We start from the raw sequence: 72089 nt of genomic DNA, 5'->3' as shown, positions 1-72089 counted from the left end.
ACTACTAGGCCGTGGCGGACAGTTGACCGTTTGCTCCACCTCAGAGAGAACACACACAACAGCACCATGCACTGCTCTTTGCTGTCCTTTGGGCAATGCAACTATTTTTGCAAAGGGAACGATTCTGGCAATGAGCTGTCGCTCAAACACGTTCAGTTCGAGTAGTTCTGCAGGGATGGGAGGGAATTCAAATTCGATTTGTTTCTGCAATATAGGGCATAGATCTTCTCTTCAGATGAGTGTCACAAGTGTGGCAGATCCATTCCTGTCTTCTCTCTTCTGGAACTGCGAAAGGAACAGTGCAGGCACTGTCATAAGCATGAACGTATTTTCTGGTTAAGTAAGAGGCTGCAACAAGAACCTTCTTGACGTATCGTGTTCTTGTACACACCTTGACTTGGTTCGGAAAAAGAGTCCTGTGACACACTTTGCAGACGTAAGTTGGACCATGAGCAACTTGACACCGAAATGCAGATATGGCCTTTTGCACCAAGCTGTTGGACACAGGCTGGTTTGTTGAGTCAGAATTGGCTGTATCCTGACTGGGACGAATGTATTGCTTGTATTTTCTTTTGATCTTTAATGCACATTTCAGCTTGTGAAGAATGTGGAATCCAGCATCAGCGAGACACCTCTGTTTCTTCTGGAGAGTACAAAGTAGAATGTGATGTGACCTAAAGTCTGCATCACTTGTGTATCTTCTGGCCATGCAGTCCTTTATTTTCTTCCGGAAAGGAGCATCAGATCGACATCCGACTTCTGAGGCAAAACTCTTAATACTTAACTCTTAAGTATTAAGAGTTAAAGTATTAAAGCTAACAGTCTGTTAGCTTTAATACTTTAACTCTTAATACTTTAGGTTTAATTAATTACTCACCTTCTTTCATTTTGCGGAACACAATTTAGGATATTTTGGATGTAATCCGAGAGGTCCTCGACTCCCATAGACAGCAAAGTTCCTACCACATTTAAGGCCCAAGATGATTGACAAAGTTAGTTTGTTTAGTGGTTCAACTATAATTTTACGAAGCTACGAGAATAGGCATCAGGTATACGGCGTAGGCCTGTACCCACTTCTTTATCAGTCAGCTTTGTCTATAGCCACTTCTAAATCCCCTCTGATGCGCATCATTCAGTAGTGCTCTGCATTAGCCAAAATCATGAGAGTCCACCACATCCAGTCATATGTGAATAAATAAAACCCATTAAAGACAGCGATGATGTGGTCGGGACCGTTGCGCCGGCTTCCTTTGAAATATGTTTGCCTGATGTGCCGCAGTCCAGATATTAATAAAATAATTATTATTATTGATTAGCCTACTGATTTGAATCAGTACAATAACGAAAACAATACCTTACAAATACAAAGACGCTGTTTTTACGATCCGATATTTCCTAAACCAGTGAACCCCTGTAAACGTTTCAGTCCAAGGATCCAGTAAACGAATATGTTCAAATAGTAAGTTCAAAACAATAGATTCAAATGAAGAGAAGCTATTTTTACGATCTGAAATTTCTTAAAAGCGGGGGAACCCCGTAAACGTTTCATTCTGAGCAGCCAATGCGTTCAAACGGCTGTAATAAAGAGAAAAAGTCACGTCCAGATGTCAGTTTTATAGCACATCTCTAAACATCCTGTTGTTGTCAATTAGTGTAGCCTATACATATCACTATTTTCACTGTAAATAGCATCTGTGGTGGGTGCAAATCTGGACGTGAACCAAATAGGCTACGGCTCGTTGCTGAATTTCAAACGGACCGCATCTTGTCTTGGAATGTAGGCAATTATACGTGGCCCACAGTCATAATAATATACAAATCATGAAGTTTCACGATGTCAACACAAGGAGACAGCCAGTAAAACCTGAGTGACAACAATTTACTAACTCACGAGCTACTGTCAGGACTTAAGCTCACAGCAGAAAAGCGCTACTTGTGTGAAGCCGCTGCACGGACCGTTATATTCTTAGCTCTGCCTAAAGACTCGATCAGACGAACACTAAACAGCACTGTGAGAAGCAGAGCTCTGTGATACAAACCACAGATTCTGCGGTGACTTCAACTAGTTTTAAGGGCTGCCATTCTCAACAACACTGACGCGGAAAACAGCAGAAACACTGCGACAGCAAGAATCCTTTTAAACGCACAAATTGAAAGCTATTTACAATGGATTTGCTTAAACCTACCCCTTATTAATACATTATTATTAAACGCTGGTTAAACTTAAGCAGTTGATTCCCACTTTTCTGGTGTGATGTGATGAGAAAAGGAAGAGAAGCGGGTTCTGCTAAAGTCAGGTTTGAACCTCAGTTGATCGCATCATGTGCTACATCTGTGTGCATTTCTCTACAAACTATGCCACTGCAGACACTGCTTGACTCTGTCCGACCAGATGAAATGAACATGACACAAGTGTGTTCATTCTCGCAATTTAGCGACTTTTTTTTCTCGCAAATTAACGACTTTTTTCTCGCAATTTAACGATTTTTTTTTCCGCAAATTAACGACTTTTTTCTCGCAAATTAACGACTTTTTTTCTCGCAAATTAATGACTTTAATCTCATATTATAATTACTTTAATCTGGCAATTTAAGGACTTTTTTTCTGGCAAATTAACAATTTATTTTTCTCGCAAATTAACGACTTTTTTCGCGCAATTTAATGACTTTTTTCTCGAAATTTAACGACTTTAATCTCAACATTTAATCTCGACTTTTTTTCTCGAAATTTAACGACTTTAATCTCGAGATGGTTTTAATTTTTTTTATTGCGTGGCCCTAATCCTCTTCCGTAGGTTATGGTTATATTGGTAACAATGTAATCTTAGGCCTCTAGTATTTTTACCAGCTATTTAATTTAAAGTCAATTATTATTTCTAACTTTTGCTGTAGTGTGTCAGTAGGAAATGTCAGTTTACATTTCTAAATCTGTCTGGAATGACATGACGAAACAGAACAAACTGAGACAGACAAAATCCAGAAAAAATTTGGCCATGTCTCCAAGATGCTTCAAGAAACCTACCTGCAAAACTACAGTACTGTTAAAAATTTTAGGCACTTGTGTGACGATGCTGTAAAATGAGGATATTATCAAAAATAAATGTCATAAATAGTTTTTGGTAACACTTTACAATAAGGTTCATTAGTAAACGTTAGTTAATGTATTAGTTAACATGAACTAATAATGAACTGCATTTATGCAGCATTTATTAATCTTTGTTAATGTTAATTTGAACATTTACTAATACATTATTAAAAGGAGGGCCAGTGTCCTGGGGCCGGTTGCACCAGCTGTGTGTAAGTTACAACTTAGCCTAGTTGCGACGTAAATGGACACTAAGTTACAACCTACGCACTATTAAATATTTTTGCGTTGCACCATTAAACTTAGTTTCAACGTAACTTTACGTATAAACTAAATATTTACGGAAGCGTCTGGTCAGGAATAACGGTTGGAATAAAATAGCAGACTGAGTGAACTGCATCAGTATGCTCCTTTTTTAACTGACAACCTTCAATCATTTAGGCATATATGATGCTGCTGACATTTACACTCACATACATGTTAAGAGAGAGAACAATATGTGAATAAACCTACTTGTTTCTTTTTTAGCGTGTCTTTAACACCCCATCAGCGTGACTCTGTGCGCTTCGTGTTGCGCATGTCAGATGAAATGATAAATAAATGGCATTTCTTTTTTTCTTTTATTATTGATCCTTATTTATTTCAATTAGTCTCTGAATGTTATTTACAAATGTGTCTAATGTTATTTTTTTTTTGTTTTTAATGGAAACTTGTTTTTACCGTTAGTATATGTGAGGCAAAAGAAGTTAGAATGAAGGAGAAATTACAATTCATAGCATTTAAACAAGTTCCGCTCGCGTATTTTGAAGGTTGCTGTTGGATGATTTAGTGTAAGCGTCATATTATGCGACTACGCATTACTTTACAGAGAGCTTACGAACTACAAGCTAAGTCCTGCCTTACAAACAACTGGTGCAACCAAATAATGTATAGATTTAGTTACAAACTAGCTAGTAGTTACTAAGCCTCTAGTGTGGACTTTATGTTCCAATTTAAGTAAGAACTTACGAATGGCTGGTGCAACCCTACCCTGTAGAAGTTAGCTCCAACTTTAATTAGACACACCAGCTAGTCAAGCTCTTACTAGGCATACTAGAAACTTCCCAGCTGGTGTTGAGGCAAGTTTGGGCATCTCTGATCTGTATGGATGTGATGTGCAGCATAAATTGTGTACCTTGACAGTTGTGTAGTTAGATGAGACAATTTTTTTTTTGCCGTCTGGTGTTATGGTGGACTTAAGGTGGGTGAACTCCACCAAGTCCCCAATAGAGTTCACGTAAGGCCTCTTCTCTCCACAGTGCGATGTCAAACAGCATGGACCCGCATCTCATACGCAAGTCCAGGATGGGTACCTGCGCTCGGGTCATCCTGGCTGCTTCGACCTGAAAAATGACACACGGGTGAGGACAATGCAGGTAAGAAGTATTTTTGACCCTGCGTCCTAATGTTTATCCTCTCTGTCCTAAATAGTATGTAAAATTACAATGAGTGTGTCCCAAAGCATAGTATGATGAAAAGAGTATGCCAAAATCCCAGGATGGTCCACTATTTCAGGCCGATTTTTGGAAGTGTGGATGCGTGCACCCTCTAATGCAGGGATCATCAAATCTGGACCTCGAGATCCATTTTCCTGCAGAGTTTAGCTCTTACCCTAATCAAACACACCTGAGCATGCTAATCAAGGTCTTCAGGATCATTAGAGAATAACAGGTAGGTGAGTATGATCAGGGTTGGAGCTAAACTCTGCAGCGCATTGGACCTCCAGGGTAAGATTTGGGGAACCCTGCTCTAATGGCTAATATTGCCCACAATCCATTGCTCTTTGGCAAAGGATTTGGTCCAGAACTACAAACACAAATAAAACCCATTAAAAAAATTACAAGCATGGCGGTTGTGCGTGACCGGCAGTTAAGTAGAGATGTTTAGAAAAAGGGGTTTAAGTTGCTAATAATCAACATTTAACCTAGAAAAAAATATTTAATATTTTTCTCCAATATGTAGGATGATAAATTAAATTAAATATGGAGGATGTGAACTGTGTCAAGACAATTGATAGGCCAGTTTAAGACACAGTTGTGTGACATGATAGTATGTCCCAAAGCTTGCATGCTCCTCTACTACACACTCAAAAGTGTGTACTTTTTCTTCACCAAATGAGTACGTACTTAAAGGGTGTAGTGTAAGTAGGGACATTGGAACACAGCATCAATCCTGGTCTGGCAATCCCTTAACACTAAATATTTTGTGCATTACTTCTATTGTATTCCATTCAAGATTAATTCATTTAAATTGTGTATGTTAGATAAGGTTGTTAGTAGACTTCAATATCATGATTGAGAAACACAAGTACAATAGGGGCTTTTGCACAGGGTAGTTATATAAGAGCTCAGTTGTAGTATGTTATAAGTTTGTTTACATCTTTTAAAACTTTTTAAAATACTGTGTCGGTGTTTCTTATGGCATACAATAGGTTTTGACCTTGTTCTGACCCTAAAATCATCCTCTGTTCTTTCAGGGTGAACATGCTAAAAAGTAAGTATGCCCACCAATAGTTAAGGGAACTATGAACCTGTCTCTCCAGTGGAAAGCCCCTTATAGCTTACAGTTGCCTATAGTAAGTAAATCAGGATAACTGTGTTAGATATTCAGTTATGCTTTTAAAGTCACTCACTTTTTCTATCTGCCCCTGGAGACTTAGGTAGCTCCTGCTTGTGAAGATGTCCTCTTCTTCACCAGTCTTGCGTGGGGAAGGTGGATAGAGGGCCTCTTTAGCTGCTCTTCTGGCCTCGTCAGTAATGGGCAGTGGAGCTGTTTTGAATTTTATCGTTGCTCGATTGACGAACACGCATGGCCGCCCATATTTGTGCGAGAGGGTGAAGTTTTTTACAACGTAAGACTGCCCCTCTTCAAATTCAGGGTCGATGCCATTTCTAACAGAAAGGTATACTGTCTCCCCATCAGTAAGCGCACATGAAGTGGTGACATTATGTAGCTGCCGTCAGAGTTAACTCTCATATATTTCAGTTTATAATATGCACCTTACAATTAAAAAGTCAATAAATAGTTAAAATGTTCAGAGTAGGAGTCACGTGAGTACCCCAAGCGAGATGGCGGCTATCTAGACGAGCTCCTACCCACTCGCAATCCAATTACATAATTTATGATGAAGTAGTTGACATTTTGTTGGAAAAAATACATTGAACACGTTTATGATCCGGATGCTGAGAAATTAATTACGTTTTGACTGTATCACGATGACTACAACATCTAAATACTTCAAAGAGGCAAACCGCATGGCGACCAGGCAGACCCCACCTTTAACGGAGGCTAAGGCAGCTTCGAGTCCGCCCGAAAAGCAGACTGACGGTAAAGTGAGCCTGGAGAAAGTTTTTGCTGAAGTTACTAAAATGAGCAAGACCCTCCAGGTAGTGGCAGCGGACGCAATCGCCATTAAAGAGACAATAACGGAGCTAAAAGATTCTGTGAATGGGCTGCAAGTCAGAATGGAGGAGGCCGAGGGCCGTATCTCACAAATGGAGGATGTGACAGAGAGGCTGGCGACAGACAAAGATGCTAAAGAAAAGAAGATAAAAGTTTTGTGGGATCGGGTTCAAATGCTTGAAAACCATAGTAAGAGGAATAATGTAAGGCTCGTGGGGCTGAAAGAGAAGTATGGAACGAACGGCACTTTGGAGAGATGTGTGAAGGAAGTTTTGAGCGAAGGCCTGGGGATCGATATGGAGGGGGAATTCGAAATTGAGAGAGCCCATCGAATACTGGCTCCCATGCCGAGTGAGGATCAACCGCCGAGACCGGTGCTGATCAGGTTTTTGAGGCAGTCAGCAGTCAGCGCGGGAAAAAGTACTGCGAGCCGCGCGGGAGCACCGTGGAATCGAGTGGGAGGATGTTAAGCTATCCGTTTTTCCCGACATGACGAAGGAGCTGGCTGAAAAAAGAAAAACTTTTTTGCCTGCCAAGAAATCGCTTCAACAGCTAAACGTGAGATACACACTTGCTTTCCCCGCTACTCTGAGATTTACTTGGAAAGGTAGAAACCGTAGTTTCACCAGCACGGAGGAAGCGGAGCGTTTTATCAGCACTTTACGCAATGATGGGTCATAAACAGGTATGCCGTATTGCCCTTATAAGACAGTGATGCTTTCGGACGATGCGGATTATATAAAAAAGTCAACCATGGGTAAATTAAACACGAGTGGGTTTTGAGCTTTATGGTATGCTGCCCGAGCAGCGTGCAGCTGGACAGTGACATTATGAGCTGCATGGGGGGTGCCCCACGGACCAACAGGAGTTATTTTCTGTTGTTGCGTGTTATATTTGCAACACTTTTTTTGTTTTCAGGCTTTGGTTTAGAGACCAGGGACTGGTCAGAGCTCCCGGGTTCTGTTTTAAGGGAGCATTTTAAGTTACTTGATGGTGTTCGTTATGCTTTTTGCAAATTTTTCATGAAAAAAGGTTCGGTCATGACAAAGTTTACTACTAAAAACGTGTTATTGTATTTGCTAGGCAGGAAAGTCTGTATAGGTACAAACACACAACAGTGGGTTCCTTTGTTGTTGGAATTTATTTTATTTTATTTTATTTTTCCCTTTCTCCTGATGTCGATATTTCATGGTGCATTATGGTGGGGAATCATATAATATGCATGTCTTGGAACATAAAAGGCTGTGGGAGTCCTGTAAAAAGAGGCAAAGTTATGACTTATTTGAAACATAATAATGTGGATATCGCATTTATTCAGGAAACACACTTTAAAGGGGAAGAGGCTCTAAAATTGAAGTACGGGTGGGTTGGACACGTATTTCATAGCTCCTTTTCCAGTAAACGGAAGGGGTCGCTATACTAGTGAACAAGAACCTAAATTTTGTTCTGACTGGTGAGGTCAAAGATAGTGAGGGGAGAATGGTGTGCATACAGACCATGATAAATGGCACTGCAGTGGTGTTATGTAACATCTACGCTCCAAATATAGGGGATCCTAATTTTTTTTATGAATTAAATAAAGAATTAGGGGAAATGGATGGTCAAATAATACTAGCGGGAGATTTTAATCAAGTGTGGGATGCTTTTATGGATAAAAGTAAATTTAGTAACCAACCATATCCTAAAGACAGAGCAGCAATCCATATGATGAGTGAGGATAATGGATTAGTGGATATTTGGCGTCTTGTGAATCCACGCGAGAGGGAATACACTTTTTATTCACATTGTCATAAATCCCACTCCAGAATTGATATGTTTTTGATCTCAAATACCATGACAAAGCATGTAACACACTGTAAAATAAATGCTATTGCCCTATCAGATCATGCTGCCGTGAAGTTAGGCGTTGATATTAACTGTGACAAAGAGCGAAAAGGTAGATGGAGATTAAACACCTCACTGTTGTCCCACGAGGCATTTAGTTCATCGTTAAAAGATGATTTACAGTCTTTCTTCGAAATTAATACGGGCAGTACTGATAGAAGAGCAACTGAATGGGAAGCATCTAAGGCTTATGTCAGAGGGAAGATAATAGGTTATGCTTCTAAAAGGAAAAGGGAGGATCGGGACAGAATACAGAAATTAGACAACAAAATGAAGAATTATGAAAAACAATTAGCCCAGTGTTTCTCAAATCAGTTATATCAAGATATTTGTAAACTCAAATTTGAACTCCAGGAAATTTATAATAAAAAGGTGGAATATGCCTTATTCAGATTGGGAACGACTTTCTATGAGGAAGGGGAGAAAACTGGTAAATTGCTTGCTAGACAGCTGAAGCAAAAAAATACATGTAATTTGATATCAGCTATTAAGAAAGGAAACAGTGTAGTAACGTCAACTAAGGAGATAAATAATGTTTTACAGAAGTTTTACAAAGATTTATACACAGCTGATATTAGTCCTAAACAAGAAGAATTGAATAGTTTTTTCTCCAAACTCAAAATGCCTAAATTGTCCCCAGAGGAGATGAATATGTTAGAAGGCCCAATAACAGAACTTGAAGTCAGAAAAGCTATATCTATAATGAGGAATGGAAAGTCAGCAGGGTTAGATGGGCTCCCGGTTGAATATTATAAACAGTATATAGATTTACTTGCGCCCACCTTAACACAAGTATATAATGAGGCATATACTAGTGGATCTCTTCCCTCTTCTTTTAACGACGCTCTAATATCAGTAATCCCTAAGAAAGATAGGGATCCAACTGAACCCTCAAATTTTCGGCCAATAAGTTTGATTAATGTAGACTGCAAGATCCTTAGCAAAATTCTTGCGTTACGGTTAGAAAAGGTATTATCCAACATTATAAACCCTGATCAAGTTGGATTTATGATGAATAGGTCATCAACAGATAACATGAGAAGGTTACTCCATCTAATTTGGTTAAACAGAGAAAAAATTGACCCAGTAGTTGCCCTCTCACTCGACGCAGAGAAGGCATTCGATCGGGTTCACTGGGAATTCCTATTCACAACTTTGTCACATTTTGGATTTGGGCCTTGTTTCATAAAGTGGGTTCAAACATTATATAAGGCACCTAAGGCATGCGTGATTACCAATGGTAAAGTTTCTCCATCTTTTGACCTCACCAGGGGGACAAGACAGGGGTGTCCGCTATCGCCATTATTGTTTAATATCACACTGGAACCATTGGCCATTGCTGTTAGGGCTAATGCAAACATTTTAGGCGTACAGGGAGGCGACAAAGAGCACAAATTGTTTCTATATGCCGACGACATTCTGGCCATGGTAAAAGATCCAGATAAGTCCTTACCTCATTTAATGGAAACAGTTCAATCCTATTCCAAAGTGTCTGGATATAAAATTAACTGGACAAAGTCGGAAGCTACACCTATATCCGGAATATGCAATGCAAATATGGTAACTAAATTTGGTTTTAGATGGATCCCAAAAGGAATAAAATATTTGGGTATCAAGATAAGCAGGGAGTTAGAAGAAATTTCTATGCTAAATTTGGCACCACTTCTACAAAACATAAAAAATAACTTGGATAAATGGGGAAAAATTCTGCTAACTTTATGGGGGAAAGTAAATATAATTAAGATGGTGGTCTCGCCTCAAATTAACTATGTGCTGATGATGCTACCCCTTACAGTACCACAGTTGATCTTTAAACAATATGATATAATGCAGGGCTCTAGACTAACTTTTTGCACTGGTTGCACTGGTGCGCCTAACTTTTTTTCTTAGGTGCACCAGCACAAAAGTTAGGTGCACCCAAATTTTCAACCGCATCACATTTTTCACCGTAGTTTTACAAGTTCACTTTTTTTTTTTTACTTTTTTTTTATTTATTTTTTAATCCCTGTCCATATAGGCAATATTGACTTGTAAATGATTAACTAACAATCTGGTCAATATAAAGTTCTTTATTTGAAGCATATTTTTTCCCCCAGTACTTTACCCTACTTTGTGTAATAGCGAAAAAATTTCAGTGAAAAAATAAGTCCAAAACTCTCTATTTTAACATTTTGAACAATAGGGCTCTACAAAAATTTTTTTTTTTTTTTTTTAATTCTTGTTTTAATTTTTCTCATAATCAAATCAAAGCATAAACATTTATTTATTTTTAATCAAATGAAAAATAAACTTTTTTCATTTTTGGCAAACATATATATGATTTATAAATAGGAATATATAAACACCTACATTATACTGTACAAAAGTAATACATGACTAATATTGTTCTGTTTCATGTTAAACCGTACTTTTATTTTGACAAATTGCCGTGAAGTTTATGTGTGTACAGTATGATATGATGCTTTCTCAAATGAAACGGTAAAAGTGACACAGTAGGTTTGGAGATTGAGTTTATCTGTTCATGTGAGACGCAAATGCCAAAAATTTGCGGGAGCGTCACGCGTGCTTCAGTAGCCTATACACGTGTAGTTAAAAAAAAAAATACACGTCTCCACCATTAATACATATAGGCAAACGGAAACATGCAGGATTCATTTTAAACGGTCTTTTAGCCTTTCAGTTTTCATAGACACTAGTCCATATCGCGATTTGAATTAAGTGACAGACCAACTTTTGATTTATCCATCCAGAAATCAACGTATTACGTGGCATTCCGTGCCATAGTAAATTCGGTTTTTATGAATGGAGTTTGCGATCCAGTCCGTGTTTTTGCGGAGGAGGCATTGTAAACGCTTGACAATGTAGAGACATCCTGACTGCATCACATGCATTTTCAAACGTTCACACACGTACAGGAATATGTGGACCACGGCCAATCAGAGGGGGGGCGGGATCCGTCCTTCATCTCTGATTGCTTTAGACCACGATATGGGTCTAATGTGTGTCTGTTGTTGAGCAACAGGGAGAGTTTCGTTTTTTTCCCCCTCGAACGGCTGGTCGCACCGGTGCAACCTTTGATTTTTTTTAGCCAAATTGGTCGCACTCTAGAGCCCTGTAATGGTTAAACATTTCCTATGGAATGGGAAAAGGCCTAGGATAAAGTTTAACAAATTATGTGCATCTCGTGATAAGGGAGGGCTGGGATTACCAGATCCTCGGCTCTATCAGATATCTTTTGAAATGGCCAAATTGGCCAAGCATTGGAATAATAATACTCAATTAGATTGGGTTACTATTGAGAAAACCTTGTCACGGCCATACAGTCCTATCGAGCACTTGTCCCAGTGTTTAGACACAACCACAAATCCTATCATGAAGCACTCAAAAGAGGTTTGGGCGAAGATCCACAAGATGCATAAATTATCACAATGTAAACAACCATACTCTTCCATATGGTATAATTCTGCCATTTGTATTGGGAAATCACCCATATATTGGAAGAAATGGCATATGAATGGCTTGTGTACTGTGACAGACTTGTTTGAACAGGGTGTGTTCATGTCTTATAATAATCTTGTACAGAAGTATAATTTAAAGGGAAAAGATAACTTCTGGAAATATCTTCAAATTAGGAATTGTGTTTCCATAAAAATTCAGCACATGGACGGAAACCATGTCTTGGACTTCCTAACACTTCCTCATCCCCAACAAAAAGCCTCCGTATTTTACAGGACGACCAACCAGGTGCTCAGCAATGACTGCATTAATTTAAAGACGATATGGGAAAAGGACATTGGGATTGTAATTGGGGTCGAAGAGTGGAAAAAAATATTGTCAAATACAGGCAAATATGTAAGAGAAGCTAGAGGACAATTTACACAGTACAAAATCATACATAGGTTTTATTTGACACCTCTTAGACTCAATAGAATGGGTCTGACAAATAATGATGTTTGTTGGAAATGTCAAAAGGATAGAGGTACTTTTATTCATTGTATCTGGGATTGTCCAATTATTCAGCCTTTATGGCACCAAACTTTAAATATTTTAAGCAAATGGCTTGGAACAACAATACCGTTATTACCAAGGTTGTGTCTATTAGGAGACAGGGAGCAGATGCCAAATACTACAAAGGGAGAGTTCGCAGTGATTATGGTGGGGGTTTCTGTGACGGCTAGAGTCATTTTGAAACACTGGAAAACTCTCAGAACCCCAGAGTTAAAAGAATGGGTCAACATAATGACTAAGACAGCTTCGTACGAACGTTTGCTTTGCAAACTACATAATAAGAAAAAAGCAGGGGTCCCTGTGGACATTCCGGTTTGGGAAGATTTTTGGTCTTTTGTGACGCTGTCTTTTCATGTGACACAATAATTTTGGCTTATCATTACTATTATTACCATTGTAAGTTTTATTTGTCTGTTTATTTATTTTCTCTCTTTATTTATTAATACATCTATTTCTGTTAATTTCAGCCACTGTAATAATTTGGCCTTGCAAGCAGTACTGATACATTTTTGTTTTGTCATGTACCGAATGAAAACAATAAAAACTTGAATTACAAAAAAAAAAATGTTCAGAGTAGTCATTAGAATAAATAAGTAATATATATTTTTGTTAATACATGTTAATTAATTTCATATTATTCAACTAAAAACTATAAAAAGGCGCGGAACCTATTTCCCCTTTGTTTAGCTTGGGAATTATTTAATTGTTGCGGTCAAGATATTTTCCGATGCACTACAAGTAGTACAGCCACATGAGGTGCTGCACTAATAACACGTATATAAGAGTTACGCCTGTAAGAAGTGCTAAGAAGTTATATTGTTTTGTTAAAGAGAACACTGTAACCCTCCAAGTTTATTCCTCTTGAGTTAGAGAGGCCAATGAGGTATGTGTTTTATCGTGTTAACTGCTTTGCCGTATGTGAACATGAATGAGTATGTGACCATATGTTAATGTATAATTAGTCAATTAAGTGTATTTCTTTACGCATTGAATGTGCGCTTTATTTATTGATTATGTATTTTTCGTTCATTATGTGTAAACACCACCTTTAGAAGGTTAATGTAAGTTCTATGTATTTCTTTTCATAGTTCTGACGGCATTGTTGGGACATAAAGTGATGCAAGGCTAGAATGTACAAGACATACTACAGACTCGTGTCCGAATAAACGTCAGTAAAAAATTAAGAACGACTTGAGCCTTTGATTCAACTCGAGGGGAGTAACACATTAAATGTCCCGGCATGTATTTTATTCTGGTGTTTTGTAAAGGTCAAAGCCTTTTGGTTCTTGCAGGTTGCAACACACCTGACTCGAAGTGGTGCTGGACGACTGTATGGGGTTGCCATCCTAAGAACGAGGGAAAAAAAGAAAAAAGATATTGTTTATTTATATTTATATATATATATATATATATATATATATATATATATATATATATATATATATACCAGTCATAAGTGTCAACATTTTGACTTGTATATCATCTGAAAGCTAAATAAATAAGCTTTCCATTGATGTATGGTTTGTCAGAATGGGACCTTATTTGGCTGAGAGACAACTAATCCTGTCAGAATGTTTTATTATAATGTCATGTCTTCAAAATCTAATGATTTTTAAAAGGTTATGAAAACATAACATTATAATAAATCAATCTGACAGGATTTGGTCTAAGAAAAGGGTTTCTGACTGGGAAAAGTATTTTCTGAAGTGATTTTCAGTTTATCTGACTGGGAAAAGTATTTTCTGAAGTGATTTTCAGTGTTTCTGACTGAAAAAATACTTTCTAAAGTGGTGTTCAGTGTTTCTGACTGAAAGAAGTATTTTCTGTAGTGATTTTCAGTGTTTCTGACTGGAAAAATACTTTCTAAAGTGATGTTCGGTGTTTCTGACTGAAAAAAATTTCTGAAGTGATTTTTAGTTTATCTGATTGGGAAAAGTATTTTCTTTTTTTTTTTGCTCAAAGTCTTTTTATTAACATTTTACATAATATAACAATTTTACAAAAAAAAAAGGTGAAAAAAACAACAACAACAGAGCCACCCCCACCTCCCCCAACCCACCGCACCATTGTTATACATTACATTGTGCACACTTTTAATATGTTCTACACCATATTGTTATTTATATACATGTACACATAGATAGATATACACATTCATTAAACAAAAAGGGAGGGAAACGCAAATATCAAAATTAAACAGAAATTAAATTTGGATCCATACGTTCTATGTGTGTCAGCACTGGTTGCCAGATAGAGAAAAAAGTTTGATTGCAGCCTTTAATAGAGAACCGACTCTTCTCTAATGTAAGATGATACATAAGATCCCTGATCCAATGACTAAAAGTAGGGGGAGATTTGTCCTTCCACTTACGCAATATAAGACGTCTTGCTATTAAAGTCGGGAAAAGTATTTTCTGAAGTGATTGTTTTTTTCCACTTATACAAATTACTTTACAGTTTTTTTCAATCGCTAACAAGCGCTTACCCGTACTTAAGATACTTTTTCTAAACTCTTAACACAGACTCACACCTACAAAACACAATTGGCCAAATGGATAATTTTCTTCTCAAAAATACATTTTGTTAAATATATACTAACTCTTCATTTCAAAACAGAACACATCTTTCTCTGCACACACTAACTTTACCAAAACACTGGAAATCTGACTCAAAATGAAATTATTCTGTCAAAGAATAACACTTGTTTTCACTTCACAAGGTACATGCAGTCAATCAAAGTACACCAGGTTTCAAAATACTGGCTATTGTTGACATTACAAAAACTGCATAGACTTTTATGTTTCAGTTTTCCAGGTATTTGCATGCAAAACATGCAATCCACTAGCCTGGAAAAATCCAGACCCTAATCTATTACAGTTTTTTTCAATCGCTAACAAGCGCTTACCCATACTTCAGATACTTTTTCTAAACTCTTAACACAGACTCACACCCACAAAACACAATTGGCCAAATGGATAATTTTCTTCTCAAAAATTCATTTTGTTAAATATTTACTGTAAGGGGAATTTTACAGTAAAAACCCACAAGGACCAGATATGATGAACAAAAACCAGGAGTCAAAGATTCAATCAATCGAAGTCATGTTTACTGAAGAAAATAGTTTGCAGTTTCATCAGCAGAAGTCAGCTTCAACACTCTCGATGGAGTTCGTAGGCCGCTCTGAATACATGTTCAAAAACACCAGTAATTATACTCTAACAGAGGTTGTTAATTACGTCAATGCATAGGTTTAGGAAGATCCTGATTGGTCAAAAACTTAGATAACTGTAAAATTTTCCACATATGGTAGACAAATCAAAGCTATCAACAAGTGATTACACAGGTGACAAAGATCAGAGGTCAGACACGACAGGCTGTCTCCAGAAGCCCGTTTATGTCCCGCAACATCAACAAATGGCAAGAACCTCCTCAGGATGGTCTTTCCGCCGTCACGCCTGATATTAAAGACAGAGGCTGACACACACACAAATTCACACATAGAGACCTTATCTATCTTCAAGGTTGCCTAGCCAGGCAAGACTCTTTATCAATGTGGCTTGATACATGCACACCTAACAGTTAGCCTCTTGGAAAAATGGAATCAAATCAACAGGATCTACTAAAAATCTATAAAAATTAATAAGGATATTAATTTGTAAAAAGGCCATGATGTCTTCCAACTTCTACTCCTTCAATACTAACTCTTCATTTCAAAACAGAACACATCTTTCTCTGCACACACTAACTTTACCAAAACACTGGAAATCTGACTCAAAATGAAATTATTCTGTCAAAGAATAACACTTGTTTTCACTTCACAAGGTACATACAGTCAATCAAAGTACACCAGGTTTCAAAATACTGGCTATTGTTGACATTACAAAAACTGCATAGACTTTTTATGTTTTAGTTTACAGGTATTTGCATGCAAAACATGCAATCCACCATTTTGACACTAAATTTCTTGGTTGGGAACTGTCTGTCCACATGTACAGTAATGTTCACATTCAAAAGCATTTCCAGTAAAAAGCAAATAAGTTTCTTTTTCTGTTTATTACAGGAGCTACAGTAGAAACATGGTATGATAGAACAGAAAAAGTTTTACTGTATTGCTTACAGTGAACAAAATATCCATGAAACACACAAGAGCATTCTGAACAATAAATAAAAAAATAAAAATAACAACAGCAGAAAGCCCAGATAAAAAAAAAAAGGGGGGGGGGGTCCATAAAAAAAGCACAAAATTACTGTATCTAATCTCTGCAATCTTGCAATGAACTGAATTGAGAATGAATGGTAAATTCCAATTCACTTCCTGGAATGGAATTGGAATGTCAGGAAACAGAATTGAAATCAAATTCCAAAAAATTCCACTTGAGTTGCTAGTTTATAATACATTAAATATTGTAAATCACATAAACAACAAACATATAAAAGAAATACAAAGTACTGTATGTTTAGTTGATTAAGCATGATCATTTCACATGCCAAATTTCCGGAAATTATGATAATTCAATGCAATAAAAAGTGAATGAAATACATGAATGAACATGACTCATTTTTTGTGAGTTGAGACATATATTATGTGGTAATCATATATTGAATGTATAGTACATACAGAAACTTATCACCACTGTCATTCATTTTATTTACTTGCATTTGATCAACTCTATTTCATACATTACTTGGTATTTGTAAAGCATCATAAATAAAGTTAAAATGTATGTCTCTAAATGCAATCACAGATAGATGCTCAGAAACAGCAATAAATGGAATTTATTGGAATTTCTCTGAATTGAATTCCACTTCCTGTAATTCCAATTCAATTCCAACTATGTTTCCTGTAATTGTTGTTGAATTCCAATTCCAATTCCATTCCGATTCCATTTCCTTCTTTGAATTGGAATTGTTGAGTTCATTCCTGAATTGACCCCAACCCTGTTTCCAAAACATCACTCCTCAAAGTCCTCATTTTACTGTATAAGTGTAAATGTAATAGAAAAAAATAACCACTGCCTCTGAGTCTAAGCCAGACTGGAATCTCCTGTGGTTGGCCCAATTTACCCAACATAAATCAGCTGTGTGTCAATTATTCAATTGTTTGTTTATTATCAGCTGAGATATATTTTTGATATTGATATTGGTTTTGAACTGATATCCTTGCAGATGCAGAGGTTTTTATACTGTATCTACACTGTAAACGATTTTTGTAATTTGAACAGTATTTTACTGTAATATCTACAGTAAGATACTGTAAAATGTATATACAGTATTTTACTGTAAACTGCAAAGGATTATGGGAAAATATATGATCACTACTGTAATTATCCACTACTGTAAATCCGTTTACAGTAAACTACTGTAAATTTACAGTAGTGAACTTGCCCGCGAAAAATTGACCAATGGCAAGGGCAATTTTTTTTCTCTCCTGCTGAGAGGAAGTGGCGGTAAAAAGGACAAAAGGAGAAATGTTGCACCAATAACTTGACAAAAAGGTTAGTATATTATTTCTGTTTTATGAAAAACTGAATAATTTTAAGATGTTTTCACTTGTTAACAGCAAACTAACAATATTCATCGTGTTTTGCATGTCGGTAGCCTTTTTTTCTGACTGATGGCCGGGGCGCGGCCATAACGGTGAAAACATGGACTGGTGAGTAACTTAAGGTGACATATATTAGTCGAAATAAACTTTAGTGAAACCGAGAAACGCGTTTGTATATTGTGCTGCCCTTTAATGCAAGTTAGCTCGTCTGACGAGCCCTTAACGTTACTCAAGCTTAATGGCGAACTGAGGTGAAATACTGAGGTAACGTAAAGTGCGTTAAGCAGCACCGCTTTTTCTGTGGAGATTTTAAATAGTATTTTCAAGCCCTTCTTTTGCTTGTTATTTTCAAGTTTCTGGTCTGGATGTCGTCTGTAACGTCGGAGGTGTATTTTGGATCTTCTTCTTGTGAATGACACTTGGGTAAAGTTGGTTTTATATCCGGACATTCGGACTTTCGCGTTCAATAACTCTGTTAATCTGCATCAAAAAAGGCTATTTTTGGTCAAACATCATTACCCACTATTATGAGCACAAACTACAACGCATTTTTCTGCAGAAGTCGGCGTTTTAAAGAAGCTGATAAACACGCTTACCTCTATGGAGTGTCGTGACGTCATCGGTCGTCTGAGGGACCGTCTTCAAATTACGTTTCCATTACGGCAGCCTGCTAACAATTCACTGTCCATGGTACTAAAGTCATCAGAGAACATGACATCAAAGATTTTAAATAGTTACATTTTAAATAGCTGAAACAAATCCATTAACAACATTTTAAACAATAATAAATGTAAATGTATTTTGTAATTTTCTCTTTATATTTTTTTTAATTGTTCTAACTGTATAGTGTCAGGAGTGTTCATGATCTTGATCTTGTCTGTTACAATGAGTTATTTATTTATTTGCTTGGTCAGACATAACTGTTGTAACACGACAGTGTACTCAAGTAAAAGCACCCCAAGGTGGCAGGTGTTGTCCAGCAAATGCGATATTCATATTTTGTTCTCTATTGATTATACAACCTATTCAGCTGTGGATGCAATAATACAATACAGAAGATACATTTATGCTTTATATATATTATATTAGTCATGGAATCCCCGACTGCCCTCTGCAACTTGAGCGGTTAGCCAAGCTCAGGTCTGGGTGTACAAGGGTACCAGACAGAGCTAAATTCCCTCAAACGAAAGCAAAAGCAAATGAAGACATGGCAAACTATCCACATGTGTTTTGCAGCGTTCAGCAATGTAGCTAATCACAGACACAGAGATCTCTATGAACTAAGATTAGTGACCTTTTCCAGAATCAGATTTCTCGACCGTGAGCCCATCTTTTTCCCCCTTTTCCCAAAACAACTTAATACTAATAATAGTTTCAGCTATTAAAACAGTTCAGTTTTTTATGCAATGGCAAAGTGATTATAGTGTTGTTTTTTATTAAGTAAATTTAGAAAAACGTTTGGAGCATTTTTGTTTGTTTAATTTTGTATAATAAATTTAAAAATAATATTATAGGGGAGAGCGGGGCACAATAACTTTTTGGATTTCGCGGTTTATGTAAATCCACTTGGGGTTCAGAGTACAATTTTATCCACATTATTTTCACACTTGTCTAGTACAAATATATTGCTTTGTTTCATATTTACAGTGTATACGTTTTTCGTTATTTACCTCAAAAGAAAGGAAGTGAAATGTGACAACATGCCCCGTAGGTGGGGACCGTGGGGTACATTGTAACATCTGAGGGGCACGTTGTAACACGACCATATGATAGCTTAAAATGTTATCTGATCGAATGAAAAAAATATATGCATAACAAACTAAAATATTTTGTCAGTAAAATACATGTTAACTTTTTCAAATGAAGTAATGACGTTTAAAAAAAAAATCTAATTTTGGAGTTTGACAATGAACACATCGCAACAATGCTTTGAACGGCCCTGATCGCAACACACAGCTGTACAGTAGTTCAAAACAATGTGGACAAATAGATGAAACACATTTAGACATTCAGAAGAACACTCCACACACAGCTCTCATAGAACACGACACACACACTGTTAAAAATCGCTGTAAAAAAACGGCCAAATTTTGACAGTAACATGCTGTTTTCCATTAAAACAGTGCATTCTGGGTATTATTTGTCAATTTCGAAAAAGTAGCCTGCTGCTATGTATCGTGAATTAACAGCGTTCAAAATCGACACTCAGAGGCTGTGTTTAAAATCACACTCTACACCCTCATTCCCTATTCCCTACATGAGTTTACTAATATAGTCCACCTTACAGAGATAATGAAAACTAATGAGTGACTTCAGACACTGATGAACAGCAGCTGTTAATGAGCAGAATCACTGATTGACAGAGAAACAAGACAAACACAAGAACTATTACTGACTTCAGCCACAGCCTTAGATGAAATCAACTGAAAATTTAAACAACTCTACACACAGCTTTACCAACTTCACGCATTTCTAACCGGACAGATTTTATTTCTGTCAGATGTCTATAGAAGATCTTATTCAGAATGAACAGATGTTTAGATGATGATGTTTTGTTTTGTTTGACGATACCATTGTGGAGATCAGTGTTTTCTTTAATTTAATTGGGCTCCGGACTCTTGATATTTAAACATAGATATTTTTATTTTTATTTTTTTTTGCGCTGCACCTGGGTTTTTAATGATGCATTAGTTACAGTAATGCTGGTCAGTTGATGTTGGCTATTTTTAGTTGAGCATGAACATGATCTATAGTTGTTGTTATTTTTCCACCAAGTGTGTTACAGCACACAGCAAAATCCCCAGTGTTAATTTAACAGTGTGGACACATATAGACACTGAAGCAGTGTTGAAGTTAACGAGATAATTAGGTGATTAACAAAGTGATGATTGATCATTATTGAAGATACCTGATGTTAACAAGCAGAATCACCAAAGGAGAAAACCAAAAGTTTTAAGCAACCATTATAGTGGTCAGTGTTTGCATTAGTTGGGCTCTTGACCCTTAAATCTTCAATAGTAGGGCTTGTCTGGCTGCTGTATTTGAGTTAAAACAGCCAGACATAAGCTCATGTCATCAGGTGATGATTATGTTTTAACATATTCATTGTTTGACGTGAGTCACCTAGTGTCTAAGCTCTTAGTTTTTTTTTTTTTTTTTTTTTTATTGCAGTAGCCTTGACAATCCACAGATGATCCAGCATTTCCTATACTTTTTGGAAATATTTTTTAATTTTTTAATGTTTAAAAAAAAAAAAGTGTTTCTCATAGGCACACATAGACATCAAGAACCAGCCCATGAATCTCAACAATGGTGACAAACGGCATATTCAGATAAACAGATCAACTCTGAACTCTCATAATTTATTCATGCCGCAATGCATGATGGGAGTCATGGATGAGTTCTGATTGGTTACACCACGCTTTTTGATGGTCACCGTTGTTGTGATTCTCACGCTGATTCTTCATGTCTGTGTGTCTAAATTAAAATAAACTCTTTTTTTTCATCATCATCTGTCTGATTATGCCTAAACTGATTGCTCTTTTGTTCACAATTTCTTGTAGTCTGTAAGGAAATCCTATGTGAAATACTCAAGTCACCATATGATGATTATGTCAAGCACAGTCAATGCCACCTGATGACTTTTGCTCTTGGCTTGTCTGGCTGTTATAACTCAGTAATTGCAGTCAAACAAGACCTAATATTTAAGATTTAAGGGTCAAGAACCTAACTAATGCAAACACTGACCACTATAATGGTTGCTTAAAAATGTTGGTTTTCTCCTTTGGTGATTCTGCTTATTAGCATCAGGTGTCTTCAATAAAGATCAATCATCACTTTGTTAATCACCTAATTATCTTGTTAACTTCAACACCGCTTCAGTGTCTTTATGTGTCCACACTCAGAGTGTTAAATTAACACTGGGGATTTTGCTGTGCAGGAGATTTTTTGGCATCATGACAATCAGGCAAAAAAGAAATCAATAGATAATATTTATAACTACTGTAGCATTTATACTCAAATTGAGACGTGAAGAATCAGCACATGAATCTCAACAATGGTGACAAATCGAAAGATTCATGCTGCAATGCATGCTGGGTATCAGCACAAAACCTCACCATTGTTGAGATTCATAGGTGACTCTTGATGTGTGTATCTAAACTATACCAAAGTCTTTTTTTTTTTTTAAATGAGTGGTGTTTCCATGACAGGATTCTCAGTTTTTTTTTTTTTTTTTTTTTTTTTTTTATCTATCATCAATGGTCAATGAAATAAAAGACACTGGATAAACCTGTCATTACCAAACCATAAACAACTCTAGATTTTTTCTTGTCTTTTTTTTTTTTTTTTTTGCCATAACAAGCATGTTGCAAACACACATAATTACAACAACTAAAAAAAAATAGCTTTTAAAAGTCAAGGTTCAAGAGGCCAACTAAAGTAAACACTGATCTCCACCGTGGTAGTGAAAAAACAAACAAAAATCTAAACCTCTGCAACTCTCTTCTGTAGACGTCTGACAGAAATAAATTCAGTGTGGTAATAAGTGAAGCTGGTAATGCTGTTTTAGGAGTTTAATCAGATCTTGAGAGATTTAATGTCTTCTTTTATTTCAGTTGATTTCATCTAAGGCTGTGGCTGAAGTCAGTTGTTTTTGTGTTTTTCTTCAGCGATTTTGTTTGTTAACAGCTGGTGTTCATCACTAATGCTCAATCAGAACGTGATCAATCATATAATTATCTCATTAACTTCAGCACTAATTCAGTATTACTCAAACACTCTGTAGTGTTGACACATTATAAGTGTTCATTTAAAACTGAGGATTTTGCTGTGGGTTTTAAAGGGTTAAAGATGCACGATGAAAAAAAACCCAGCATGAAATGTAATTTAACAGTAATAAACTGTAATTAATTTACGGCAACACACTGTAGAAAAACAGTAACATGCTGGCAACCAGAGCTGCCAGTAGATTACTGTTAATTCAAGAAAAAACAGTAATATACTGTGAAACACAACAGTCAGATTTACTAAGCAAATCAAGTTATTTTCACTAAAATATTAGTGAATGTTCATAGAAAAACAATTATGCAAAGTCATTAACTGGTAAGGAGAGTAAATATTTAATAGTGCCTAACTGGTGTGTTTTTGTACAAGAGAGATCTGTTAGTTTAATTTAGTTTTGTGGGTGACCATTGTGCTGGAGAGTAGAGCTTGTGCTTCAGGCAATGATGAGCCGCAAGCACTGAGGTTTTGCTGCTTTATTTAAAGATAGTAATTGTGGAATTGCTGATATAGTGACAATCTCTTTATTAAGCACTTTATTACACAAATTTGTGATTTTGTTAGTTAATGACAATCTATAAAGATTTGAGTAAAAGTCGATTGCTTCTTTATTACACTTTAAGTGTTTGTGGGTTTATATTAAGAAATATTTCTTCTTAGTGGACTCAAATTAAATAAATTCACTATACTTACACCATATAAACAATATTTTTCTTTTTAACTCAAATGGTTTGAAGCAATTGGTTTCCAAAATAAAATGAGTTACCACACGGTATAATAACGGTAACATACTGTAAAACTGAAGAACTATAAATTAACGGTAGAGAGCTATAAAATAACAGTATAATGCTGGCAACCACAGCTGCCAGTAGATTACTGTTATTTTACAGTGCGATTTTTTAGAGTGCAGTTTGACCCAGCAGTGCGGGCCAACAACATGTTCTGTCTTGCCGCGTGAAGGCGGTTCAATGCTTTGGTCAGCGTATGGTTGAGATGTGATTTTCCACCAATTTGGGGCACCTTTCTTATGGAAATCAAGGATAAATCTATATAAGGATAAGGATAAATCTTCTATATTTCGGTGGTCTTTTGCAAACACTAGATTTATATGTCAATTCCAACATAACACCGACTGTTACGCAACAGTCCCGGGATCGTTAATAGTTACGCCTCCAACATTTGCATCGCCCAATCATCGGTAACGTCAGTACATCAGTAAAACAAGGCAAGCTACTGAAGGGACACGGTTAGCTTAATGCTAGCGCTAGCCTGTTACATTGCAGTACAAAAGATATCACTTTCCACATAAACAGAGAGATGACTGTGCTGATGATGGTGAATGATGGAGAAATAACTGCGCTGATGATGGCGAATGATTTACAGATCCAGAGTATCACCGAGAAGCAGCTGAACTTGTGTGGTAAGAAGCGCTCCCTCTGCATTATAACTTTACACAGAGCACATGGATCACAGTATTGAGACTAAAATGTCTGCGATACAAAACGGCAGATTCAACAAACCACATATTAAAAGCCGCTAGAGCTCCTAATTAAATATATATTTTTATCAATGTGCCAGCTATAGAGATGAGCAGCTCTGTGAAACAGCCAATCGGAGCAGAGCTCATTAATATTCATGAAGCTTTCAAAAAAGGCAATAACAGAGCATTTCATTCTAGGGACAAATCCTAGGGTTGTAAATGGTCCTGTAAAACCGTTTCTGGAGATTGTTTGCCCTTTCCTATGCCATATACCTTCTATGCAGATATCAAAGAACAAATTAAAATATTCTCTCAATGCATTTTATGGCAACTTTAAGTTGATAGAACCAGCTGACATCTTATCCTGACATTCTGATGTAAGAAAATGTAAAAAAAAAAAAAAAAAAAAATCTCAATCATAACGATTCATAAGATTTTTAATCTGATATTTACATTTTTCAGAGACCACTCTGACCATACTCTCTTCTTCTATACTGCTTAAATGCCACACAGAACGTTCATCAATGGTTTGGAGCATATGAAATAAACCATTACTCCACACCCGATTCACGTTCAGAAAAGAGTATCAAAGCTCATCATCGTAGTTTGGGAGACACTACACTTTTGAAACATATTTTCTAGTTAGAAACTATAGAAATGATCCCTGAAAGTATAGTATTGACCTCCATTTTGCAAAACCAGCTTAGGCGAGTTCTGACACTTTGAGTCTCAGAGATGGTTACAACCTAACAACACAGATGAGAAAAGTTACATTTGAAACATCAGTAGAGTCCTAAAATTTTGTTTGTAATTTTAGTTGGATGCAGTTTTCATTGACCCCAAATTACACAGGCGAAACTGAGGCTCTCGCGTTGTGCGAGACTGTCAACCCGTCCCGTGGGTAGGGCTTAAAGCAGGCTTAGAGATTTCTTCTGTCAGTTTTGACCCAATCTGTTTTTGGGAAGCGCAGTTTGACCCAGCAGTGCGGGCCAACAACATGTTCTGTTTTGCCGCGTGAAGGCGGTTTAATGCTTTGGACAGCGTATGGTTGAGATGTGATTTTCCACCAATTTGGGGCACCTTTCTTATGGAAATCAAGGATGATTTCATGGGAAATGGCAAACTGGTGTAGCATTTGGCTAATAAGCTAAAGCTACAAAGGATGTACCGGTGCCCCGTCGTCCGAGCAGAATCCACATTCGGCCGTAATCGGAGGTTACTACTAACGTTCGATTGTGTCTCATCGGGAGTTTGGCGCAGGGCCTCAGTGGAAAACAGGCCCTCGACGGCTGAAACAAAAGACGAAGAATGCATCCACATGCACATGAATCAGGAATGTTAAATAAAGAAACCCCGCCGGATGACGAGGTGGTCCAGTGGTTAGGCTAATACATTGTGCTCGACACGCATTCGAAGCTTTAGCGCCACTGAGAGGCCACCGAACCAGACAGGCCCAACATGTTTACGATGGGTAACGGTGAGCTTCAATTGCGCTGCAGTTTAACGATACTTGTCTTGAGAACATATTGACAAAACAAAAAAACCTTCTGGCGCACTATCATCAGCAGACCGTTTTTTTGGCGAGGAAAAAAAACCCTAAACGAAACAAGGCTATATTTCTCAACAAAACTCTAAGCCTCCAGAGAGACAAGTTTTCAACCAGCAATGATCGCGCCTCGGACAAACCTCATAGGCTACAATATTGCCTCTGTGAAAGGATGCCGGCGACGGTCGTGACCTTTTTCTGCACCTACGTGGATGTGAACCGACAAGGTGGTAGCAAGCTATAAACTGCCGCAAAAACAGTCTCCTGCCACGGGTTGCTGCACCGTGTTTCTACGGAACAGATTAGAGGTGTGTAAAAGACGGCTCATTCACTATTCTCTCTGTGCTCAAAACAGCCTGCTGAAAGCACGGCAGCAGCAGCTGAAAAGGTCCACAGCATGGCCTCTCTCAGTCAGCAAGGGGACGGGGTGGCCGAGTGGTTAAGGCGATGGACTGCTAATCCATTGTGCTATGTGCAATGGTTGGAATCCCATTCTTGTTGTTCGGTTCCTTTAGCACTGGACCTTAATCCGGGTCCTGGGGACCCCATGCTAAACTTTTTGTGTTTCCTCCTTATCTAACACACTCAGTTCAGTTCTTTGAGTTCTCTACTAATTAACTGATGATCTGAATCAGGAGTGCTAAATAAAAAATGTCATGTAAAATGACGAGGTGGCCGAGTGGTTAAGCTGATGAACTGCTAATCTATTGTGCTCTCCACGCGTGGGTTCGAATCCCATCCTTGTCGTTCGGCTCCTTTAGCAGTAATCCTCGGTCCTGGGGACCCCACTCTGCGCTTTTTGTGTCTTCCTTATCTGACACACTCAGTTCAGTTCACTGAGTGCTCTACTAATGAGCTGATGGTCTGAATCGGGAGTGTTAAATAAAAGGACCACGGAAAGTGACGAGGTGGTCGAGTGGTTAAGGCGATGCAAGGCTAATCCGTTGTGCTAGGCACACCTTGGTTTGTGTGGGTTTGAATCCCGTCCTCTTCATTTGATGATTTAGCACCACTGAGAGCCCACCAGAACAGACAGGCCCAACCTGTTTAAGATGGGTAGCGGTGAGCTGTGATTGTGCTGTAGTTTAATGATACCTGCAGCGAAGTCTTGAGAGCATATTGACAAAACAACAAATCTTCTGGCTCCGGCACGCTATGATCTGTAGACACCTCTTTGACGAGGACCAACAACCAGCCACTCCAACAAAACGAAGCAAAACTTTGTTTTTCAAGAAGCGTCCAGAGAGACCGGCAAAAACTGTCGAAGCTGACTGTATTTCAAATCATCCCGATGGGATATCGGGGAAAGTTTTCGACCAGCAATGATCACACCTCAGATAAACCACACATGCTACAACACTGCCTCTGCGATAGAATACCGGTGACGGTCGTGACCTTTTCCTGCACCTACGTGGATGTGAACCGACAAGGTGGTAGCAAGCTGGATGAGCCCCAGAGACAGATCATCAGTGAAGACCTCTTCACCTAGACGGCCATCGACGCAAGACTGTGAAAACCAGATCCTCTCCAATCTGACACTGTGGCAACATGGAACTTTTGCATCTACATTAATATTAGTCTGTTTCTTCTTATTCTGAGGTCACCGTAGCCGCCAGATCCATTCTGTATTCCGATCAGATGGTCACTGCAGTCCCCCGGATCCAGTCTGTACCAAGAGCAGATGGTGGATCAGCACCTTCAGCCGAATGTCAGCGGATACCATGTCAACTAGATGAGCCCTAGAGACAAATCATCAGTAAAGAATGAATCCACATGCCACAGCAAACTTGAGCTGGTGAAAATGTTCATCAAACACCCGCCGCTGACTTCTTTTAAAACAAGCCAGCTTATTGAAGGTGCACAGGATAAACGCCCTGAGAAAGCTGTGCCTCGCAACGCTAAGAACGGCATAGGCGTTAGTGGACACCTGACGCGCGTGCGTGCAAAACACCGGCATTTCACACGTCCCTGGGTGGGCTCGAACCACCAACCTTTCGGTTAACAGCCGAACGCGCTAACCGATTGCGTCAAAGCTGGGGAACAAGAGTCTGTTAAGGGGGGGGAAGAAAAGGAAGGAGGGGGAAGAAGGGGGGAAAAGAGAAAAAGAAAGAAAAGAGAGAGAGAAAAGGAAAAAATGAGGAGAAAAGAAGTGAAAGGGAATTTTATCTCTTTGTCCTTTAAAGCAATGTTTTTGGAGTTTATATTTACAATAAATTATCTGAAAAAAATGTTTTCTCTATTTTCCTGTACATTTATATGGGAGTAAGGATGATCACAAGCTTCCCAGTTCATATTACAGTGTTGCCATACATTGAAGTGTTTACTGAATGTTTTATTTATCAGTAATTATCACATAAATGATGTCCAAATGAATGAAATCATTTTTGAAATGACAAAGTAATATTTTATTAGATTTATATTACTGATTATTGATATTTTATTCAAAGTTTACTTTAAATATATTTCGGCTGTAGTTATGTTCTAAAACTTATAGTACAAAAAATTTTACATTTATTTATTAAATCATCCCAAATTGTATCAACATTTTTAAAAGGCGTATAACTGTTTAATGATACTGTAACAATGACAAACAAAAAGAGTTATTTGATCATGACCAAACTTTTATTTTTCAATCAGTCATAGCCAATTATTCATTATTCTTTTTTTTTTTACATTTTTATTCTTATAGTTATGTTGCATGTGCAGAAAACAGAATAATACCTCTTAACAATACTTTCTACAGAAAACAGAGCTATACATATAAACAAAACCGTCCAATGTCCATGGCTCTTGTGCATTAACTGCAAGTGAAAAGAACAGAAAGCACAAAACAATACAAATGAATAAAACTTTAAAATATGAATGACTCCTGTGCATGTTTTGCAAGTGCTAAAGAACAGAAAACAAAACTATACTATTAAATAAAACGGTAACACTTTACAATAACAGTACATGAATTAGCATGTACTAATACATGAATTAGTAATTTCTTGACTATGAACTAATGATAAGTTAAGACATGTATTAATCAAGAACTAATGAAAAACTAACATAACTACGACATGAGTCATATGAACTGTTGCATGAATAGCAGCACCTTAATTCATGTTAGTTCCTGGATGTTAGTTAATGTATTAATTAACATTTTGCGGTAAACTAAATCAAACATGTTCTATAAGAAAGATGGCACAATGAAAAATTGTTTAGAAATTTTTCACCTGCAGCTGTCGCAAACATCAGTGAATGATTTCACCTGACTCATCCAACATACAATGATGCACTCACAATTAAAAACAATTGTCTCATCCTGTTTTGAGTGATTCAACTGTTGCCGTGCTACAATAATGCATTTATTAAGCAGAAGCAATTTTCCAATTTAAAATCAGTTTAAGCATAGGGATGCTGGTTATCGCTTTGGTTATGTTATGGATCGGTTTACTGTCATTATATCATCATAATGCACTGAAGTCAGATGTTTGTCTTGTGTGCTTGCTCTTCTTTTGGGACACAATTGCCCCTTCCTCCTACCGTTCAATTCCTTCTCCATCCAAATGCAGCCACAGGACCTCTGATCTTCTACGTCTTTACAATCCACCAAAACTCTTATTTAGATGAGCTTATAAAACATGTGTAATTGATACTTGTTTAAAGATGTCAGGGTTAGATTAGGGTTACTCAAAGTCATGACATGATGATATATTAACTAGTCATGAATTCATGTTACTTTATAAGAAATTCATAATGAGTAAACAATGATGTGCCCCCCCAAGTAAAGTCATGACCTGATGATACATTAACTAGTCATGAATTCAGGTTACTTTATAAGAGATTAATAATGAGTAAACAATGATGTGCCCCCCCCAAGTAAAGTCATGACATGATGATATATTAACTAGTCATGAATTCATGTTACTTTATAATTTATTAATATTGAGTTAGCAATAATGTGCCTTATTTTGCACCAGTATATCCAAGATCATTTGTTTAAATTACATACTCATTAGCATGTAAAAAAAAAAAAACACAAAACAGAAATGAAATGGTAAAACACACCTTTTATTTTACAAAGGTTTAAACGTCAGCGCACCTTAAATCAACAGGCTAATTTAACTTGTACTTTACCTGTATTTTACTTATATCTTACACAATACAAATGTTCAGCATGCTGTCCTCTAAACAGGAAATTGATGGCAAATGTCTTTTATTATGCGCCCAAGTGGTCCCTGTTTATGTTTTCCCCCAAGCCAGTGAGTCCACTCTATGAGTGAGAGATGTTCTTTTAGCATCTTCTCTGTCCTATTCCCTCTTAGTCTCCATACACTCGTTTTGTACGTCAGCCAAGCTCTTTCAATGTGTTGTGAGTGAGCTCCACTGTGTGGGTCTACAAACCACTGGGAATGGTTTACTGTGAAATGTTTGTAGCCCATGCTGGCCAAAGCACCCCGGTAGGCTCTCCACTCATCTGAAATAATGGTAGTGCCTGGACGCACATGTTTCACAACTATGGGGATGAGGTGTGTTCTTGATCTTCTTTTCACAAGCCGCAAGATTGGGTGTCTGCATTTGTTCCTCACACCTAGAATGCCAAACACCCATTTCTTTCGCCTCCATGTTGTTGACGCTCTCCCTCGTCCATACTGTAAATGTTAAATATGTAATTAAAAAAAAAGAAATACTACATTATCATTATATTCCTTTAACATGTTTACACATACAGATGGGTAACAAATTAAAAGTAAAGTCTGGGGGAGCTTTAATGGCAGTAAGCCACCCAACTATGAAGCTTATTATTTGTATGTGCTTTAAAGCCTGCCAGTTAAACATTTCATTCACATGCTGTTCCGACCCCTTGATAATCACAAGTGTTACTGATTTTTATTTCATAACACACAAGGTTTACACATACACTCAGCTGGTAATTGCTAGAAAGAAAGAAAACAGATGCCTGTATATTAGATGCATGCAAGATCAGCGCTTAAGGGATAAATGCTCCTGAAAATTTAAGGTTTTACATTATTTATGTTACTAGAAATAGTAAGCAAGTAGATGTCTCAGACATTCCAAAACCAAATAAATGGCAATTAGAAATGTTCAGATGACAACAATAGTGGTCAGCAAATGCAGTGTGAATTTGCCTTATAGGTTCTAAATTTACCTTTCTTTTATGGCGAAAGTTACTTTCATCAAGAACAGCAAATTCTGGAGCACTTCCAATCATCTGTCCATGTCTTCTCCTGAATCGTTTCATAGCACAGTGGCAAACATTCCTCATGATACGAGACATCTTTGAGAGTGTTTTGGAGCTTTTTGCAATGCCATCTTGCATCATATCAATTTGTCTGATCCGTAACCCCTGAGCAAACCTGTGAAGTACACAATGGTGACTCAGTGATGATGGAAAGCTGAGTTGTCAAAATTAAAACAATCAATGAACTTTGAAAAACATTTTACTATTCCTTCTCAGCTGTCCAATAACAGACTCACCTGTAAATGAACATTAGCCAAGATGACAAGCTGAGTTTTGATCTGTCAAAGAGAGACCCTGCTCGCACTGATCGGCTGGTTTTCTTGCCTCGATGACTTTTATGTCTGCACATCCTGTGATGGTGATAAATAACAAAATACAATTATGCAGACAAGTATTTTTAACACACATTGATGCATTGTTTTTCTTTTCCCTAACCCTCAGAACTATCATTATTTCTGTGTAACATACAATACAAACATGATAACATGTAAAATATAAACTTTTAACAAGATATAAACACTGATGTCTACAGCAGTGATCCTTTTAAATGTAACTCGAACATTCAAATAAAGACTATCAGTGGCATCATTACACCCATAGGTGGTGACAAGCGACAAAAACTGTCATTGAATCATTCATTAGACATTCAGTAATGAAACCAATGAAGTCTTCTGAGTAAGTCACTGAATGATTTGCTCAAACTGATTTTAAAACAATCAGACTGCAGCAAATAATTTTGTTAACCTCTGGCATTTTGCATGTTATTGATTTTTCATGGCTCTTATGATTTGACTTAACTTGTGGACTTTCTGCAGGAAGGCACCTCTGGCTTCCGGTATAAATGAAACAGATGTTAGATAATATTCCTTGTACCTTTGTATAATTTGTCTTTTTAATTTAAAGGTGCAATGTGTAATATTTAAGATGATCTCTAGACAGAAATGCAATATAGTATACATAACTATGTTTTCAGGGGTGTATAAAGACCTTACTTAATGAAACATTATGTTTTTATTACCTTAGAATTATCAGTTTATATCTACATACACCGCGGGTCCCCTCACATGGAAGTCGCCGTATTGTTTCTACAGTAGCCCAAAACGGACAAACTGCTCTACAGATCGCGTTTCATCACTGTTGTTCTAGTGGAAAAACACTGACACAATGATGAACAAGTAACTGTAATATTCACAATAACATCGTTTTATTGAATTAAGTAAAAATGATTCCTTAATTTACGTTTTAAAATAAACCTCATTACTCTTTGCTGTCTAAAACGACGACATCTCCCGTGTGGGCCACCGTAGCTTCTGTAAAGGCGGGGTGAGCAGTGGACGGGAGCCGTTGGTTGCAATTCACAACGTCACCGCTAGATGCCGCAAAAATCTACACACTGCACCTTTAATTTTGAAATCTGAAAAAGGCACATTTTTCGTTTTTTTTTTTTTTTTTTAAACCAAACGGAAAATAAATTTGGCTTTGTTGTTTGTTTTTTACAAAAAAAGTTTCTCCACTGATCAATCCAAACATTACAACATAATAGTCCCAAAAAACATAAGAGTCATCTGCTTCTGTCGCTTCTTAATGTGTCTATTTCTACTACATTTTATCGCTCTCTTCAGCAAACAGCCAGATTAACGAACAGGTATTTATACCGTATTTATGACATTTAAGACTTTTAAGGACTTTTTTTTAGGTTGTAGACCTATAATATCCATGGGAAAAAAATCTTGTAAACTGTAATTTGTTTAACTTACCAATGAAAACCGTCGACATGTCTTCTATTTTTCTCCATTCTCATATCGCAAAAAGCAGCAATTTTGAATGCAACATTGCTGCAACGCTCCAGCTAAACGAGGTTGCTGCTGACCAGAAAGCTAGAGGTGCTAACTAATTAATTAAACTCAGGTCAGGTGGCGCTAAAAACAACAGAGATCGCCCCGCCTATTTCCGGTGCGATAAGAGCCTCCTTCAATCATGCGTAAGGGCTTAAACATAATACAAACATTAACCCAAGTAAAAGTTTATGGCATTGCACCATCTTTGGATGTATATACAAACTGGGATAACTGTAAAGATATCCAAGACACACCGGAGCTTCATGTAGGGTTTAGAGGTGGAATTACAGTAATAAAAATCCAAACTATGTCATCAGACCACGAGGACGATAGGGTGGCGCCAACTGCATCATTAAGCATAGCTTCGCGCCAGTCAACAAATTTGAGCAAGATGGATGAGAAGAGAAAGGCAACGCGTTGTGGGAGGAAAATTACCACACAGAGCAAGTACAGCTCAGGTGAATATGGTAAGTATTTGTAACATGCATGTTGTTTGATGTACTTTTTCTAGGCTTGCAAACTTGAATGGCCTGGCTTGAGTGAGTTTTAGTAACTCATTGTCCCGTTTTCACAGGCAAGGCCAAGTCTCACTTAAATGCATGTTTGAGCTGTTTCAGTTGAAAACCGATTGCACTGACATATCTTAAAACATGGTTTTGCACATCAGTGACGCTATTTTTTATTCTAAGGGACGTTTATAAAATGTAGGCTACTTGACAATCTTAATTGAAATAAGGCCTGATGGCTCGTTCAAGCCCTATTTGTAAAACCATGCCATTTTTTATGTATTCAAATTAATCATAATGCTTTATTGTATGCTTTTTTTTTCATTCTCTGCACAGCGTGGCAAAAAGAATATAGTATTCATTAAAATATACAATGCACCTCATTTGTCAACAGTTTCTAATTTAGAAAGGTATTTTTAACTGTTTTAAATGTTTACTCCACAATGCAGTCTGAAAACATAGGGAATATTGATGTAAAATTGTTGTGAGGTTTAGTTGGGCAGCCTAATAATGTGAGACAAAGCCAAATGTGTGAGTTGGCAACCCTATGTACATGCTTATGTACATGTTTTCAGGTGTTTCTTTAATGCTGAACTATATGCTTGCTTCCCCCCTTTAGTTGTATCTGCACGCAAGAATGTTCAGACTGAAAGTACAGCCAACTCATCAGAAAGTAAGTAATTTTATATAATAATTACTGATGCATACATAAAGTTTCATTTATTGGTATTTGCCTCTACTAAGATATTAAACAGTATTTTGTCACTTAGCTTGTAAGCGCTGGGGTTTAAAAAAGTAATAAAGTTGACATATAACACATTTTAGGGTCTCTTAACTAGTTGCTTATTGGCATGCACTTGAATATCAGCCCTTTATTAGACTAATTAACCACATATTGTTGGCTTATCTACATAACCGTATGCTACATCCCAAATCCTACCCAAAACCTAAACTTTACAACTACCTTAACTTCTAACTATTGATAAGCAGCTAATTAGATATTTGAGGGAAAAGTTCTAATTAAGTGCTCCTTATTATGAAGTGTTGCCGTATTAAAGTGTACTCAAGTGAAAATATACGTACTGTGTGTACACCTTTTCTAAATGATAGATGTGCTCTAATGACTGGTATTTGTAGCTATTTTCCATTACGAATATCAACATGAATAGTATAAATATTATGTAAATAAGCAGGTCAGTTTGCATAAAGACAAAGTAAAATTGATGGCTTTTATCTTTACAATGAAAAAAAAAAATTACTGGTTATGAGGATTAAAAACAGTTGGCTTCTGACATATGCCATTCTTCCCTATAGAGAAATTAAGTTAATCGAAATGTCGGTTTCATGCCAACTTTAAAACTCCGATCTCCAACAACAAAATCCAACTTTAATCTCTGCCTGTTTCTTTGTTCAAATGCTGTATTTTAAGTTGTTTTGTTGTTGTTGTTGTTGGTTTCAGGACTTCAGCCTGCAGTACAGCAAACCAGTGAAACAGGAGGTTTGTTTGTACCTTTTTCTACATTGCTATGCAAGAAATATGTAAACATTACAGAAAAAATGGGAAAAGATAATTGCTGGATTGAAAGGTTAATTTAGATATTTAATTTGTGTAATTTGGTTCACAGAAATGTGGCTGTTAATGTCTAGGGTGTACATTATGTATTTTGACTTGGGCCTAATTCAAGTAGGCCTATTTTTTCTTATTCTGCTTTTAGCCAAGTTGCATGTTTCTGACTTCTCTTTTATTAGGTGCACCCACTTTGCAGATTGCTCTTGAGAAAGCAAGACAAACAGTAGAGTTGCAAAAGCAGAAAATTATTCATCTTCAAGAAAAAGTTGACTCCCTGACAGATGACAAAAAATTTCTCAAAGCAAGATTGGAGGATGGTGAGTATTAGGGTCATGAAATTTATTTTAAAAACAATTCTGGCAGTCTGTAAGTTACAATGTGTAATTAGAAGTAATTTTATTTAACTTATTAAGTTGGCTTGGGAAAGCCAACTTACTGAAATCCTATTTAAACTTCTTCTTCTTCTTCTTCTTCTTCTTCTTCTTATTTTTTTTACCGAAAATTTTTTAGACACTAACTCCTCCTAGACCGTTCAAGCTACATACTCCAAACTCGGGTCAGATCTTCATACTGTTCAGACTTAGATTGCTATATCTTTTCAGACTGGTTTGAGTTATGGTTTTCTTAAAAATTAATATTAAAAATCATAAAAAGTCCAATAGACTTTCATTGACCAAAAGTCCATGTCTGTTTGAACTATGTTTAATGTAAACTGCTAGAAGCCATTGACACTCAATTAAGCTTTTATCTATCTATCTATCTATCTATCTATCTATCTATCTATCTATCTATCTATCTATCTATCTATCTATCTATCTTCAAACCTTATCTATCTATCTATCTATCTATCTATCTATCTTCAAACCTTATCTATCTATCTATCTATCTATCTATCTATCTATCTATCTTCAAACCTTATCTATCTATCTATCTATCTATCTATCTATCTATCTATCTTCAAACCTTATATATCTATCTATCTATCTATCTATCTATCTATCTATCTATCTATCTACAAACCTTATATATCTATCTATCTATCCATCTATCTACAAACCTTATCTATCCATCTATCTACAAACCTTATCTATCTATTTATCTACAAACCTTATCTATCTATCTATCTATCTATCTATCTGCTAAAATCATGCTAGCGACTTGCTAGTCGTGCTAAAATCATGCTAGCGACTTGCTAGTCGTGCTAAAATCATGCTAGCGACTTGCTAGTCGTGCTAAAATCATGCTAGCGACTTTCTAGTCGTGCTAGAATCATGCTAGCGACTTGCTAGTCGTGCTAGAATCATGCTAGCGACTTTACTAGTCATGCTAAAATAATGCTAAAATCATGCTAGCGACTTGCTAGTCGTGCTAAAATCATGCTAGCCACTTGCTAGTCATGCTAAAATCATGCTAGCGACTTGCTAGTCATGTTAAAAATCATGTTAACGACTTGCTAGTCTTGCTTAAATAATGCTAGCAACCGCATAGCAACCGCATAGCAACACCTTAGCAACTATTCACATTCAAACTATTTATATATTCTAACTATTTATATCTATAAATCTATCTATTTTCAAACTATTTATATCTATCTAGCCTATCTATCTTCAAACTTTATTAATCAAACTAAAACTATTTCAAACTGAAAACCTTTAAACTTTCTAAACTAAAAGCTTTTAAAACTACTTAAAACTTACTGGCTAGGCTTTCTCAAGCCAACTTAAAGTTTGCTAACAAACTTTTTATCTAGTTCCTAAATTAAGTGTGGTTAAAAGTCTTTACCTGTAGTTTTTTTTCTACACTTATTTTTAATTGTTCTTTGTCATAGCACTTCTGAGGCATGAAGCCGTAATGTCTCCTGGACAAGCACTGACTGCATCTTCATCCACTACTGCTGCATCCAAGGAGCAGGTGTCCAGTGATGAATCTTCTGATTCCTCAGAATCTTCAGATTCATCAGATTCCGAACCAAGAACAAAGAAGAAGAAAAAGGATAAAAAACGAAGAAACAAGAAAAAATCCAAGAAACTGAGGGTTGATTTTAGGAGAGGTATGTTTATTCAATTCAAAGTATTAAAAGGTATAGTTCAACCAGTAGTGCAAATTCAGACTTTTTAAAGCCACTATATATATAATTAAAATATCCCAAAAACACTAGAGCAGTGTTATATTTTGTTCAGATGAGTAATTGCAATATCTCAAATGTTTCCAACTATTTGTAAATAACAAGAAAATCGAGTTGTCTGTGGCGTCATATCCACTTTATAGTCTGTTTACGGCTTTTACGACTATAGAAACCATGACAACACTGGTAACTGGTAATGTTGCTCCAAGACTGCCACCGCCTCCACTGTACAAAACGCTACTATGAGAGAAAATGGTAGCTGTGCAGCAATTTCACAGCTCGCTACCTCCCTTACGAAAGGGTTTTAAAATTAAACACTTAGCCAAACTTTACGTGTAAAGAATCCATGTAAATTAACACCTTATATGTTATGGATAATTAATAAACAGTTTCTTGCTAATTATGTGGGTAAATTCAAATGTACTTTAATTGCTTTGAAAATGTAAACCTGCATAACATTATCACACCATTGAATAAGATACATTTGATCTATGACCCATTTATTGTTCAAACTCACTTTACTACCAGCTAATTCATTATAATAAGAGAAAACCATGTTCCTCAGCCTCATCACGCTCTGCCATTGTTGTTGTTTTCAATGTGTGTCCTCTAGCAGCGAAAATGACTTACTGTGCCTTAATGGTAATCTGCTTACCTGTCTAGTTATTAGGGGCCAAGCAGCGAAGCTGTGTAGGCACATATTGTTTTTATTGTTGGCCTTTTATTCAAGTTTAATATACAAATGTTAGTGAGAAAAAAAAAAACCTGCTGAAAAAAACAGCATATGCTGGTTAAGTATGTTTTGGTGCTGGGATGCTGGTTTTAGCTGGTTTATGCTGGTCCTTTGCTGGTTTATGCTGGTCCTTAGCTGGTTAATGCTGGTCCTTTGCTGGTTTATGCTGGTCATGTTGCTGGTCAAGGACCAGCATAAACCAGCAAGGGACCAGCATAAACCAGCAAAAGACCAGCATAAACCAGCTAAAACCAGCATCCCAGCACCAAAACATACCTAACCAGCATATGCTGTTTTTTTTCAGCAGGGAACTTTTAGATATCATAATGCATATGTGATAAACATTGTTAGTGCTCAATTTTTATTAGCTCCTTGGACAATATTTAATAAAGAACATACAAATGACCTTAACTGGAAGCGATGCAACCTGTTCTACAACAGAATTACGTTTGTTGACATAACCACATTTTGGTTTATAGTCTGTTCTTAAAGCAGTAGCACACACCAAAATTCTAATTCTCATTATTAAAATAATTCTCACCTTTGTTATATCGGACTTGTACAACATTCTTCTTTCTTCTTTCTCCTCCAGTAAAAAACCCTGAAGACTCCATCAAACGCTACCACAAAGTGTTAAATCTGGTAAATGGTGGCTTCAGTAAAGCTGAAGCGTACAACAAAATGAAAGTTGACAGAAACACAATTGTCATGCAAGCCCCCATTGCTGAGTTGGCAGTTGCAAATCCTGAAGAGTACACCGCAGTGAGAACCACCTTTAAAATGGGAGAAAGCATCCAAAAATTTTCTGATGTCTGTCTTGCAAGGTGCCTGGCTCAGCCTAATGTAGACATGAGAAAAAAATTGAAAGAGAGTGGTGCCCTTCTTGATATATCAAAGAAGTGAGGTATACTTGTTGCTTAAAGGGGTAGTACACCCAAAAATGAAAATTGTCATTTACTTACCCTTAAGTAGTTCCAAACCTGAATGAGGTTTTTCTTCTGGTGAACACTTTAAGCTATTTGGAAAAATGTTTGCAAACAAGCAGATCTTGGCACTGACTGCCAAAGTAGGAAACAATGTTATGGTAGTCAATGGGGGCTTAGATTTGCTTGGTTGCAAACATTATTCCAAATAGCTTAATTTGCGTTCAACAGCAGGATTAAAAATCATTCGGGTTTAGAACTACTTGAGGGTGAGTAAATGACAAGTTTAATTTTTGGTGGAACTATAGTTTAACCGCAATAGTTTAACAATGTTTTGTTAATATAAATGGTAAAAAAAAAAAATTGTAATGCGCAGTTGTAAAGTTATGTATAATGTTACTGTTATTCTCGAAACCGTTTTAAATATTGATTTTAGTTTTGCATAATATCTTTTAGGTTATGTAAATAATATACAGCTTTCCTGTTGATTTAAGGTGCGCTGATGTTTAAACCTTTGTAAAATAAAAGGTGTGTTTTACCATTTCATTTCTGTTTTGTGGTTTTTTTTTTTTTTACATGCTAATGAGTATGTTATTTAAACTGATGATCTTGGATATACTGGTGCAAAATAAGGCACATTATTGCTAACTCAATATTAATAAATTATAAAGTAACCTGAATTCATGACTTGTTAATATATCATCATGTCATGACTTTACTTGGGGGGGCACATCATTGTTTACTCATTATTAATCTCTTATAAAGTAACCTGAATTCATGACTAGTTAATATATCATCAGGTCATGACTTTACTTGGGGGGGCACATCATTGTTTACTCATTATGAATTTCTTATAAAGTAACCTGAATTCATGACTAGTTAATGTATCATCAGGTCATGACTTTACTTGGGGGGGCACATCATTGTTTACTCATTATTAATCTCTTATAAAGTAACCTGAATTCATGACTAGTTAATGTATCATCAGGTCATGACTTTACTTGGGGGGGCACATCATTGTTTACTCATTATGAATTTCTTATAAAGTAACATGAATTCATGACTAGTTAATATATCATCATGTCATGACTTTGAGTAACCCTAATCTAACCCTGACATCTTTAAACAAGTATCAATTACACATGTTTTATAAGCTCATCTAAATAAGAGTTTTGGTGGATTGTAAAGACGTAGAAGGTCAGAGGTCCTGTGGCTGCATTTGGATGGAGAAGGAATTGAACGGTAGGAGGAAGGGGCAATTGTGTCCCAAAAGAAGAGCAAGCACACAAGACAAACATCTGACTTCAGTGCATTATGATGATATAATGACAGTAAACCAATCCATAACATAACCAAAGCGATAACCAGCATCCCTATGCTTAAACTGATTTTAAATTGGAAAATTGCTTCTGCTTAATAAATGCATTATTGTAGCACGGCAACAGTTGAATCACTCAAAACAGGATGAGACAATTGTTTTTAATTGTGAGTGCATCATTGTATGTTGGATGAGTCAGGTGAAATCATTCACTGATGTTTGCGACAGCTGCAGGTGAAAAATTTCTAAACAATTTTTCATTGTGCCATCTTTCTTATAGAACATGTTTGATTTAGTTTACCGCAAAATGTTAATTAATACATTAACTAACATCCAGGAACTAACATGAATTAAGGTGCTGCTATTCATGCAACAGTTCATATGACTCATGTCGTAGTTATGTTAGTTTTTCATTAGTTCTTGATTAATACATGTCTTAACTTATCATTAGTTCATAGTCAAGAAATTACTAATTCATGTATTAGTACATGCTAATTCATGTACTGTTATTGTAAAGTGTTACCAATAAAACTGTCTTAATGTCCATGGCACTAGTGCATTCATTGCATGTGCAAAAGAACAGAAAGCAGAAAACAATACACATAAATAAAACTTTATCCCCTTTCTTTTTTGGACTCTTATGGCACAGAGCTTGAAATGATCTCTATCCAGGGCTGATAGTGGAAAAAATTCCTGAGCCTGAACTTTTTTTCCTTGCCCCCGAGGTGAGTAGGGGTGGCATACTACGTATGCGACACACTTTTAACACATAACTTGTTGGCCCCTGGGCCCAAACATATAAACAGCCTATGTATAACCCTGATCATCATTATTGTCAAGTGGCTCTTTTTAGATATTTTCATATTTGCATTATGCCCCCAGTATTATTCAAGAAAACACAGCATTTTCTTCTCAATATGTTCAGTGCCTCGATTGACATTATTAGCCCATCTTAGTACAACCACTGGAAGTAAATGCTACAGCCATACCAAGACAGGTTAGTATAAGTGGCAATAATAGTACTCCAAAGTACACAGGAATTGATTAACTAAAGGACATGAAAAGGACACACATTCATTTTTCTTTAACAAATGTAATTGCAAAATATGCACCATTCAACTGAAAAACCATAATAAATAAATATACTGTAAAAGACAGTATGGGATTAACAAATTTAAAACATTTCTCCTTCCCTTTATTTCTTCCTTTCTGAACGTAGTTTCTGGTCCAAAACAAGGTTAATTTAATTTAGCTTTTTTAAATTTGTTTTATTTTGATATAGTTTTCAAATTTTCAGTAAAATTTAGCTTAGTTTTTATTAGTTTCATTAACAATTTTGTTAGCTTTAATTTAGTTTCTATTTTGTGAGCACATTTCTATTTAGTTTTTATATAGTTTAGTTTCAGTTTTAGTTTTATGGAGATCAAACAGATCACGGTTTCCTTGCGATTCTAAACTAAGCAAAATAATGTGAGACAAAATATGAATTTCTGCAGTATATTTAAAAGTGTTTAATTCATTTAAATTAATTATTAATCATTTAGTATGTTACAAAAATAATATATTTAATACACCAATTTATAATATTCAATTGATAAAAAAGTGGTTTGAATAAATAAATGACTTGCTCACAAAAACATTACTGGATGAATCTGCGTTTTTGAATCAATCTCTATTCATTTTTTAACAGTTGTTTCCATCTAGTGGCGAAACAATGCAATCGACACAAACATTACTTTGAAGCGCCAATTACTTTCAAAAGACGTGCTCTATTTTGACCTCTACCATAGACATCAATGTTTATATCCAAACTATGATCTTTAATTGCTGTGATAATATGAATGGCTGTATTTGAAAAGACTGTTTGTGAAGCTGTTTTTTACATAAACATGATGGCTGCGCTCTCTGTCCGCGGCAGTGCAAATACAGATTTAAATGTTCCGTAAGGCTTTTTCAAATCAGTTTCCTTGCGCACACAGTGCAATAGCATGCTCCTGGTTGCCGGAGCTTTTGACACGAGCTTCCAAAGGGCTTTCCGTTGCTAGCCACATCCTCAATCCAAGCCCAGCGCCATTTATTCTTTATGCCTTCATCGATATCTTTAATGTCTTCCCCTGGCTACATAAACATAGCCATGACTTACGGTTTGAGTTGCCAGTATGAGACACACATTAGTACAGTATGGGAGCTAAAAACACCTTCGCGCATGGAGCATTGCCTTAACCTGTATCAATCTATTTGACAAAGACACAAGGCCCGCCCCTTCCCTACTTCTAATTGGCTCATTGGGTAGTATGTGTATTGTTTGAGCGTTGAGCGTTAAATCTACTCTCTGAACTGCGCATCTCAGATCTAGAGAAATGACAGATCAATATCCGCGAACCTGATTTTTTTTTTTCCGCAGCCACAGTACGCCGGAAATCCGGCGTGGTGCCGGAACGCTATCACCCCTGTCTCTATCAGGCGACAACAATCTGGCCACTGGGCACGTGGGGCAGCGGTGGTGAATGTCTAACTCTTCACGCTCTCCACCCCCGAAATCCAGCAGGTTCTGCCAACTATATTGCTCACCTAAGCAGAGAGAACATATAATACAAGGCAAATGAGAAAACAAAACAAGTGGTAGTGTTAACATATGACAGGTCAAGAAGAGAAACCGACCTGCTGGTTGGTGAGAGCCAGAGATGGCTGATTCCTGAGCTCCACAAGATACTCCGCAAGGCTGTCCACTTTGTCCAGCACACCAGCACTAGCCAAAGCCTGTGAGAAAAATACAACAAAAAGAAAAAAATGAAATCAACAACATTATGAGTACAGTGAAGTGGGACAAAAAAAACAAAACAAATAAATATATATATTTTTCTAGATGTTTTTTTTTTTTGTCAACTTCAGACAAAAAGCTACAGGTCAGCACAAATTATTATGTTTTCCCTAGAAATTTTACAGTATTACATAAAACATAATTACATACATACATTAAACGAGACATTTACATACCACAGACTCGTCAGGGGATGCTGAGACACCTGGCGTGAAGGAGGCATCAGGCTGAGTAAAGGAAGGCACAGGCTGGGTGGAGGACAGAGAGAAGCTTGGGTCATCAGTAAGACTCGACTCAGTAATGTCAAGTGTTTGGTCCTCCTCAAAGCCCTCGTCTTCTTCATCCTCACCTTCATCCACATCCTCCAGCATGTTCTCTGTCTCTTCTGAGTCAGGGTCCACTACCAGGGGCTGTCCAGTCTGACACAGGAAGTAGTCAACACCAAGCAGCTCTCCTATGAAAAAATAATAATAAATAAAACACACAAATACAGGATCAGTCAAAAGTTTGGACACATTACTATTTTTAATGTTTTTGAAAGAAGTGTCTTATGCTCATCAGTCCTGCATTTATTAAATAAAAAATATAAAAAACATTAATAATATTATAAAATGTTAATACAGTTTAAATTTACAGTTCCATATACTTTAAATTTAATTTTTTTTGTCATCAACGCTGTATAAATTTAGTAATCATTTTAGAAATCAGTAAAATGTTATATTAAGAACAGCATTAGAAATCAAATATAAAATCTTCTGTAACGATATACAGTACTGTTCAAAAAAATTTTTTTTAAAGAAATTAATTCTGTTGTTTTTAACTTTTTATTCATCAATGAATTCTGCAAAACGTATCACAGTTTTCATTAAAAAATAAAAAAATAAATACAAATATGCAGTACAAATTATATTGCTCTTTTTTTCTGTATTTTGGATCAAATAAATGCAGGCTGAATGAATAAAAAGGCACTTCTTTCAAAAACATTAAACACAGTCATGTGTAAAAATGTTTGACAAATAATGTACACATTCATATTCTACAATGAGATACAGGTAACTTTACCTTCTGGTAGAGGTTGTACCACTTCCGCTGCCGTGGTGCTGGTCTGTTGCCTCCAGACGGACGAACCCCAGAGCTGGCAAAAGTCCTCAACCTGGCCATCCACTCGCCATCACCCATGACCTTGTGGCTCTTTGGCTTAGTGCTCATCTAAATATAATAGGGAAAAAATAGTTAGTAATGTGCATTTTGCAGGTATTGGACAACTACACAAATGTTTTTAATTTTTTATAATGATACAACGATATATATTCAAACTTACTAAATAATGGCACCCATTACAACAATTAAACATTATTTTATTGCTAATAAAGCAAAACAAGGTTACACATTTATTTACACTTTTTAACATTTTAACTACAATTATACATATAAATATTTGAATATGAAATTACTACATCTAGTTATGATGGGGATAATATTATTGTTTTGTTTGGTTTACAGTTAGTTGCATCCAATTATGCATAATTTACTGTTATTACTATAGTAAATACATATAGCATGTATTAATCACAATGTGAAATAAAATGCATTGTTAGTTAAAAGCTGTGGTTATACATTTGATAATCAATCTGAGAAAAAAACAAAACATAAAAACAAAGAACAGTAAGTACACTTTACTTAAACCATGGTTAATTTTTGTAAGGGATGTCTATATAACATTGCATTTTCATTTAAATTATTATTTGCATCTGTGTTTATATAAATAGTAATCCATCTGCAAACACAAAACTTGATTACTACATTCACACATAGCAAAATCACATTAAATGTTAATTAGAAATGATAATGTCTACAACTAAACATATTTTTTAAATCCAAATCAAACTTTAAATAGAATAGATGTGTTTACTATGCCAAAATACAGGCAAATGGTGTTTTATATGTGAGATTATAGGCAAATCATGGAAACAAAACATGATTACTACACTTTCACTACAGTAAAAGTATGGTAAATTACTTGTTTATTTATAGTAAGACTGTGTTTACATTTAAAGAACGAGTAAACTGAGTTTAATAAGTACGATTACAGGCACAATTATGTTTAATATGTGAGATTTTAGGCAAGTCATGAAAAGAAAACATGATTACTACACTTTCACTATGGTAAAGCCATGGTAAATGACGACAAACACAAGCACAATGTTTTTTGTTGTTGCTGTTCATTCATATTTTCATTTATAGTAAGACTGTGTTCATACAGTTGTAATCGATCAGCCAAAAACACAACATGGTTACTACGATTCACTATAGTAAAAACAAGGTAAATTGTCATGCACTTACAGCTGAAACGCGTTTTCCCCCCATTTAAATCGAACTTAAGAACGTGTAAATAGACTTTAGAAAGTTAGATTTCATTTAAACTGTTTCATTATGGGCAAATCGCGAGTCAAAAGTTTGTGAACGCCAAACACGGATGAACGACGGACGAAAACGTAACGAGTTATCAATTGAGCACATTGTAAACAGAGAGGAGGAAAGTAGAAAACATGTATTACTTACTTTGAAAAGTTATCCTATATTCCGTTCGTCTGATTTTTGAACCTGACTTAGAATGAAACTAAGCATGGTGAGTGGCTCTCAACAATGGAGCTCGAGCGATGCGATTGGCTCTCATCCATTCTCACAATGGACGAACAGACGATCCTGCTCCAGGTAGCGCCACAGAGACAGCCACTGCTGCTTGCTGCCGCCGGATCACCGGTGTAAAAGCAAGGGTTAGGGTTAGTGATAGGGATTAAAATCGCTCGCACTAACAGCGACATCTGTTTTGAAAGATGTTTCCGGAGCTCGCAAAATCCGCTCAGCCTGCGCGGCGAATGGGCACGCTGGAGCCCGCCGCCCTTTTGGGAAGAAAGAGAGTCAACTGAGCCGCCCAACGTGGGGCTCGAAACCACGACCCTGAGATTAAGAGTCTCATGCTCTACCGACTGAGCTAGCCGGGCTGGTCATGGGCTTCTTCACCGGGTCGGACCCAGTTTTCATCGGCCCCCAAATTACACAGGCGAAACGGAGGCTCTCGCGTTGTGCGAGACTGTCGAGCCCTCCCCGTGGGTAGGGCTTAGAGCAGGCTTAGAGTTTTCTTCTGTCGGTTTTGACCCAATCTGTTTTTGGGAAGCGCAGTTTGACCCAGCAGTGCGGGCCAACAACACGTTCTGTTTTGCCGCGTGAAGGCGGGTCAATGCTTTGGACAGCGTATGGTTGAGATGGGATTTTCCACCAATTTGGGGCACCTTTCTTAAGGAAATCAAGGATGATTTCATGGGAAATGGCAAACTGCTGTAGCGTTTGGCTAACAAGCCAAAGCTACAAAGGATGTACCGGTGCCCCGTCGTCCGAGCAGAATCCACATTCGGCCGTAATCGGAGGTTACTACTAACGTTCGATTGTGTCTCATAGGGAGTTTGACGCAGGGCCTCAGTGGAAAACAGGCCCTCGGCGGCTGAAACAAAAGACGAAGAAGGCATCCACATGCACATGATTCAGGAGTGTTAAACAAAGAAACCACGCAAGATGACGAGGTGGTCCAGCGGTTAAGGCGGTGGAAGGCTAATACATTGTGCTCGACATGCACTGGAAGCTTTAGCGCCACTGAGAGCCCACCGGACCAGACAGGCCCAACCTGTTTACGATGGGTAACGGTGAGCTGTAATTGCGCTGCAGTTTAATGATACCCGTCTTGAGGACATATTTACAAAACAACAAGCCTTCTGGCTCTGGCGCTCAATCATCAGCAGACACCTTTTTGACGAGAAACAAAACCTAAACGAAACAAGGCTACTTTTTCTCAACAATACTCTAAGCCTCCAGAGAGGCTAGCAAAAATTGCCAAAGCTGACTGTATTTCAAGTCATCCTGGCGGGGTATTGGGTAAAGTTTTCAACCAGCAATGATCGCGCCTCGGATAAACCTCATAGGCTACAATATTGCCTCTGCGAAAGAATGCCGGCGACGGCCGTGACCTTTTCAGGCACCTACGTGGATGTGAACAGACAAGGTGGTAGCAAGCTTTAAACTGCCGCACAAACAGTCTCCTGGCACGGGTTGCTGCACCGTGTTTCTACGGAACAGATTAGAGGTGTGTAAAAGACGGCTCATTCACTATTCCCTCTGTGCTCAAAACAGCCTGCTGAAAGCACAGCAGCAGCAGCTGAAAAGGTCCGCAGCATGGCCTCTCTCAGTCAGCAAGGGGGCGGGGAGGCCGAGTGGTTAAGGCGATGGACTGCTAATCCCATCCTTGTCGTTCGGTTCCTTTAGCACTGGACCTTAATCTAGGTCCTGGGGACCCCATGCTGAACTTTTTGTGTGTCCTCCTTATCTAACACACTCAGTTCAGTTCTTTGAGTTCTCTACTAATGAGCTGATGATCTGAATCGGGAGTGCTAAATAAAAGGCGCCACGTAATATGACGAGGTGGCCGAGTGGTTAAGGCGATGGACTGCTAATCCATTGTGCTCTGCACGCGTGGGTTCGAATCCCATCCTCGTCGTTCGGTACGTTTAGCACTGGACCTTAATCTAGGTCCTGGGGACCCCACTCTGCAATTTTTGTGTGTCTTCCCTATCTGACACACTCAGTTCAGTTCACTGAGCGCTCTACTAATGAGCTGGTGGTCTGAATCGGGAGGGTTAAACAAAAGGACCGCGTAAAACGAAAGGTGGTCAAGTGGTTAAGGCGATGCAAGGCTAGTCCGTTGTGCTTGGCACGCCTTGGTTTGTGTGGGTTCGAATCCCATCCTCTTCATTTGATGCTTTAGCACCACTGAGAGCCCACCGGAACAGACAGGCCCAACCTGTTGACGATGGGTAGCGGCGAGCTGTGATTGTGCTGTAGTTTATTGATACCTGCCGCAAAGTCTTGAGAACATATTGACAAAACAACAAGTCTTCTGGCTCCGGCACGCTACGATCGGTGGACACCTCTTTGACGAGGACCAACAACCAGCCACGCCAATAAAAGGAAACAAAACGAAGCAAGACTATCTTTCTCAACAAGCCTCCAGAGAGATTGGCAAAAATTGCCGATGCTGACTGTATTTCAAGTCATCCCGGTGGGGTATTGACTTTGTGGCAACATGGAACTTTTGCATCTACATTAATATTAGTCTGTTTCTTCTTATTCTGAGGTCACCGTAGCCACCAGATCCATTCTGTATTCCGATCTGATGGTCACTACAGTCCCCCGGTTCCAGTCCGTACCAAGAGCAGATGGTGGATCAGCACCTTCAGCCGAATGTCAGCGGATACTATGTCAACTAGATGAGCCCCAGAGACAGATCATCAGTAAAGAAGGCATCCACATGCCACAGCAAACTACTCGAGCTGGTGAAAATGTTCACCAAACACCCGCCGCTGAATTCTTTTAAAACAAGCCAGCTTATTGAAGGTGCACAAGATAAACGCCCTGAGAAAGCTGTGCCTCGCAACCCTAAGAATGGCATAGGCGTTAGTGGACACCTGACGCGCGTGCAAAACTCCGGCATTTCACACGTCCCTGGGTGGGCTCGAACCACCAACCTTTCGGTTAACAGCCGAACGCGCTAACCGATTGCGCCACATTGCGCCGGATCACCGCTGTAAAAGCAAGGGTTAGGGTTAGTGATAGGGATTAAAATCGCTCGCACTAACAGCGACATCTGTTTTGAAAGATGTTTCCGGAGCTCGCAAAATCTGCTCAGCCTGCGCGGCGAATGGGCACGCTGGAGCCCGCCGCCCTTTTGTGAAGAAAGAGAGTCAACTGAGCCGCCCAACGTGGGGCTCGAACCCACGACCCTGAGATTAAGAGTCTCATGCTCTACCAACTGAGCTAGCCGGTGGTCGTGGGCTTCTTCACCGGGTCGGACCCAGTTTTCATCGGCCCCCAAATTACACAGGCGAAACGGAGGCTCTCGCGTTGTGCGAGACTGTCGAGCCCTCCCCGTGGGTAGGGCTTAGAGCAGGCTTATAGTTTTCTTCTGTCGGTTTTGACCCAATCTGTTTTTGGGAAGCGCAGTTTGACCCAGCAGTGCGGGCCAACAACACGTTCTGTTTTGCCGCGTGAAGGCGGGTCAATGCTTTGGACAGCGTATGGTTGAGATGTGATTTTCCACCAATTTGGGGCACCTTTCTTAAGGAAATCAAGGATGATTTCATGGGAAATGGCAAACTGCTGTAGCGTTTGGCTAACAAGCCAAAGCTACAAAGGATGTACCGGTGCCCCGTCGTCCGAGCAGAATCCACATTCGGCCGTAATCGGAGGTTACTACTAACGTTCGATTGTGTCTCATAGGGAGTTTGACGCAGGGCCTCAGTGGAAAACAGGCCCTCGGCGGCTGAAACAAAAGACGAAGAAGGCATCCACATGCACATGATTCAGGAGTGTTAAACAAAGAAACCACGCAAGATGACGAGGTGGTCCAGCGGTTAAGGCGGTGGAAGGCTAATACATTGTGCTCGACATGCACTGGAAGCTTTAGCGCCACTGAGAGCCCACCGGACCAGACATGCCCAACCTGTTTCCCAGCCAGCAATGACTTGTGGGGCCCAGCTGGGTTAACTACGGGTTCCATGGGAACTGTGTGGGCATGGGCTTTGGCTGGGTGAAATCAGCGGGTCCCATGTAGGTTTTGTAGTATGAGTCCCACATAGGAAGCCCATATGAGCTGATTACATGGGTCACATAAGGGACAGGCATGGGCCAAGTGGGCATGGGTTTGATCTGGGAATGCATATATGGGTCCTGCATGGCATATTTATGGGCCAAGTGGGCATGGGTTTGAACTGGGAATGCATATATGGGTCCTGCATGGCATATTTATGGGCCAAGTGGGCATGGGTTTGAACTGGAAATGGACATATGGGTCCTGCATGACATATTTATGGGCCAAGTGGGCATGGGTTTGAACTGGGAATGAATATATGGGTCCTGCATGGCATATTTATGGGCCAAGTGGGCATGGGTTTGAACTGGAAATGGACATATGGGTCCTGCATGACATATTTATGGGCCAAGTGGGCATGGGTTTTATCTGGGAATGCATATATGGGTTCTGCATGGCATATTTATGGGCCAAGTGGGCATGGGTTTGAACTGGGAATGCACATATGGGTCCTGCATAGAATTTTTATAGGCCAAGTGGGCATGGGTTTGAACTGGGAACACAAATATGGGTCCTGCATGACATATTTATGGGCCAAGTGGGCATGGGTTTGATCTGGGAATACATATATGGGTCCTGCATGACATATTTATGGGCCAAGTGGGCATGGGTTTGATCTGGGAACGCATATATGGATCTTGAATGGCATATTTATGGGCCAAGTGGGCATGGGTTTGAACTGGGAATGCACATATGGGTCCTGCATAGAATTTTTATAGGCCAAGTGGGCATGGGTTTAAAATGGTAACACAAATATGGGTCCTGCATGACATATTTATGGGCCAAGTGGGCATGGGTTTGAACTGGGAATGCATATATGGGTCCTAAGCAGCGTCGGGCCTTGGTAGTACTTGGATGGGAGACCGCCTGGGAATACCAGGTGCTGTAAGCTTTTGCCTTTTCTTCACTATTTATATAATATGCTGGCTTTTAGAAAGACGTGTTTTACCGCTCTTTTTATTACAATCATTTAAATGTATTATAGAGTTTTGAGTGTTTTACATGTTTTTTAGGCCATTTTATTACTCTTAACATTTTAAGTGTATGTGTCTTTAATAAATGGATGGTTGGCCGGCCTGTCATGTGACTAGACACATGACAGGAAGCAGGAAGTACAACTGTATAAGAGAGCAGCATGACAAACAAAGGACAGTCACCAAACTGTTGGATTGAGGAGTTGTTAATTTTAGAGCTCAACTTTCCATTCACCACCTGCAAACTTTGGATTACACTTTCTGTGGATTGTATATACACTGGTGGACACTCACATTGGACTTATCAACACACTGGGATTCTTGGACTGTTTTTAGGGTATGGACAAATGAACTGTATTCTTTTAACAGAGTTTACCTGTTTTTAGGGTATGGACAAATGAACTGTATTCTTTTAACAGAGTTGACCTAGTTTTATTGTGTTGTTTTAAAGTCTTTTATGTGAACCTTGTAAATACACCAAATCTATTTAAACCAATTTTCTTTTATGTCTCATTCTTTTAACCACTAGTCATCTCTCACAGTTAAATCTGACCCCATTTTAGTCTTGTAACTCGGCTGATAAGGCCGATTGTTACACTTTTATGGGATACCGACTGGGAATACCAGGTGCTGTAAGCTTTTGCCTTTTCTTCACTATTTATATAATATGCTGGCTTTGACGGAGGCTGATCTTTAAATAGCCCACTTTTTGGAGCAGCCCTCGCTTATGGCCATACAGCGCTGAGAGCGCCCGATCTCGTCTGATCTCGGAAGCTAAGCAGCGTCGGGCCTGGTTAGTACTTGGATGGGAGACCGCCTGGGAATACCAGGTGCTGTACGCTTTTGCCTTTTCTTCACTATTTATATAATATGCTGGCTTTTACGGAGGCTAATCTTTAAATAGCCCACTTTTTGGAGCATCCCTCGCTTATGGCCATACCGCGCTGAGAGCGCCCGATCTTGTCTGATCTCGGAAGCTAAGCAGCGTCGGGCCTGTTTAGTACTTGGATGGGAGACTGCCTGGGAATACCAGGTGCTGTAAGCTTTTGCCTTTTCTTCACTATTTATATAATATGCTGGCTTTTAGAAGGACGTGTTTTACCGCTCTATTTATTACAATCATTTAAATGTATTATAGAGTTTTAAGTGTTTTACATGTTTTTTAGGCCATTTTATTACTCTTAACATTTTAAGTGTATGTGTCTTTAATAAATGGATGGTTGGCCTGTCATGTGACTAGACACATGACAGGAAGCAGGAAGTACAACTGTATAAGAGAGCAGCATGACAAACAAAGGACAGTCACCAAACTGTTGGATTGAGGAGTTGCTAATTTTAGAGCTCAACTTTCCATTCACCACCTGCAAACTTTGGATTACACTTTCTGTGGATTGTATATACACTGGTGGACACTCACATTGGACTTATCAACACACTGGGATTCTTGGACTGTTTTTAGGGTATGGACAAATGAACTGTATTCTTTTAACAGAGTTTACCTGTTTTTAGGGTATGGACAAATGAACTGTATTCTTTTAACAGAGTTGACCTAGTTTTATCATGTTGTTTTAAAGTCTTTTATGTGAAAATTGTAAATACACCAAATCTATTTAAACCAATTTTCTTTTATGTCTCATTCTTTTAACCACTAGTCATCTCTCACAGTTAAATCTGACCCCATTTTAGTCTTGTAACTCGGCTGATAAGGCCCATTGTTACACTTTTATGGGAGACCGCCTGGGAATACCAGGTGCTGTAAGCTTTTGCCTTTTCTTCACTATTTATATAATATGCTGGCTTTTATGGAGGCTGATCATTAAATAGCCCACTTTTTGGAGCAGCCCTCGCTCACGGCCATACCGCCACCTGAGAGCGCTAGAGAGCAACAGGAAGTGGTTGGCAGCAGTTGGGAGAGGAGGGCTCTCCTCCATTTTGTGTTTCATTTTTTTTTGTTTGTTTTGTGAGTGGTTTTACTTTAAGTTAGTTTTTTTGTGTTTTTTCAGTTATAAAACCACCTAACAGCAGCATTTTTGCTGGCTGGAGGATGGTTAAACCTTTTTTTCTTAACTTATTTTTCTTTAAAAAAAACGGACGGATTAATGGATTACGAAACAGAACTGGCTGGAGAGAGACGGATGGCAAACGACACTGGACTGGCAGGAGGAACACGCACGGCAATGGACACTGGACTGGCTGGAGGAACATGCACGGCAAACGAGACTGGACTGGCAGGAGGAACACGCACGGCAAACGACATTGGGCTGGATAAACGACCACGAGCTACAAATGGAAAAAAACAGGAAGTAAGAGAAAAGTTTGTTGAGCGACAATATTTAAAGGAAGCTACAGTCATTGTGAATGTGGAGAATGTGATTGGGGTGAGAGCGGAGGACATTATTAAAGCTGTAACGGAACAATGTGGACATGGCAAAATTTTAGCACTAAGACCAAGACAAGGGAAAGAATACAAACTGACAATGGAAAAAGAAGAAACGTGTGAAAAACTAATTGATGGACTAAGAATAAAAGGAGTGGACTGTGAAGTAAAAAATCTACAAAACAGGGATTATGTTGTTTCCTTCATGCACCTGCCTGTCTACCTGGATGACAAAGAAATTTTAGGAAAATTGGAGGGATGGGGAGTTGATCCCATTACCAAAATTAAAAGAAGACGCTACCCGGGCACCGACATTGAAGATGGAACAAGGTTCCTTAAGGTGAGGTTCCCCAAGCAAGTGGCATCGTTGCCATATAGCACACGGCTAGAAACAGCCGAAGGGCCGCAGTACTTCCGGGTGATGCACAGCCATCAGGTGAAGACCTGATCACCTGCTAATAGAATGCCCAAATTTTGTGTGCTACAAATGTGAGGAGAGGGGACATTTTGCACGAGATTGCAATGCTGTCAGGCGCCCGGGGTGTCAGGAAGTTTTAAATAAATGTGAATGTTGGATGGAGGGAGAGGAAGGAGGAAGGGAAGAACAGGTGGGCAGACAGGTGCATGAAGGAAACAACGAGGAGGAAGGACTACAACAAAAAGAAACGGAAGGAGGACCGAGCTGCAGAGAGGAAGGAGAAAGAAGAGAAGACAACATTAATAATAACGAACAAACAGTGGAGCAGGACACTCAATGGACAGAGATGGAGATGTCGGACAGTTTTAATACTTTTCTGGGTGATGTGGAGAGAGATGGACAAGGAAGGTTGGATCAAGTTAAAGAAACGGACAATGAAGAGGGAATAAAGATGGACAAAATGGACAAAGACAGAGGAGGGAAAGGACAAATAAGAAGGAGAGCACTGAAGGTAAAACCAAATTTGGGAAGTGCAAGAAAAAAGATTATGACAGAGACTAACAGATTTGATGTGCTAAGGGGCCTGGAGGGAGAAAATGATGAATAATGATTTTTAAGTATTTCTTTTATTTACTTTTAATGGTTTTAAGTTGTGTTGCTTTTAATGCAAGGGGTCTGATGGATATGGGGAAGTTTGAAAAAGTAAAAGAAAAATGTAAAAGGGAAGACATTGTTGCATTACAAGAAACAAACTGGAGAGAAAATGTGATGAATGATTATAAAAAGAGATGGGATGGAGGTATTTTATATAATAATGGAGATGGGCGGGCTGGGAGAGGTGTGGCTTTTTTAATGAAGGACGATGTTTTTAAAGTGAGTAAAAGTGTGTATAAGGACAAGATGGGGAAATGTTTGGTAGTTGAGACAAAATATGAAGGAAGAGATTTGATTTTAGTAAATGTACATGCACCAGTGGAAGATAAGGAAAAGAAAGAGTTTTTTAATGTTTTAAGAACATTGTAAAGAAGTATAAAGAAATAATTATGATGGGGGATTTTACCACAGTTTTTAGTAAACAGGATATGGCTGAAGGAATGGTTTTTAAAACAGATACAGGAAGAAAAGAATTAAAAGCATTAATGGATGAAAACAATATGATAGATGTGTGGAGAGAAAGAAATGAAAAGAAAAAAGAATTTTCGAGAAGACAAATAGTAGGGCAGTTTGTATGCCAAACTAGAATTGACTATGTTTTATGTACAAGAAATGTGGAAAATTTTATAGAAAATATTAAGTACAAAGAAACAAGTTTTAGCGATCATAAGATTTTATCTTTTAAGTTGGACTGGAGTCAAATGCAAAGAGGTCCGGGAGTATGGATTTTAAATACACAGATTTTAAAGAATGAAGATTATGTTTTAAAAGTGAAAGAAATTATAGAAAAAGAAAAGGAAAATGGAATGTATGAAGAGGATAAGAGAATATGGTGGGAGAGTGTAAAGTTTTTAATCAAAAAATTCTCAATCAGGTATTGTAGTGTTATTCAGAAATGCAAAAGATCCAAAGAAAGAGGAATAAAGGAAAGTTTGGAAATGGAACTGAATAAAGAATTTCAAGACATACAAAAGATAAAGGAAATGGAGGGGAAACTGAAAGAAATAGAAGAAAAGGAATATGAGGGGGCGAGGTTAAGAAGCAAAGCAAAATATGTGGTGGAGGGAGAAAAATGTACAAAGTTCTTTTTTGATCTGGAAAAAAGAGAGGGAAAGCTGAAAGGATAAAAGAAATAAGAGGGGAAAATGGGGAAATTGTAGAAGGGAATGAAAAGATTTTAAAAGAAATAAAGAATTTTTATGAGGATCTGTTTAGTGCAAGGGGGGTGGAAGAGGAGGAAAAAAAGGAACTGTTGAATCAGATAAAAGCAAAAGTAAATGAGGAACATAAAAAAGAATGTGACCAAGAAATCAAGGAAGACGAGATTGAAAGAGCAATAAATCAACTGAATAAAAAGAAAAGCCCAGGAATAGATGGTTTGGGAACTGAATTTTATGTTTGTTTTAAAGAAGTTTTAACAAAGATTTTAAATGAGGTTTTTAAAGAAATTTTTGAAAAGGAAGAGATTAATGAAAGAACAAGGATGGGGTTAATGAAACTGATATATAAAAGGAAAGGAGAAAAAGTAGATCTAAAAAACTACAGACCAATCACGATGTTGAATACAGATCTTAAGATTTTAGCGAAGGTTTTAGCAAACAGATTAAAGGAAGTAATGCCAAGTATAATTAAAACAAACCAAGCATATGGAGTCAAAGGAAGAGATATAGCCGACATAACAATGAGTATAAGGGACACGATATGGTACATGAAAGAAAAAAATGAAGAGGGATATATAATTAGTTTGGATTTTGAAAAAGCTTTTGATAGGGTTGAGCACGGGTATTTATTTGAGGTTTTAAGGAGTTTTGGGTTCGGGGAAAATTTTATTAAATGGATTGAGATTTTATATAAGGGTGCACTAACAAAGATAAAATGTAATGGGTTTTTAACAGAGTGTTTTAAAATAACAAGGTCAATAAGACAGGGTTGTCCACTCTCAGCATTTTTGTACTCACTTGTTTCTGAACCCTTGGGACTGGCTATAAAACAGAATGAAAGAATAATAGGGATAGAAATTGAGGGAAATAAGGCTGAGGGGAAAGTTTTTCAATATGCTGATTACACAACAATAATTGTAAAGGGAAAAGAGAGTGTTAAAGAAGTTATGAAGCTGGTAAAAGAATATTGTAGTGGGTCTGGAAGTAAAGTAAATGAGGAGAAAACGGTATATATGAGATTTGGTAAAGCTATGGTTTTAATGGATTGTTTTAATTTTAAGGAAGTGGAAGAAATGAGGATTTTAGGAGTTTTAATGGGGAAGAATGAGAGGAAAGTAAGAGATGAAATGTGGGAGCAACTAGTAGCAGATATAGAGAGAAGATTAAATTTTTGGAAATTGAGAACTTTAAACTTGAAGGGGAAGGTTTTAATATTGAATGTTTTAATGGTTTCTAAACTTTGGTATGTTTTATATGTTTCTGAAATACCTTTATGGACAGAACGGAGGTTGAAGAAATGTTTTCTTGACTTTTTATGGGAGGGGAAACCAGCAAGGATTGCACATAATACGATTTTGGGGGCGATAGAGAAGGGGGGCTTAGGGTTAATGGATGTGGAACAGCGAAAAAATGCGTTGAGAGTAAAAATTGTTAAGAAATACCTGCAACTAGATAACAAAACTGAGTGGAAAAAAACAATGAAATACTTTTTAAACAAATGTGGGGATTTTAACATGGGGGACGGAATATTATGGATGAAAACAAAAATTTGGATGACGGAAGGATTACCCGAATTTTATAGAGAAATTTTTAGTGCCTGGGGGAATTTTTTAACGAAAATCGAGTACAATCCGCATGGAAGAGAAAACATTTTAAATCAACCTCTGTTCTTAAATAACAACATTTTAAAACTAGAGAAAGCAATATTTTTTAAAAAATGGATGGATGTGGGGATAACAAGAGTGAGAGATGTTTTGTATGAATTTAAAGAGGGTTTTTTACCGATACAATATATTGTGGATGCGATGGAGGAAGCAAAAGAAGAATACAGTAAACAAGAAATAACAAATAAATATGAAATTATTAAAAATGCAATACCCAAAGAGTGGATTAAAAGAATAGAGAGTATGGAAGGAGAGCAAACAGAGGGAAATATTTTTGTGAAACTGGGGGGAAAAATGTATGATTTTAAAGAATGTACTGTAAAAATGTTTTATTGTGTTTTTAGAGATGGTGTTTTTAAAGAGCCGATTGTAAATAAGTACTGGGTGGAAAAATTCAAGGATCTAAAAGAAGAATGTATATGGAGAAACATGAGGGGGAGGTGTGTTGAAACAAAGTTAGGATGTTTGGAATATTTTATAAGGCATAAAGCGTTTTTTACTGAGTCTGTTTTAAACAAGGTGGGAATGGAACAAAATCCAATGTGTAAAGTGTGTCATGAAAAAGAAGAGGGGATTTTACATTTGTTTTTATATTGTAAAGAATTGGAGGATTTTCTAAGGAAATGTAAATGTTTAATTAAAGATGTGAGCGAAGGTTGGGATGAAAGTGTAATGGAATGGAAAAGAGTAGTGATGTTTGGTTGGGAAAAGAAGGGTCAACACAAAAAGTTTATAAATCTGTGTATAATGTTAATGAAAAGCGCAATTTGGGAAAGAAGATATGTGGCCAAAAAAGAAAAAATGGTGTTAGGGGTTTGGACTGTTTTTAAAAGGAAAATAGAAGTATATGTAGAACAATTATATGTGTATTTTAAAAGTGAAAATATGCTGAAAGCTTTTTATGATGTTTTTACACCAACAGTTTGTAATGTTTTAGAGAATTTCATGTGCAAATTGCCAGGAAGAGAAAGAGCTTTCTAAATCTTAAGTATAAAAGGCATGATTTTAAACAAAAAATACGAGATGAGTAGATTATATTTTATCTTATTTTAATTTTTTTTTTCTTTTCTTTCGTCTTTGTGTGGACAACTATATTGTATTGTTGATGTTTCTATTGGTTGAAAATTCATCTTATTGTTAATGTGTTCCTTTTGCTTTGTTGATGATAATGTGATGTATTTTTTCATGTTTATTTATTTTATGTCGTGAGACTTCTAATGTGAAGCACACATTGGAAAATTTGTATTATGAAATTTCTTTAATAAAAAAAAAAAAAAAAAAAAAAAAGAGCGCCCGATCTCGTCTGATCTCGGAAGCTAAGCAGCGTCGGGCCTGTTTAGTACTTGGATGGGAGACCGCCTCGGAATACCAGGTGCTGTAAGCTTTTGCCTTTTCTTCACTATTTATATAATATGCTGGCTTTTAGAAAGACGTGTTTTACCGCTCTTTTTATTACAATCATTTAAATGTATTATAGAGTTTTAAGTGTTTTACATGTTTTTTAGGCCATTTTATTACTCTTAACATTTTAAGTGTATGTGTCTTTAATAAATGGATGGTTGGCCTGTCATGTGACTAGACACATGACAGGAAGCAGGAAGTACAACTGTATAAGAGAGCAGCATGACAAACAAAGGACAGTCACCAAACTTTTGGATTGAGGAGTTGCTAATTTTAGAGCTCAACTTTCCATTCACCACCTGCAAACTTTGGATTACACTTTCTGTGGATTGTATATACACTGGTGGACACTCACATTGGACTTATCAACACACTGGGATTCTTGGACTGTTTTTAGGGCATGGACAAATGAACTGTATTCTTTTAACAGAGTTTACCTGTTTTTAGAGTATGGACAAATGAACTGTATTCTTTTAACAGAGTTGACCTAGTTTTATCGTGTTGTTTTAAAGTCTTTTATGTGAACCTTGTAAATACACCAAATCTATTTAAACCAATTTTCTTTTATGTCTCATTCTTTTAACAACTAGTCATCTCTCACAGTTAAATCTGACCCCATTTTAGTCTTGTAACTCGGCTGATAAGGCCCATTGTTACACTTTTATGGGAGACCGCCTGGGAATACCAGGTGCTGTAAGCTTTTGCCTTTTCTTCACTATATAATATGCTGGCTTTTACGGAGGCTGATCTTTAAATAGCCCACTTTTTGGAGCAGCTCTCGCTTATGGCCATACCGCGCTGAGAGCGCCCCATCTCATCTGATCTCGGAAACTAAGCAGCGTAGGGCCTGGTTAGTACTTGGATGGGAGACCGCCTGGGAATACCAGGTGCTGTAAGCTTTTGCCTTTTCTTCACTATTTATATAATATGCTGGCTTTTAGAAAGACGTGTTTTACCGCTCTATTTATTACAATCATTTAAATGTATTATAGAGTTTTAAGTGTTTTACATGTTTTTTAGGCCTTTTTATTACTCTTAACATTTTAAGTGTATGTGTCTTTAATAAATGGATGGTTGGCCTGTCATGTGACTAGACACATGACAGGAAGCAGGAAGTACAACTGTATAAGAGAGCAGCATGACAAACAAAGGACAGTCACCAAACTGTTGGATTGAGGAGTTGCTAATTTTAGAGCTCAACTTTCCATTCACCACCTGCAAACTTTGGATTACACTTTCTGTGGATTGTATATACACTGGTGGACACTCACATTGGACTCATCAACACACTGGGATTCTTGGACTGTTTTTAGGGTATGGACAAATGAACTGTATTCTTTTAACAGAGTTTACCTGTTTTTAGGGTATGGACAAATGAACTGTATTCTTTTAACAGAGTTGACCTAGTTTTATCGTGTTGTTTTAAAGTCTTTTATGTGAACCTTGTAAATACACCAAATCTATTTAAACCAATTTTCTTTTATGTCTCATTCTTTTAACCACTAGTCATCTCTCACAGTTAAATCTGACCCCATTTTAGTCTTGTAACTCGGCTGATAAGGCCCATTGTTACACTTTTATGGGAGACCGCCTGGGAATACCAGGTGCTGTAAACTTTTGCCTTTTCTTCACTATTTATATAATATGCTGGCTTTTACGGAGGCTGATCTTTAAATAGCCCACTTTTTGGAGCAGCCCTTGCTTATGGCCAATCCGCGCTGAGAGCGCCTGATCTCGTCTGATCTTGGAAGCTAGGCAGCGTCGGGCCTGGTTAGTACTTGGATGGGAGACCGCCTGGGAATACCTGGTGCTGTAAGCTTTTGCTTTTTCTTCACTATTTATATAATATGCTGGCTTTTATGGAGGCTGATCATTAAATAGCCCACTTTTTGGAGCAGCCCTCGCTTATGGCCATACCGCGCTGAGAGCGCCCGGTCCTGTGTGATCTCAGAAGCTAAGCAGCGTAGGGCCTGGTTAGTACTTGGATGGGAGACCGCCTGGGAATACCAGGTGCTGTAAGCTATTGCCTTTTCTTCACTATTTATATAATATGCTGGCTTTTAGAAAGACGTGTTTTACCGCTCTATTTATTACAATCATTTAAATGTATTATAGAGTTTTGAGTGTTGTACATGTTTTTAGGCCATTTTATTACTCTTAACATTTTAAGTGTATGTGTCTTTAATAAATGGATGGTTGGCCTGTCATGTGACTAGACACATGACAGGAAGCAGGAAGTACAACTGTATAAGAGAGCAGCATGACAAACAAAGGACAGTCACCAAACTGTTGGATTGAGGAGTTGTTAATTTTAGAGCCCAACTTTCCATTCACCACCTGCAAACTTTGGATTACACTTTCTGTGGATTGTATATACACTGGTGGACACTCACATTGGACTTATCAACACAGGACTTATCTCCTGTCCTGTGGGTGTCGCTGTTTCGCTGTTTCCCTGCTTCCTGTTTGCCTCGCTGCAGAGTGGTCTGTTTGTTTGTAACGTTAGCTCTCTGCAGCTTCGTTTTTCTACTGGATTTTCTACTGGATTCTCTATCTTATTGTTAATTCTGCCGTTTTAAATTGACAGATATAGCTTAATTTAATTTCTGGTCTTATCCATCAAACTAATCTGACTAATTTGATTGTTCGCCTTACTCTATAATCACGAGTGCAGCACGTTAGCATTCCATAGCCGGTTAATTTGCCGCTCGCACTCCATTCACGCTTTTAACTCTTGTTTACTATTTTTAGCATTGCGCTGGCCGGTTAACTTGCCATCTGCGTTCCATTCACGTTTTTATTTATTTTTTCTCGTGTTTAATATCATTAGTACTCTTTTAGCCGGTTCCGTTCCATTTTTTCTCCCCCTGATCTGTTCTTCAGGAACTCTAACAACATTGGTAAGTTGAAATCATTCTACAATCACGGTGAGTAATGGCTTCTTCTCCTACAATTGTAGTCTGCACTGCTTGCCACATGTATAGCTTATCTATCTCTGTCAGCAGTGAGCCTTATACATGTGATAAATGCAGGAATATAGTCAGGCTGACAGAGAAGATTTCAGAACTAGAGTCACGCATCCAAACTTTAATGGAGGATAGTAAGAATGTGAGGGCCTTAGATACGGTTTTGGATGTGACTAGCTCAGAAAGCCCTGTACATTGTTCGGTTCCGGTAACAACGCCCATGCAGCAGGGCAATTGGGTGACTGTGAGGCGGCATAGTCGCGGGTCAAAACACCGCTCTTCCGTTCCGATCAGAACATCAAACAGGTTCTCCCCACTCAGTGAAGCACCCACTGAGAAACCTGATGAAAGTGCTCTAGTAATTGGCGATTCTATTGTACGGAACGTGAAAATAGAGACACCAGCCAACATAGTCCAATGTTTACCGGGAGCCAGAGCGCCTGACATCTTGGCAAATTTAAAAGTGCTGGCTAATGCTAAACGTAAATTCAGTAAGATTGTTATTCACGTCGGCGCTAATGATGTTCGACTTCGCCAGTCGGAGATCACTAAAAATAATGTTAAAGAGGTGTGTGATCTTGCAAGTACGATGTCAGACACTGTAATATGCTCTGGTCCCCTCCCGGCTTGCCGTGGTGACGAGATTCACAGTAGACTGTGGTCACTCCATGGCTGGATGTCAAAGTGGTGCCCGCGAAATAACATAGGTTTCATAGACAATTGGACAAGCTTTTGGGGCAGACCTGACCTGTTGAAAAGAGATGGTCTTCATCCCTCCGGATGTGGAGCATCTCTTCTATCTAGAAATATGGCACATAGTCTTAGAGTTTGCACTTGACTCACTGGGGCCCAGGTCAGGAAGCAGACAGACTGGCTAAACCGACCGTCTGCTAGCCGCCTCACGTCACAGAAATCAGTTAATTCTCAGCACATAGAGACCCTTTCACCTAGATATCACTCTATAGAGACTGTGTCTGTTCCCCGAGCTAGAAAATACAAAAAACGCCTGAATCAAATCAGGACCAACAATTTAATTAATGTTCAACAAATAAAAAATATATATAATACAGAGAAACAATTGATAAAGCTTGGCTTATTGAATATCAGGTCCCTTTCTACGAAAGCACTTTTTGTAAATGATATGATCACTGATCATAACCTAGATGTGCTCTGTTTGACAGAAACCTGGCTAAAACCAGACGATTACATTATTTTAAACGAGTCCACCCCCCAAGATTACTGTTATAAACATGAACCGCGTCTAAAAGGTAAAGGAGGAGGTGTTTCTACTATTTATAGCAGTATTCTCAATGTCTCTCAGAGAACGGGCTTCAATTATAACTCGTTTGAAGTTATGGTGCTTCATATAGCATTATCCAGAGAAACAAGTACTAATGATAAATCCCCTGTGACGTTTGTGTTAGCTACTGTATACAGGCCACCAGGGCACCATACAGACTTTATTAAAGAATTTGCTGATTTTCTATCCGAATTAGTGCTGGCCGCAGATAAAGTCTTAATAGTGGGTGATTTTAACATCCATGTTGATAATGAAAAAGATGCATTAGGAACAGCATTTATAGATATTTTGAACTCGATTGGGGTTAGACAACACGTGTCAGGTCCTACTCATTGCCGAAATCATACTCTAGATTTAATACTGTCACATGGAATTGATGTTAATGGCGTTGAAATTCTGCAGCAAAGCGATGATATCTCAGATCATTATCTAGTCTCTTGTACAATCCAGATAGCTAAAACTGTTAATTCAATTCCTTGCTACAAATACGGTAGAACCATCACTTCTACTACAAAAGACTGCTTTGTAAGTAATCTTCCTGACTTATCTGAATTCCTCAGCATATCCAATAGCTCAGAAAAACTTGATGATGTAATAGAAACTATGGACTCTCTCTTTTCTAGCACTTTAGATACAGTTGCTCCAGTGCGCCTAAAAAAGATTAAGAAAAAACAGTGTAACACCGTGGTATAACGATCATACCCGCGCCCTAAAGAGAAAAGTACGAAAAATGGAACGCAGCTGGAGGAAAACAAAACTAGAGGTTTTTCGTACTGCTTGGCGTGAATGTAATTTATCTTATAGGAAAGCATTAAAAACTGCCAGATCGGATTACTTTTCATCTCTCTTAGAAGAAAACAAACATAACCCTAGGTATTTGTTCAATACTGTGGTTAAATTAACTAAAAATATAGCAGCAACAGGTTTAGACATTTCCCAAAAGCACAGCAGTAATGACTTTATGACGTACTTTACCTCCAAGATAGACACTATTAGAGATAAAATTGTAACCATACAGCCGCCCGCTACAGTATCGCATCAGATAGTGCGTTGTAGATCTCCTGAGGAACAATTCCATTCATTCTCTATTATAGGAGAGGAGGAATTGTATAAACTTGTTAAATCATCTAAACCCACAACATGTATGTTAGACCCTATTCCATCTAAGCTACTAAAGGAGGTACTTCCAGAAGTCATAGATCCTCTTCTGAATATTATTAATTCGTCACTATCATTAGGATATGTCCCCAAAACCTTCAAAATAGCTGTTATTAAGCCACTCATTAAAAAACCACAACTTGACCCCTATGAATTAATTAACTACAGACCAATTTCGAATCTCCCTTTTCTGTCAAAGGTACTAGAAAAGGTAGTATCCTCACAATTATGCTCCTTCTTAGAGAAAAATGGTATCTGCGAGGATTTCCAGTCAGGTTTTAGACCATATCATAGTACTGAGACTGCTCTAATTAGAGTAACAAATGACCTGCTATTGTCAAGCGATTGTGGTTGCATCTCTCTATTAGTGCTACTGGATCTTAGTGCCGCATTTGATACTATTGACCACAACATTCTTATAAATAGACTTGAAAATTATGTAGGCATTAGTGGTAGTGCACTGGCATGGTTCAAATCGTACTTATCTGACCGTCATCAGTTTGTGGCAATAAATGAAGAGGTATCATTTAGATCGCAAGTGCAGTATGGAGTACCTCAAGGCTCAGTGCTGGGGCCATTACTTTTTACGCTTTACATGTTACCCTTGGGAGATATCATCAGGAAACATGGTGTTAGCTTTCATTGTTACGCTGATGATACTCAGCTCTATATTTCTTCGCAGCCCGGAAAAACATATCCATTCGAAAAACTAACAGAATGCATAGCTGATATTAAAAACTGGATGGCGAATAACTTCTTACTGTTAAATTCAGAAAAAACAGAGGTATTAATTATTGGACCTAAAACCTCCACAAGTAATGACCTAAAACACAGTCTAATACTAGATGGCTGCTCTGTAAATTCGTCGTCATCAGTTAGGAACCTAGGCGTCCTATTCGATAGCAATCTCTCCTTTGAAAGCCACATTTCTAGCATCTGCAAAACCGCATTTTTCCATCTTAAAAATATATCGAAATTACGACCTATGCTATCAATGTCAAATGCTGAAACATTAATTCATGCGTTCATGACCTCAAGGATAGATTATTGTAATGCTTTATTGGGTGGTTGTTCTGCACGCTTAATAAACAAACTCCAGCTGGTCCAAAATGCAGCAGCTAGAGTTCTTACTAGAACCAGAAAGTATGACCATATTAGCCCGGTTCTGTCAACACTGCATTGGCTCCCTATTAAACATCGTATAGATTTTAAAATCTTGCTAATTACTTATAAAGCCCTCAATGGTTTAGCTCCTCAGTACTTAAACGAGCTCCTATCGTATTATAGTCCTTCACGTCCGCTGCGTTCTCAAAATTCTGGCAATTTGATAATACCTAGAATATCAAAATCAACTGCCGGCGGCAGATCATTTTCTTATCTAGCGCCTAAACTCTGGAACAATCTACCTAACACTGTTCGGGAGGCAGACACACTCTGTCAGTTTAAATCTAGATTAAAGACACATCTCTTTAATCTGGCTTACACATAAAATCATTAACACATTTCTATAATTCAAATCCGTTAAAGGATTGTTAGGCTGCATTAATTAGGTCAACCGGAACCGAAAACACCTCCCATAACACCTGATGCACTCGTTGCATCGTAAAAAGAATGGCATCTACGCTAATATTAGTCTGTTTCATTCTTATTCCGAGGTCACCGTAGCCACCAGATCCAGCCTGTATCCGGATCAGATGGTCACTCCAGTCCCCCGGATCCAGTCCGTACCCAGCTTAGATCATGGATCACCACCTAGAGATGACTTCAATAGCCGTGGATGTCAACCAGATGAGCTCCAAGGCGGATCACCAATAAAGACCTCGCCAACCTTGACGGCCATCGGCACTACACCACAGGATCCTGATGAGTTCTCTACAATCAGACATTGGTACAAACTGTTGTTTGGTCTGGCCAGAGGAGAACTGGTTCCCCGACTGAGCCTGGTTTCTCCCAAGGTTTTTTTCTCCATTTCTGTCACCTGTGGAGTTTTGGTTCCTTGCCGCTGTCGCCTCTGGCTTGCTTAGTTGGGGACACTTTCCAGCGATATCGTATACTATTTGAACTGAACTGACGATGATATCACTGAATTCATTGATGAACTGCTTTTAACTGAAAATTGATTGTTACAATAATGCGTTACTTACACACTATTGTGCTGTTTAAATACTGTGCAGTTGCTTTGACACAATCTGTATTGTAAAAGGCGCTATATAAATAAAGGTGACTTGACTTGACACTGGGATTCTTGGACTGTTTTTAGGGTATGGACAAATGAACTGTATTCTTTTAGCAGAGTTTACCTGTTTTTAGGGTATGGACAAATGAACCGTATTCTTTTAACAGAGTTGACCTAGTTTTATCGTGTTGTTTTAAAGTCTTTTATGTGAACCTTGTAAATACACCAAATCTATTTAAACCAATTTTCTTTTATGTCTCATTCTTTTAACCACTAGTCATCTCTCACAGTTAAATCTGACCCCATTTTAGTCTTGTAACTCGGCTTATATGGCCGATTGTTACACTTTTATGGGAGACCGCCTGGGAATACCAGGTGCTGTAAGCTTTTGCCTTTTCTTCACTATTTATATAATATGCTGGCTTTTACGGAGGCTGATCTTTAAATAGCCCACTTTTTGTATTTGTATTTCCCCCTCGTCATCTCGTTATCTTGTTTGTGACCACGCCCAGTGTCCGTCGATGTATTGTTACATGTGATCATTGCTTGCTCCCGGTTTTTGTTTGTTTGTATTAGTTTCAGTGTTTTTGTTTAATAAAACTGCATTTTTCATCTACTCCAGTTCTCCTCCTCCATCTCTCCACTCCTCAACCCCGCCTGGTTGTGACAACGTGGACTTTCAGTTCTTATGCTGAATTTGAGTTCACAATGCCACAAGGACACATGATAACTGCCCAGCCACCTTCAAATGGAAATACACATGATTAGCGTGGCCATTAGCCTAGCTGCCTTCAGGTACACGTACAGACTCATAGTGACAGGTTTACAATAATTAAATATTTTCTTATATCATTACATAAATGGTGGAGCTACATACAGTGGCATGTGAAAGTTTGGGAACCACTTGCAGAATCTGTGAAAATGTGAGCAATTTTAACAAAATAAGAGATCATACAAAATGCAACTTATTTTTAAATAAAATGCGTTTACATATAGTGCACAGGAGAAAAAATAACTGAAATTATTTAAATAACCCCCTTCAAAAGTTTGGGAACCCTTGGTTCTGATTACAGTGTATGGTTACCTGGATGATCTATTACAGGTTTATTTGGCCACTGTTCTTCAGGAAAATCCTCCAGGTTCATTCTTCATTTTTATTTTATTTTTATTTTTTGTTGCATTATGAACCCTTTCCAGCAGTGACTGTATGATCCACCTTGAGGAACTCAAACACAACTATTAAAAAAGTGATTTTTTAATCACTTATTTTTTAATCACTAAGACATTCACTGATGCTCCAGAAGGAGACACGATGCAACATGACGAAAAAGTAAAAAAAAAAAAAAATCTTATTTTAAAAATATAATAATTTTCTTATTTAATTGCTGGGAAGATAAATTAAGTACAATTTACTTTGATCTTCAAATTATAATAAATTCTCACAATGTAAAGCGTTTCCTTCTGGAGCATCAGTGAATATTTGAATCTTTTTTAATAGTTGTGTTTGAGTCCCAGGTCCACTGTGAAAAAATCTCAAAATCATAGTCTCTGCTGGAAAGGGTTCAACTATGCAAAAGATGCTGGAAGAACTAAAAACCTGCAAGGACATGCAGGACCTGTAGGACTTTTCTAAAGAACAGTGCTCAGTTGAACTGTTCAGAACAAACAAGGGACTTTTCATAAAAAACCAAAACAAACATGACAAAAAAAAAAAAGTGGTAGATCATCCAGGTAACCACACACAGGATTAAGTTAATAACTTTTGGAGGGGGTTATTTTCATTTCAGCATTTTTTTTAGTCTTGTGGACTACATGTAAACATCTTTTATGTAAAAAAAATATCTTACTCTAACTAAATAAAAGAATAAAAATAAGAATAAAAAATTATTCACATTTTCACAGATTCTGCAAGGGGTTCCCAAACTTTTGCATGCCACTGTATATGTAGGACATTTACCAGATGCTCCCCAAACTTTTTGAAACACTTTGTCATAAGTGCTCCTTGTTTTCATCTCATCCCTCAAACGGAGAAGAAGATCCATTTTGGAGCCCACATTCTTATCCACAATCCACACCACATTCTTATACAAGCTTCCTCAAGGCATCAACCTCTGTAAACACAGATGCAACAGCCATTAATTACAAATCAGATTAATTACAAAGCAGGACAGATTACCAGAATCTTCCTTGATTTTGGCATTTAGTTAATAGCTTCATGTTAAGAGAAGAAAGACCACTACCTGGCATGCTAAAAAACTCCCTTCTTGTGCAAGTCCATTTATTTGGTTTGTCTGTTCCAAGACGTCCAAGGCCCTGCCAACTGCAATGTAATTCTGTAATAGATTATAAATCATGTCTGCTTTTCTGTTGACATATGTGAGTGTTTATCAAACATGATCTTAAAGGAGTAGTTCACTTTCAGAACAAAAATGTACAGATAATGTACTCACCCCCTTGTCATCCAAGATGTTCATGTCTTTCTTTCTTCAGCTGCAAGGAAATGATGTTTTTTGAGTAAATATTTCATGATTTCTCTCCATATAATGGACTTCTATGGTGCCCCCGAGTTTGAACTTCCAAAATGCAGCTTCAAAGGGCTCTAAACGATCACAGCCGAGGAAGAAGGGTCTCATCTAACAAAATGAGGGGTTATTTTCTGAAACAAAATTACAATTCATATACTTTTAACCGCAAATGCTCGTCGTTTCTACCTCGGCAAGGCGAGCGTTTGACATTAAAAAGTATATAGGTGGTAAATGTTTTTAGAAAATAACCAATCATTTCGCTAGATAAGACCCCTCTTTCTCAGCTGGGATTGTTTAGAGCCCTTTGAAGCTGCATTTTGGGGCACCATCGAAGTCCATTATATGGAGAGAAATCCTGAAATGTTTTCCTCAAAAAAACACAATTTCTTCAAGACTGAAGAAAGAAAGATATGAACTGTCATGATCTGGGCTGTGGGGCTTCCCTCAGCCACCTGAGGTCGCTGTTTTCCCTTCCCTGCACTGCACTTCCCTGATTGTAACACCTGTCTTGTCATTAGCACTCATCAAAGCTCTCACCTGTTCACAATTATCTGGTCTATAAGAACTCTCATTTCCCACTACTCATTCTGGCTGCATTGTCTTCTGTGTGGTTTGTTTCTGTGTTCCCTGGATCTTTGACCGTGTTTTCAGTTCTGTTTATTTTGTATTGTTTCAAGTTGTGTTGTGCCGTGTTGGCCTTTTGTTCTGTTTATTTGTGTTTATTTAATTTCTGTCAGGTCCACTATCGTCAAAATGATAGACATTAGCATACAATTTTGATTTGGCGGGGTAGTTCTGTTCTGGCACAACTCCCTGCCCATTCATGCAGCATGTCATGAACGAGCAGGGAGAGCAGCAATTATAACCCCCCAAACCAAACGATAGGCCAGAACCTCCCCCAACCGCAACTGATTGCATCTCTGAAAGAACATGTCCTTCTGGATAACAGAGACTGAGACAGTGGCCCTTTACAAAGAGGGTAACAGCTTACGGGTGCTCTTCAAGCAGCTACGAAGAGCATCCGAAGGAGTGTAGCAATGAAGAAGAGCTATTATTTTAAACAGCTAAGTACAGTACCTGAAAAATATTGAAATACCACTATCGTCAAAAACTTACAATTAGCGTACATTTTTTAGGTTGGGGGTATGGTTCTGTTCTGATTACTCCCTGCCCCATCCATGCAGCTTAGCATGGATAGGAGCAGGGAGTGCATAATAACCCCCCCAAAACAACCATAGGCTGAACGCCCCCAACCACATGCTGACAGCAATCTAACTGAAATGCCTTATGGAAGGAGAGTGCAGCGAAGTGATTTCTTCTGCTATGAGCAGGTAAGCAGAGAAGCTTGCCCCTTCAGGAGGATTATAGCAGTGAACATGGATATATATACCTAGATGCCCCACTAGCGACTGTTTCTATGGCCTTTATATGTAAGCTGTCCGCCACCTCGCCGTGGTCCACCCAACGTAACCCACCCGTAGATCTATGTAAATCACCATAGCAATCACTGAATATTCGAAATATCACAGTCCTGCACAGCCGTTGGTCTGCGAACCTACAGTATGGTGAATGACGTCAAGTGGACCGCCGCGATGTGGCAGACGTATCCACGTGCTTAGAGGGTTCCAATGGGGCATCCATGCATACATATCCATGGCAGTGAAGGGGTGCTCTTCTTATGAGCAGGTAAGCAGAGCAGCTTGCCCCTTCAGGAGGATTGAAGCAGTGAAGGGGTGCTCTTCTTAATGAGCAGTAAGAAGAGCAGCAATCCCCTTTAAAGCAGTACCTGAAACTTTAAAGATACAGAAACCCATTAGAATTGGCATTCTAGTTTACAGCAAACACAGCATACTGCAGCCATAAAAGCAAGCAAAAAACTGGATCAGAGATTGTAAATTTAACATGGCCTAAAGCTTCATTTAAAACTATTACAGCATTCATTTAAAACTATTACAGCAAATAATGACTCAAATCAAGCCAGTTACAGGTTTGACCTCCCATGACATTATGCTCAGAATGAGTTTTTTTTTTTTTGTTTGTTTTTTTTTTTTAATACAATGAGCTATGTTTGACAATGGAGCATATAGTAACTAGAATGAAATAAGAAACTTAGCTTGTGAAGATATTCAGCGATGAGCAAAGGGAGAAATTTCTAGTTTTTTTTTTGTTTTTTTTAAACAGCGAGCACCTTTCAAAAACAATCAGATAACCTTAACAAGCAAGCAAATTGGAATACCCTGAAAGCTTAAGCAAAGACAGGGGCAGCATGGCTTTGCAGAAAAGAGCAGCAGCAAAGGGGTGCTCATCTTATGAGGAGTAAGAAGAGCAGCACGCCCCTTTAAAGCAGTACCTGAAACTTAAAAGATGCAGAAACACATTAGAATTGGCATTCTAGTTTACAGCAAACACAGCATACTGCAGCCATAGAAGCAAGCAAACGACTGGATCAAAGATGTTAGATTTAACATGGCCTAAAGCTTCATTTAAAACTATTACAGCATTCATTTAAAACTATTACAGCATAATGACTCAAATCAACCCAGTTACAGGTTTGACCTCCCATTGACATTAGTCAATCAGCATGAGGGTTTATATATATATATATATATATGAGCTATGTTTGACAATGTTGCATATAGTAACTAGAATGAAATAAGAAACTTAGCTTGTGAAGATATTCAGCGATGAATAAAGGTTTTTTTTTTCTGTAGCAGCAAGCACATTTCAAGAACAATCAGATAATCTTAACAAGCAAGCAAATCAGAATACCCTGAAAGCTTAAGCAAAGACAGGGGCAGCATGGCTTTGCAGAAAAGAGCAGCAGCGAAGGGGTGCTCATCTTTAATAGCAGCTGAGAAGAGCAGCGTACCCCTTTAACCCTTATGCGGTCTTCGGGGTATTTTTTACCCCAAAAGGCGTTTGGAAAAATTTAAAAAAATGTTCTCTTTGTCCAAGAGACATGAGACTCTGTAAAACTGTAAACACTTTGTAGATCTACAAAAGAAAAAAAATTTGGATTGATAGCATGATTTTATCTTGGTGTAAAAAAAAAACTCACACTCGTGGTCTTTTTATAACAAAATGCAATTTTTGTTATAAAATAATAGTTAAAAAAACAAAACAAATGTTATTTTCCTGTTTATTAATGTTTTTACTCCTCATGTGTGCAGTTTTTGGAGGATTTAGGATATTTTTAAAATATATATAAATTAATAAACAAATATTTTGTATAGGTTTTTACACAAAAACAGCTTTTTTTGTAAAATTCCCTTTTATAAAAACCTCACATGACTAACTTTCATTCATGTAGATAAAATGGATAATTTCACATGGTTTAGTGTAAGATTTTTGCCCATCTTTTGGAAAATCCAGTTTTAAACGTAAAAAAAAATACTTTTACCAGTAGGTGGCTGCAGAGCTCCACTATATGCTTTTTCCTATTTGACCACCTGAAAGATGTCTTTTCACAAGTTTTTTCAGTTGAGTTCATATCTACATATCATGAAACACACAGGACTACATTTGGAGACCATAAAAACTGCTCTCTTATAATTTGTCAAATAAAAAGTAAAAAAGATGTTGTAGTTGCATTCTTATGTTCATGTTTTGTACTGCAACTCAATATGGAATAGAACTGGTTTTGTTTTAGTACAAAAAATGCTTAACTTTGTCAAAAAGTATTTTTTATCGTAATAATTGTGATTTCATAATATGTAGATATGAATTCAACTGAAAAAACTTGTGAAAAGATATCTTATTGTTGGTCA

General features: G+C 37.7%; 10 non-coding genes across 10 annotated transcripts; 6 read left to right on the top strand and 4 right to left on the bottom strand.

The window, feature by feature from the left end:
- Nucleotides 1–24688: 24688 nt before the first annotated feature.
- LOC141348476 (small nucleolar RNA U3) lies at nt 24689–24904 on the bottom strand. Its single transcript, XR_012357501.1, has one exon. It is a non-coding gene; the product is annotated as a small nucleolar RNA U3 (small nucleolar RNA).
- A 905-nt stretch (nt 24905–25809) lies between these two features.
- LOC141285900 (U4 spliceosomal RNA) lies at nt 25810–25944 on the bottom strand. The gene has a single exon (XR_012339029.1). It is a non-coding gene; the product is annotated as a U4 spliceosomal RNA (small nuclear RNA).
- A 1063-nt stretch (nt 25945–27007) lies between these two features.
- Nucleotides 27008–27147, bottom strand: LOC141285989 (U4 spliceosomal RNA). Its single transcript, XR_012339117.1, has one exon. It is a non-coding gene; the product is annotated as a U4 spliceosomal RNA (small nuclear RNA).
- Nucleotides 27148–46715: 19568 nt separating this feature from the next.
- LOC141283532 (U4 spliceosomal RNA) lies at nt 46716–46856 on the bottom strand. Its single transcript, XR_012338165.1, has one exon. It is a non-coding gene; the product is annotated as a U4 spliceosomal RNA (small nuclear RNA).
- A 463-nt stretch (nt 46857–47319) lies between these two features.
- trnas-gcu (transfer RNA serine (anticodon GCU)) lies at nt 47320–47401 on the top strand. The gene has a single exon. It is a non-coding gene; the product is annotated as a tRNA-Ser (tRNA).
- A 3845-nt stretch (nt 47402–51246) lies between these two features.
- On the top strand, nt 51247–51365 carry LOC141319009 (5S ribosomal RNA). Its single transcript, XR_012353290.1, has one exon. It is a non-coding gene; the product is annotated as a 5S ribosomal RNA (ribosomal RNA).
- Nucleotides 51366–51449: 84 nt separating this feature from the next.
- Nucleotides 51450–51568, top strand: LOC141319035 (5S ribosomal RNA). The gene has a single exon (XR_012353314.1). It is a non-coding gene; the product is annotated as a 5S ribosomal RNA (ribosomal RNA).
- Nucleotides 51569–58977: 7409 nt separating this feature from the next.
- Nucleotides 58978–59096, top strand: LOC141319046 (5S ribosomal RNA). The gene has a single exon (XR_012353324.1). It is a non-coding gene; the product is annotated as a 5S ribosomal RNA (ribosomal RNA).
- An 801-nt stretch (nt 59097–59897) lies between these two features.
- LOC141345999 (5S ribosomal RNA) lies at nt 59898–60016 on the top strand. The gene has a single exon (XR_012357122.1). It is a non-coding gene; the product is annotated as a 5S ribosomal RNA (ribosomal RNA).
- Nucleotides 60017–60100: 84 nt separating this feature from the next.
- Nucleotides 60101–60219, top strand: LOC141319213 (5S ribosomal RNA). The gene has a single exon (XR_012353482.1). It is a non-coding gene; the product is annotated as a 5S ribosomal RNA (ribosomal RNA).
- Nucleotides 60220–72089: the final 11870 nt, after the last annotated feature.

Source organism: Garra rufa, chromosome 1, assembly GCF_049309525.1.
Source record: "Garra rufa chromosome 1, GarRuf1.0, whole genome shotgun sequence".
Lineage (NCBI taxonomy): Eukaryota > Metazoa > Chordata > Actinopteri > Cypriniformes > Cyprinidae > Garra > Garra rufa.
The sequence above is the reverse complement of the archived record's forward strand: the minus strand, read 5'-3'. Positions and strand labels throughout refer to the sequence as shown.